Source organism: Henckelia pumila, chromosome 2 (assembly GCF_033568475.1).
Source record: "Henckelia pumila isolate YLH828 chromosome 2, ASM3356847v2, whole genome shotgun sequence".
NCBI classification, from domain to species: Eukaryota; Viridiplantae; Streptophyta; class Magnoliopsida; order Lamiales; family Gesneriaceae; genus Henckelia; species Henckelia pumila.
The window spans coordinates 161,171,248-161,243,336 of NC_133121.1; the positions used below are offsets into that span (position 1 = coordinate 161,171,248).

The 72,089-nt window shown below is 36.5% G+C and overlaps 3 protein-coding genes across 3 annotated transcripts; 1 reads left to right on the plus strand and 2 right to left on the minus strand.

Moving 5' to 3' along the window:
• The first annotated feature begins 10,515 nt into the window (after positions 1-10,515).
• Positions 10,516-11,262, plus strand: LOC140883138 (glycine-rich protein-like). Its single transcript, XM_073289488.1, has 2 exons — positions 10,516-10,676; positions 10,767-11,262. Exons 1-2 carry the CDS (start codon positions 10,565-10,567, stop codon positions 11,057-11,059), a joined length of 405 nt encoding a protein of 134 aa, XP_073145589.1. The 5' UTR covers positions 10,516-10,564; the 3' UTR covers positions 11,060-11,262.
• Positions 11,263-35,021: 23,759 nt separating this feature from the next.
• LOC140880714 (glycosyltransferase-like At2g41451) lies at positions 35,022-41,475 on the minus strand. The gene is made up of 11 exons (XM_073285398.1): positions 41,092-41,475; positions 40,095-40,244; positions 38,544-38,596; positions 38,129-38,237; positions 37,893-38,027; positions 37,656-37,700; positions 37,181-37,368; positions 36,908-37,049; positions 36,127-36,173; positions 35,882-35,969; positions 35,022-35,783 (listed from the first exon to the last, which is right to left on the minus strand). Exons 1-11 carry the CDS (start codon positions 41,431-41,433, stop codon positions 35,502-35,504), a joined length of 1,581 nt encoding a protein of 526 aa, XP_073141499.1. The 5' UTR covers positions 41,434-41,475; the 3' UTR covers positions 35,022-35,501.
• Positions 41,476-51,076: 9,601 nt separating this feature from the next.
• Positions 51,077-52,535, minus strand: LOC140884017 (geranylgeranyl diphosphate reductase, chloroplastic-like). Its single transcript, XM_073290679.1, has one exon. The coding sequence runs from the start codon at positions 52,473-52,475 to the stop codon at positions 51,114-51,116; it is 1,362 nt and encodes a 453-aa protein (XP_073146780.1). The 5' UTR covers positions 52,476-52,535; the 3' UTR covers positions 51,077-51,113.
• Positions 52,536-72,089: the final 19,554 nt, after the last annotated feature.

The window sequence follows — 72,089 nt, forward strand, 5'->3', positions numbered from 1 at the left end:
TTTCAGACATGGGATTTTGAGATAATTGTCCATCGGTAGTACTGTACCGTTTCCAAAGGAAGGAGCATTGATGACTGTGGTCAGTAGTACTATGAAATTCTAGTAGGATTGCAGATGATAAGATACATGTTAGAAGGTAGAATTCAACGTTAGCTTGGATTATTGACAAGATGTGCGAGGTGAGAACCGGGACGGATTTCTAAACCAATTTTTGAATTTTGATATGTTTCGGTGAGAGACAGACCATACAAGTTTTGTAGGAGTATGGATTGTCGGAAATCTACTCGGTCAGATGTTTTTGTTGGATCAAAAGATACCAGTGAATGCAATGAGTTGATCTTTGTTACATTCTCAGGATTTCCATAGATTTCGGGGACGAAATATTTTTCAAGGAGGGGGAGAATTTAGTGACCCGAATCCAGAATTGGTAATTAATTTAATAATCATGTTTAGAATGGGTAAAACATGATTAAGGAATCTCCAATTAGGAATAAGAATTTAAAAATCGGATTCATGACGTCCAAAAGTGGCTTAGGGTTTCTAGTGTTCGGGTGGATCGGATGATCCGAACCCAAGAATCGGAAGATCCGAACATGGGAAGTTTGGAGGCAGCGATCGAGTTCGGAAGAGAAGAGTACGAACGATCTGATCGTGAGTTCGAACAATCCGAACTACTGAGAGTTCGAAAGCTAGAATCGAGTTCGAAAGCTTGGTGAGATCGGATTATCCGATCTGAGAGATCGGACGATCCGAACCCAAGAAAGGACAGGTGCTCGGTTGCATGTGATTGGTTGAACATGTGGCTAGAGATCGGACCATCCGAAGGTGGAGATCGGATGATCCGAATTCAAGTTTCCAAGTGTCCAAGATGGTGTGGCATCACAGATGACGTATTTATGAGATCGGACGATTCGAAGTCCCGTTTGTACCATCAAAATTGCTGACAGGGACAGGTGTCGGACATGCAAGTTCAGACGATCCAAAAAAGGAGTTCGGACCATCAGAACTCCGGCTATAAATAGAGGGTCCGAGGGCCTCATTTGGTGCACCTCTCCAACTTATTCCTTCCTCATTTTATAGGGTATTTTAGGTGTTCTAGTCATCTAAGTAGGTCTGGGAGTTGGCGGAATTGTCTCCGAAGTAGTAGCAGAGTTGTGCCCAAGTAGTGGGGCAGTCACCATCAGCGGGCTGACAACGGACGCAGATATGGTCCGAGATCCCTAAAAATTATTATGGAGTATTCATTATCTTGGTTAAGGCTTTTAGAGCATTATAAGTGATGCATGGTTATCTTGCATTGTAGTGTTGGACTGTAGATGCGGGGATATCTAGGAGTATTATTGAGGTACGTAAATACTGACTGAGATTGTCAGCGGGTATGCATGCTTATGTGTTGCATTTATGTGCCATGATTGCATGTTACTGCTTTGAGATATTATGCTGCATGTGCATATCATATTGAGCCTATGTCTCTTTGAGATGAGCCAGTGTAGGTTCGCTCAGCCCTTGTTAGGATGTTGTGACACTCAGGGTCCTGTCGACCGACGGGTTGCGCCGACTCTAGTGACCATGGACATTCTAGATCCACGTCCAGTAGGAGTGAGTGGTTGAACCCAGTGGTTTGATTCCTTGAGGTTACAGCTCATGTCCCAGGTTCTAGTTTGAGCAGTTTGTAATTGTATATCCCATATATGGATACCCGGACACTGTATTTTTTACATGCATCATATTTTTTTGTTTACCCGTATTAGCGTAATGAGCCTTATGCTCACATCCAGTGTTTTCTGTGTTGTCTGGACACCACATTCGACGGGACAGTTGCAGGTAGATCATCTAGAGATTTGGAGTGGTGACCAGGACGTGACAGCGAGATTAGCTGTTAGGTTTTTAATTCTTTCGATTGGGTTGAATTATTTGGATTGTTAATCGGTTGTATTCTTGCGGTCCAGTATTTATTTTGTTTTTCAAAGTGTATTTCTGATATGTTAATAGCATTCTTATATATCATCTAGGGAAATGTACTAAAAAACGTACCACATCAAGTAGAATCAATCAAAGATTTTTCTCATTTGTTTAATTAAGGATATAAATAAGAGCAAATTGGTGATAAATCCCCAAACCCAAACTTGACTTTGCCCTAGCTCCCTACCCATAAGATTCTTTGCAATAACTCCCTAGGACCACAAAATTTGAATATTTAATTGTTTAATTCTTGTACTGGATTTATGCTTTTTTATGCTTAAAATCTAAAGACTTTATGCTAAAATCTAAAGATTTTGTGCTTATTCATGGTACAAAGAATTATCCATAAAAATGGTATCAGAGACTTAGGTTAATTATTCAGATATAATATTATTCGTTAATTCATGCTTTCTTTGTTGAGGAGAAAACTTTTTTAAAAGATGACTTCAAACGAAGGTTTGAATCAAGAAGATTTTATTCATATGAAATCCTATAAACAAGTTAATCTATTCACAATAGATTACTTACAATAGGTTGTGATTAATGCTCTTAATTTTGAAGAGATAAAGAAAAATGATTTCTAACTCTCAATTTTTAGAGATTACCCCAGATTTCTCTAAACTCTTCGGAGATCTTAGAGAAATTCAAAAGACGGTACAATATTACAGCAATCAGCTGTATGATATACCTCGAAAATTGAAGAAATCCTTAAGAAACAATAAGAAATTCTTGGAAACCTAAAGGATCTTCAAAATAAAATCATAAATCTAGAACACACTTCGGGTTCTAGAAAAAGAAATACAGGAGGAAGGTTACCACTCTCATTTGGTACCGAACCTTTGTTACATCAGAAAGGTAAAACCAAAATGGTCCAAAAACCTTTAACCAATGATGAAATGATAATTAATCTTATAAAATCAGTATCAGAGAAAAACATTATCTGATGACTACTTTAGAAAGATTAAATCTCGAGAATCTACAAGATCTTGCGGATTTTTTTGCGAATCTCAAAGTAGTAGATCTAAAAATGAATTCCCCTGAGGGTGAACAACCCATAGGGAATCCCCCAAGATATGTGGTTAAAACAGAAGAACCACATAGTGAGTTCCAGGTTGGAGAAAATTCACATCCAGCAGGAACCAGATCGAGAAGGAGTAAAATCACACTCCATCAAACTCCTTACGGAAAAACTGTTTTAGATCCAATACATCCTTATGGGGTTATGTTAAACCTTGATGTTTTGGACTTTAAAAACAGAGAAGATCTTATAGATGATTGGACGTCAGCTATGAGAATAGCAGCAGGGACATTAGATCTCAATAAAGAAGGATTCATTAAACTTCTAGAAATGATTCTAATAGGATCTGTTAAGATCGCATGGGAGATGACTATGCAAGAAACTAAGGAATCAATCTTAGCAGGAGAATCCCTCAGCGAGATTGGAGAAAGAATGGCCACCCTATTTAAAGCACAATTCATAGGGATAGACTATTTCAATAATCAAGATACAGAGAAAAAGAAAAGATATACTCAAACTCTTTATAGCCTCGAGTTACATGATATCTGCTTAGTTGATGAATACATTATGTTATTCACTAAATACAGATGGAATTCGGGAGTCGGCGAAAATATGGCTATTCAGCTATTTTTTGCAAAAATGCCAAGTCCCTGGAGAGAAATGCTGATTAAAAAATATATTCCAGGCAATCTTGATACATTGGCAAGACGTGCCTCCTTTTTGAAAGGAAAATTAGCAGAATGGTCCATATGGCAGCATTACAGAAGAACTACAAGAAAATAAGGGGTATAGATAAGCGTACACCTTTGTGTTGTAGAGAAAATGATCTTCCAACGATCATTGGAAACAGATCACAGGGATTTAAAAGGAAGAAATTAAGAAATAATCCCTATAATAAAAGAATGAAAAGTTCTTGGAAACCAAGAACATTTTGGTCCAAACAAAAGGCCAGATCCTATAGATCAGGTAGAAGAAGTGGACCTACAAGAACATCCCCAGCAACAGGCTCATCACAAAGCAGGGGAAGAACACCATCAAGAAGAACTTTTAGAAGAACTCATACAAGAGCAAGTGAAAGTTTCAAGGATTGCAGCTGCTGGACATGTGGAGCAAGAGGACATATATCTACAAATTATCCAGAAAACGAGAAAAAAGGAGTTAAACTCTTTGAAACAACACCAGATATGGATGATACGGTCTTCTTTCAAGATCTAGTCCAAGTATATCAATTTGAGGATATCCCCTCAGATGAAAGCATATACGAAGAAGAGATATTGTTTAGTCGAGAAGTTTCAGAAGATGAATCAGAATCAGAATCAGAATCAGAATCAGAGTAAAGAGGAAGTGTTTCGCCATGAAACACATGAAAGTTTGGCTGGGATCTTTAGTCAAACCATGATATCTCATAATATCGTCCAAAGGATTATGAGAGAAAATCCAACATTACAGAAGTACCAAGGATTTTCGGCAGGACAAGTTGAAAGAGTCTTAGGAAACCTAGGGCTAAGACAAAGAAGACATAATTTGATTTATAACGTATCCAAAAGGGAAATGACGATCCCTATGGAATTAACCAGTAATCAAATTGAAATGCAGTTAATTCCCTTTGAAGAAATTCGAGAAGAATTACAGAAATTAAAAGCAGAAGTAGCAAAGACAATGTCTTGGATTCATATTGGAGCAATCCAAATTATGATCAAGGCTACTTTTAAAGAGGGAATTGATTCACCCATAGATATCGTAGTATGCGATAAAAGAATGGGGAAAATACAAGATGCGGTTCTAGGAACTATCTCGGAAAATTTATGTGCAGGAAAAATTGTGGGAGTTATTTATCCAAGAATAGCCTACAATTTAGCTGATAGAGATTTTAGTCGAGCCTTGACTTTGCATCAAAACTTCAAGGAAAAAAGACTAATGAAGGAAGGTAATAGGCCATATTCTATTACGTATCAAATTTCATATGCTCTTTCTAATACTCACTATTCTGAATTATTTATTAGAAATGAGTTCATTGAAATTCCAGAGATCTTTGGGAAAGTTGCTCAAGCAATATACCCGGAAAGAATCGAGTTTCCTTTAATTCAGGAAACAGACATTCAAATTCAAGACAGACCGGTTCTATACAGAGACCTTAAAATAGAACCCCGAAGGTTATCTTTCCAAGGAGACAGAATGACAAGCAGGAGATGGGACAAATCTCCTATTCAAGAAATTCCACCAGAAGAAAAAGAGTTTTCTATAATAGGAAAACTTAGATCTCCAGAAGGATGGAAATAAGTGAAAATAGTATTCGAAATTACAAGTCATCGGAACTTGTTCCCTTGTAACTCAATTTACTATTTGGAACAACATGAAAAAGGAACTTACCAAGGAGTGATAAATATTGGAGAATTGGAAGTTCAAATCCGGGGAATTCCAGGAAAAGAAATGGATCAACTCATTCTTGGTCTAGAATTCTTGAAGGACCATAAACCATGGAAACGCCTTGAAAAAGGAATAGAGTTCATAGCAAAAAAAAAGACTTGGAGGATTCAATAAGAATTCTACAAAATGAAAAACCAAGAGAATTGGATAAGGGACAATCCCTTAATCAAATTCGAGAACTCTGTTCACAGACAGAGGAAGAAGCAACAGTTGAAATTAGTAAGTCATGAACATGATTTACTAGAACGCATTGAAGAAGTAGAAAAGAGTAACCATACTCTATCTTCTGAGGCCTTAGGAAAACTAAAGGTAAATAGTCTTAATCGGATTACTGAGTTACAACACAGTCTGTTAAAAATGGCGGGGCCATTAAGTAATCCCTTTAAAAAATGACAACAAGTCTTTTCTCCATATACATTCCGATATGGATGTTATATGAACAATATAAGGCTGGGTATTTTGTAGCTTATATTGACTCGGGAGCAGGAATTTGTACAGCAAAAAGAGGAGTCTTCCCTGAAGAATGTGAAGAGGAATTGCCAAAAATTGCTGGACGAGATTTCTCTCGAAGAATTTTAATTCTTTGCAAAGGAATAAAACAAGCAGATATCCTTATGCGAGGTGCAGGTCAAACACCTTGGTACAAGGTAAAAACACCACCAATCTATTTCCATGATACAAGAGCTGATATCCTGTTAGGAAATAACTTCTTATAAATGTTTAAGAAGTACACACAAGACAATGAGTCAAGAAGACTTATGTTCACTACAATTTGTGATCATAAAATTATCGTTCAAAGACTCAAGGTTGCTTTTTATCGACAATTGCCGATAATATTTCGCAGCCAGCGTGGTGATAAAGGACAACTTTTTCACCCAAAAATGAAAGATCCAATAAGGTTTGGAGAAACCATGTTGAAAATAACAAGAGAACAAGAATTCCAAACAGAGGATATGGAGCTTCTCAAGGTAACTGTAAATCATAGAGATATAGAGTTAGAGAATAAAGTATCCCTTGAAGATGTTAAAAAGAGGCTCAAAGAAAGTTACAACGAGCATCCTTTGGCATGGTGGGATAGAAACCAACTCAAAGCCAGTTTTACTCTAAAGGAAGGCAAAGAGTATGAATTCGTCAGATATAAGCCTATCCCGATGAACATAACAGATCAAAGGGATATGAGAATGATTATCAAGGAACATTTGGACCTTGGTTTAATCAAAGAAGGAGTTTCACCATATAGCAGCCCAGGTTTTCTGGTTAGAAATCATGGTGAAATAAAAAGAGGGAAACCCAGGCTAGTTATTAACTACCAAGGTATTAATAAAATCCTGGAGTTTGATGGATACTTCATACCGAGTAGAGAACACCTAATTAGCTGTGTACGAAATGCTAGAGTGTTCTCAAAATTTGATTGTAAGTCTGGATTTTACCAGATTCGAATGGAAGAATGAAGTAAGAAATTCACAGTCTTCTCTACTCCACAAGGACACTATATTTGGGAAGTTATGCCTATAGGATTAGCTAATGCACCCCAGATATTTCAAAGAAAGATGGATAACCTTTTTAAAGATTATTTCAACTTTATGTTTGTTTATATTGATGATATTCATATAGCATCAAAAAATATAAACGAACACGTTAAACACTTAGAGATTTTCTCTAAAATTTGTAAACAAGAATGACTGGTTTTATCTGAAAAGAAAGCAGTCATAGCAACGAGGAAAATTGAATTTCTCGGTATTGAGATTGATGAAACTGGAATAATTCTACAACCCCATATTGTGAAGAAGGTAAAGAATTTTCCAGATAAACTCAAAGATGGAAAACAACTCCAGAGTTTTCTTGGAGTAGTTAATTTTGCAGGGATGTTCATTAACAATCTAGCAATGTACGAAAAGGTGTTCAGTCCTTTGTTAAAAAAGGATGCTAGGTTTATATGGACTGATGACCATATAGGGGTAAACCAATTAAAAGAGATATGTAAGAATCTCCCAAAAATGGGTATACCCGTAGATGAAGATGATCTGGTATTATTTATGGATGCCAGTGACGATTGGTGGGCAGCAGTCCTTACCAAGATCACTCCAGATGGGGAAATACCATGCAGATACTGTAGCGGTCTTTTTTCAGAATCTGAGGCCATTAGATGGCATATCAACGAGAAGGAATTTTATGTAGTTAAAAGGGCTTTTGAAAAATGGCCATTATTTTTACTTGCTAAAAAATTCACTCTGAAGGTTGATAACACTCAGGTAAAAGCTTTCCTAAAAAATAATATTGAATATAAACCTGAGAAAGCTAGGTTATTAAGATGGCAAGCATTATGTCAAAATTATATTTTTGATATTGTTATTATTAAATCTCATGAAAATATTCTTGCAAATTTCTTAACAAGAGATGGAAGGCAGTGACGTGGATTTCATCATGAAAATGCAGAGGCATCTCAGGAAACACCTTGGGTTGCTTCAAAACGAGTTCAACCAGTTAGCCATTAATGCTGAAATGGTCGGCAGGTTACAACAAGCTGATCGGATCAAAGTATCTAATCGAATTACAGGATGTATGCAAGCTCAAACACAACTATGGGCTGCTATTCAAGGGCCAATTATGAAGGCTATAGAGAAACCATTGGTTTCTCATAAACAAGATATGCTAAAACCATTGGTTTTATAAGAACGAGAAATACAACCACCGGTTGTGAAACAAGATGTTGAGGAATCTAAAACTCAAGAAACAAGTTCTAATCTATCATCAGCCTTTGATGATCTGGATGAAGCAACAATTGATGAGGATAACTCATCAAGTCAACCCTCTGCCTCTGGGGTAAAAGAGGAAGAGATCAATCTTAGGCCCAACACTGGAAAGGGCAAATCTAAGATTGATACTAATCCATCTATTATTTCTTCATTCTAGGTTTATCAACAAAGGTGGGAGAAATTGAATACAAGGAGTGAAATCAACCCGAACACTTGCAGGGTTGATGTTGCAGGAATATATCCAAGGGTTTGGCTAAAAAAACAATGTCAATCCTAAAGATGTAAAACTCTGGTATGAATTTGGGGCTTTGGCCTCAGTTTATACAACATCACCAAGCTTCCCGGAGATATCACAGTTACCAAAATGGATCCAGAAAGCAGTCCAAGAAACATGGGCAAATAATGATCATTTGGCCAGAGGAGATGTGCTTGAGTTATACTTTTTCAGTGCAGCTCCAGAACCAACAGTGAAAGGATCACACGAACCCTTTCATTTTATCATGCTGAGGAGACCTGATATAAACAGTCATAAATTTATCAAAGATCCTAAACCTGAAGAAATACCCTTGGTGTCCACTTTCGGGGAAAATGAGATCTCAACCAGAAGGGCATGAGGTATTTGGGTCTGTCTTATTGAGATGGATAAAGTCAAGTTTCCATTTAAATTTTATCAGAATTCTATGAATGGATCATTCCTGTTAAACACAATGACAGGAAAAACTACAGCATTTGCGGAAGAACTCTTCGAAAAGAAGAGAAATCTGTTGTGGAACAACAAGCTGTCGGGGAGTAAAGAAACTCGCCGAAAATTCTGTAACATGGCTCATATTGGACGATGGTCAGAGAATATCTGCCCATAATGCCCAAATCAGAAGGAGCCAGAATTTGACAAAACCTTTAGACCCCGAACGGATCGAAAGGATTTTTTCGAGATAAGCAAAGGTGGACAAGGACCACCGAAGATGCGTTTTCACAGGGGCCTACTTCAAAAGCAAAAGATGCCCCGACAACAATAAAGCAGGCATGTGAGGAGAATAAAGCCAAAAAAAAGTGGCAGGCATATGATTCATCCACTAGTAAAAGATGCCACCAATAATGGCGTAAAAAATTCAAGACAGCTGCCTCCTCCACTAGTAAAAGATGCCATCAATAATGGCATAAAGAAATACAAGACAGCTGTGAGATTTCCTGAAGTTTCTCGGTGAAACGAGTGGAACTACAGCTATAAATACAGGCATTTGAGGAAGCTGAAGATATCGATCATTCCCTTCAGTTTTCTTACAAATAAATTGTTGTAATATTTCTCTCTCTTTGTATTAAGTTTTCTTTTATGTATTTCAAGAACAAGGCTACTATGAGTAGCTAAACAAGTTGTCTTCTTCTCTTCAAAGGAGTTAATTTATGTAATAATATTATGTCTGAATAAATTTCCTAAATCTCTCGTTCTTTCATGTTCATATTTTATAATTAAATTTATATACCTTACGTCTTAAGGTAGAAAACGAATTAAGACTATGCTGGGTGTCGTTGAAGGAGCTTGTGCCGGAAACATCTGTAGCGACTGCATGGTTGGAGTGTGAGGAGCACTTCGTAAAACTCGGCAGGTATGACCCGACGACATTATGGTCAAAAAGGTATTTAAATTTAATTCATCTTACGGAAGCATGTTGGACCCTAATCTGGAGTATATCGGCTGGAAACCTTGAGTAACTAATAGTCTTGCATGGCCGGGACTGGGTCGATAGGTATAACAAAGTCACGTACAAAGGATTAGTTTTAATTATATTTTAATTCAAATATGGGGACCACTAGGGAGTGAAAATAAAGAAAGGGGTGGGTAGGGAGTTAAGTTAAAGAGAAGTTTGGTAGTGTGGAGTTTAAAATAATTTGCCCTATAAATAAAGGGCTAATTGCATCCACACCCCCTGTGAAAAGTCTAAAAGGCATAAAACCCCTTAAGAAATACTAATAGGCTAATGCATCCCTCAGTTTTTTAAAATATAGCACATTTCACCCCTATGTTATACAAACTCGGGCACATTTATACCCTCTCATAGGGGTTTTTATGCTAATTTTTTTTTAAACATAGGGTCTAACATGCTATTAATTTTACACAGGGGGTTTTATGCCTTTTAAACTTCTCATAAGAGGTGTGAATGCAATTAGCCCCATAAATAAATAAACCCAGAGAAAAGATGGACTTTGTGTTCATACGCATTAAAGGCAGCCTTCAACAGCCAACTAAATACTCGCCACGTACAATATAATAAAATATAAGATTATAATTTACAATTATACCCAAAAATCTTGTGCTCTACATATCTATATATACGGAGACATATTCACCATTTCATCCATCCAAAGCTAAAACAAACAAATTAAATAAAAACATAAATTCAATATGGGTTCCAAAGCACTTGTCTTTGTTGGCATTTTTGTAGCCATGCTTTTCCTCATTTCCTCTGAGGTGGCCGCCAGAGAGTTGGCTGAGACCACCAACTCCGTTGACGCAAGTAAGCATTTTATTGATTACGAATATAATTAATCATGTGCATTTTATGAATTTCAGATGACAAAATTATATATGCTGCTGATTTATGCAGGCACGGAAACTGAAGTTGGAGATCAATATGGTGGCGGATATGGAAGCGGCCGAGGTGGATACGGAAGCGGGCGTGGCGGATATGGTGGCGGCCGAGGTGGATACGGAGGCGGGCGTGGCGGATATGGAGGAGGCGGTCGTGGTGGATACGGAGGTGGCCGAGGTGGATACGGAGGAGGTGGACGATGCCCATATGGCTGCTGCGGCGGCAGAGGTTACTACCGTTGCAGATGCTGCAGCTACGCCGGCGAAGCAGTGGATCCCGACTTTGTTGAAGCCGAAACTCGCAACTAAATGGACATGATGAAATTAAAGAAGATATTCTCAAATAATGCAGTTTATATGTGAAGAATAATGAATAAAAGAATTGCATGCATGAATTATCTTGTAATCTGTTCATGTACGTGGTGATAATAATATTGTGTGGCAATGTTTCATTGGACTGTGCAATCTTATGCACTACCAATTAAAATGAGACACTGTTGGGGTTTTATTTCTGTGAGGTTTTTTTTATGGTTTCTATCAGCAATTTTTCTTTCAAAAACCTCTATCTTAGTTTTTGAAAACAATAATAAATTACCAAAAATTAAAGTATGGATATATAACAAACAAGATTTGTAATTATCGAAAACTATAATAAATTCTCTCTCTCCCAATCACAGAAGCTTGCAAAAAATTCCAGTCCAATACAAAAGTAAATCAACGAAATAAATGTGTGAAGAAGTCCAAAATACCCTTAACTCAACATTCTACTAGTGCTTATATTGGATGATTTTGGTTATATCTTTGATTTGGCTCAAATTGGATCTCGGTTTAATCCAATTATTCAGTTTTAATTTCAATAAGGGTAATATTTTAAACTAAACCCAAATGTACTCCAAAATTGATTGGATAACGTGAGATCTATAAAATTATATGATCCAATATAACCAAATTTAAAGTTGGACTTTTGGATGTAATATGATACTATCATTATACTAGCATCTCGTCAATCGAAAATGAGTGAGATATATTGGATTTTCCCACAAACAAAAAATTTTGGATATTGATCACGTATATCCATTGAGCACATAATACACTTGACGACTCTTTTCTGCTTAATTTAACTAATTCTGTCACGGACGCGTACGTACTCTATTTCTACAAATTGGATTTTGTTAGATAATTAATTACAAAGTTTAGTTGATTTAGTATACATTGTGTATAATTAATTACAAAGTTTAGTTGATTTAGTATACATTGTGTACTGTATCCCCATTTAAATCCAATTATTTGGCATATGCAATGCATAAAGTCACCAACCTGCTGATATGTGAATAAGAAGTGTGAGTTTACTACTTTCTTTTTCTTTCAATGCTTTGACTACGACACTCTCCTCGTACATGTGTCGGCCATCCAAAATATTATAAGAATAATGCTAGAGGTACAACATATATCGTGTACAACGATATTTACAACAAATATATCGTGAGATTTTGCTATTATGTCGCGATATTTTACTTCAATTTATCATGAGATTTTGATAAATGAAATTTTTGTATTGATTTTTTTGTGTTGTACAAATTAATGTACAAATTTGGTTGTACATGTAGCATTGCTCATATTATAAAGTATTGGTTTCAAAAAATTTCATTTGATAGATGTGTATCTTATTTATTACAAAAAAAGTTAATAAATAAAATTTTATTCAAGCACGTTAGGTCATCTCACGAATATAAATTTTTAAGATCATCTCACAAAAGACATATACTGATGATATGATAAAAATTCTATAATATCTTTATTATATTTTAGAGATGTATCAAAATATTACATGAAAATGCATGAATCTAGTTGTCTTATACATTAAATTAAATTTTATATGAACTAGAACTCTCTTCCTATAAATAAGGGGTTCTAACCCTTATTAAGATATGTTTATACACGCTCGTAAATGCTCTTAGCTAGACACGTCTTACATACTCTTTTACACGTCTTACACATGCTCTTAGACGCTCTTTTATACGCTTTTACGTGATTTCCATACATCTTTTATACTTTTTCTATCGAATATTATATTGACTTGAGCTGCTTCGCCTTTGGACGGAGTCATCTCACTTGTTTATTTCTTCAATACAAAGAAATATTTTGAGATCATTCGGCTCGATTTATTGATGAAATTGGTTCGTTGATTACCTGTTCGAGTTAATTTATTTGATACGAAATTTTTTAACGCATCAATTGGCATCGTCTGTATGAATGAAAAATACACCCATAATTACTGTTCACGGTTGACTCATGAACTAAAAAAAGAGGAAAATATAGAGAGAAAAGAGAAGGTTTATAATTATGTGATCTAGATATATATCATCAAATTCCTATATACCAGCCAATGTACGAGAATGACTGGGACTATTTGAACCATAGGATCGAGTTCAAATTTGGTATGAAGGTTTATAATTATGTGATCTAAATTTTGGACGGTGGAGATCGTGATTGGTTGCATTTAGTACCAGAATCTGACCGTAGAACATAAGTTGCACATCTCGCATGATTTCTTCACGTTCTGATGTACAAGCACTTTTAGAAAATTTAACCGTTGGATTATGCAAAATTTACACCGTTTTTTGGAACATCATTTCTCTACTTTTGAACGATGGAGATCTTTATTGAATGCATTTAGATGCAAGTATTTGCGACCAAACATAGTCTGTTGTTCTTCTCGCATGATTTTTTGCGGCCTTCTTGAAAAAGCAGTTGCGGGTAATATAACCGTTGGATTGTTTTTAAATATATAACATAAAATTTAATTATCATGATGAAAATTATGAACGATGAAGATCTAAGTTCGATGAATCTAGTCTCAGATATACACAGTCGAATAGAATGTCTTGTTCTTCTCGCATGATTTTTGTGCGGAATTTTTGAAAAAGCGGTTGTGGAAACTGTAATCGTTGGATTTCTTCAGTATTTCAGTCGTCTAGTCCAGTCGTATATATTCAATTAAGATTATGGAAATTTGACTTTACGTATATTTTCCAGTTTCGTCTTTATATTAGTTTTTTCGCATTGAGGACTTAACACCAAAACTTAAGTGTTCCAACAAAATCAATTGAAAATTTTTATTTTTAATATCAAATTTGAATATATGTTTTGAACATTATCTTCTAATACTTTTAACGGTACCAATCAAATTTTTTAACGCTTGGACTAAAAATCACACTACAAAAAATTTTCGGCATTTGCGACTGTTTTAGTGTCGCAACAACCATCGCAAATTGGTATTTGCAACGTTTTTGCGACGGTTAACCCTAGCGTCTCATTTTCTATCGTCGCAACCCATTGCGATGGTTATTCGTAAATCATTGCACATTTTGTGACACTTTTTAAACCAAAGTTGTGACGATTTTTAAAATACCGTTGCAAACTTTGCAACGGTTAAATAAATCGTTACAATTTTGCGACGGTTTATCTTAAACCGTTGCAAAAATGGCAACGGTTTTCAACAAAGCGTCGCAAATATATATATTTTATTAAAAAAACATTTATTTATATTTTATTAATATTATTAAATTATTATAATTAATAATAAACAAATTGGACAAAAAAATTAAAATAATTCAAATTTTCATCACAATACAAACAAATTATTTAAAGTACAATACAACAGTCTACGAATAAGTAAACTATGACCAATCTTCTAGCTCTTATGTCTTGTCGTCGTCTCCCCCGTGTCTTCGTCGTCTTCGTCGCTCTGCTGACAAGTGGGCTCTGAATACGCAACGTGCTTCTGCTTGACTGAGCACGTGTGTCATCTGCGGGCTTCTTATTCTTGTTGATCGCAGAAAGTAACCTAGCCAGAACCCCTTCCACGTTACGCAGGCGCATCTGAGTAACCTCATGCTCTGATTGCAGATGTTGCGTCTGGCACGGCTGCCTCCATCTACTGTATGGCTTCTTGGGTCTCAAGCCTAGATGTATGCGTCTCCTGTCTCGCAGCCTGCGCCTCCTCTCTAGCGGCCTGTATCGCCTCATTTTGTGCCGCCAGTGTCGACTTCAACTAGCTAGGTCCGCGAGAATGAGGTGTCATCTCATTTGGGTATATGGTTGATAAGTGAATTTTATGCCTTAATTTATATATGATTTGAGTTGGCTTTTGTGATGTATCGAGTGGATATTATGTGTATTTGTTATTATTTTTGTGAGATGCAAGGATTGGGAGAAAATTATCAAGAAGAAGCGGAAAGTCGAATTATGGACAGCAATTTTCAAAATTTACTGGGAATGTTTGAGATATCCAAATTCAATCTCCACCGTTCATAATAAAGTTTAAGATGTTTTGAAGCTTCTGTCAAAATTTATCTCGATCCGACGGTTAGATTGTGAGATATGATTTTTTGAAAAATGTCGCGCGCTGGACCATGAGCGGTAGCGCTGCAGCGCAAAGGAGAAGAGCAGCTGCGCCATATGGGCCTGGAATGAAGAAGAGAAGCGCAATAGCGCTGTTTGGATGCGCAATAGTGCTTGAAACATAGAGCAAGTGCGCTTGATTCATGAGCAATAGCGCTAGGAGGGATTTTCTGGAAAATAAAAGTGCGTACATCATGCGCACCCACGCAAGACTTCATGCGCGCCCGCGCCAGTTGAGAAATTCTGAAAAATAAAAAGACGATGTGCATGCACGCCCGCGCCGTCGCGAAGTCAGATTTTGTAGTTTTTTGGGATGGAAACTTTTGGATCTTTTTGGGCTTTTATTTATTGGATTGGAAGCACATGTAAAATGGAACTTTTATGCACATAAAGGAAAGCAGTCGCCACAACTCAGGAAAAATTGAGAGAGCTTGAGCGCGAGATTTTGAGGAGAGAAATCTGCACAAATTTGGGGGAGCTTCAAAAGCAACAACTACGAAGATCGATCGACCGAACATGGTATCGCATATTCGGATTTGTTTTCTTTCTTTTGAACTCATTATTATTGAATTGATGTCTGAATTTTTAAATATGAATTTTGCCTATAAAAATTTGATTATGAACTAAATTTTATTAGTCTAGAGATTGACGTAGTCTGGTTTAGACTCTTCTACAACTTTTGATTTTTATGGGATTGAATTCTCCTAGATTAATTGTTTTTTCTAGATTTGATTGTCTTTTAAATTACATGATAACTAATTGAATTGTTATATATATTTGAAATCGTTTCTCAGGTGAGGAGATTTTGAATAGAACATTAAAAAATACACTGTTAATTGTTTATATAGCTCGAGAGAGTATATAAAGTTGACGAAACTTTAGGAAGAACATCATTTTTCACATATCACTAAGACTAGATTTTTAATAGGGATATTGAAATTGAATCTTAGTTGATACAAATTATTTGTTGCTAGGGAGAGGAAAATAATATAATTAAGTGTTCTTGGCTATTAATTGAATATAATTCATGAAAATAATTTAATTAGAAGTATTTTTTTGTCGAAACCAGGTGAAATCAAAACCTCTAAACCATTTTTTCCTTATTGATATTTATTTGAATTGAAGTGCGTGTTTTGCTATTTTTATTGCTTAATTAATTTTAAAAATCAAAATTTTCTTATTTAATTTTCTAGATAAAGTTTAGACTATTTTAATTACAAGCACTAAATTATTTTCACATTACTCCTCGTGGGATCGACACTCTACTCACTAAATATTAAAACTTGATACCGTGCACTTGCGGGCACAAAATTACGCAACAATGGTCTGTGCGGTAGACCCAATACCATATACCCGTCGATGACTTACACCACCAACAACGTCAAAATAAATCCCATTAACATCCTCGGGCATCGGAATAGTGCTGAGGATCTCGACTATGCCTAATGTTCATTGATGCGACGATCCACCTCCTCCTGTTTTTCCCAACATTGACGATGACATATATATATATATATATATATATATATATTCTGAAATATGTAGATTGTTAAAAAAAATCTAACATAATTGAAGTTCGATGTATGCTAATCTTTCGGGATTTGCCATTGGCAAATGTCTCGTCTGGCCTCATGTGCGTCTTCAGATGAAGCTCGTAACTGTTGGGATCTCTGTCCAACTCCTGACGCTGCATCGCACGTATGACAGATAATTACAATTAACGAACAATGAGTATGAAATAATAAATACAAATCATTTCTTATGTTATGTACTTAAAATATTCATTACCAGATTCGCAGTGTGCACTATATAAGATCTCGAGCCGGCAACATACTTCGAGATACCAGTACCCGAACCAGCAGGCTCTCTATGCATGTTATTCTCGTACATCGTCAACAACTTCTGCCACTTTTCCTCCTCGTAATGGGCAAGATATGTAGCCTAGATCGTCGGATCGATGGTACGAGGCACATTGCCATACTTCCTCCAGCCATGCAATGTGCGGCGGTAGGTGTCAGCACATGGCTTGTGCCAAATTTCTCTGATCTGGTTCTCGTACTGCGCCTCCCATCTAAACTGGGCCTTTTATTTAGTAATAAAAAATAAATTACTTTAAACGGCATGCATGTTTGACAAATAACAATTAATATAATATATTGTTATCAAATTTGGGGATTAAAAAAATAACGTACCACAAATTAATCCCAGTAAAAATCACGCTGAGGCTGCGTCACGTACCTCCAACAGTAGGCGCGCCCAAAAACATTTGTTGCTTGAACTTCTGTTTCATGAAAACAGATACACTGTTCTTCGCTGGAAGAAACCTGCAAAACATTCCATAACAGTTATTAAATAATACGGTCTATTTATTTAATACCTGCTCGAAATGAATTAAATAATAACTTACCCTCTGAGCTAAGACCAAATCAATGTAGGGCGATCTGGCTCGGTGGGATGAGATCCATACTATTTGAATACAACATTCAGTTAAGTAACGAAAATAAGTAACGAAAAATACTGCAGGTAACTAAATTATTAAAATACGGAAAATAAAACAAATTTTTTAAAAAAAATTAAAAAAGAAGTTACCCATAAACCACATACAATTATTTTTATTATTTTCGTAGAATTCATCAATGACCAAAATATTAATTTTAGTTAGTAATATAGACAAATTTATAATATAATTCCTTAAAACTCGAAATCCTCAAACTAACTATAAAATTGAAACTAACATTTCCAAAAATTTCTAATTCATATCAAAGTATTGATTGATAAAATGACCAAATATCAAATATGCGACTGTAAACGTCGAAATACCAAACTTCTATTAATCTGAATTTTTCAAAAAAATCCCCAATAATTCCTGAAATTAATATAGGTCAATTTTAACACATATAAATGTCCAAATATTGATTTAAACCTCTCTACAATCCTAAAATCCGTAATAATATACGCTGAAATTCAAAATTCATTCACTATACATTATGAAAAATCCATAAATTCGAATTAAAATTTTCTTTAATATAATTAATTTTAATTAATTATTAATTAATATTATAAATGTCACAAATTTAACAAACACAAGATAAAATAAAGTTTTTTTTTGTTTGAAAACGTCATTAGTATAAAAATCAACCCAACAAGTCAGTTTTTACTTTTGAAATCGGGCAAACACCAAAATACCCATAAATAAATCATTTTTACGACGGTTTAGGTGTAATCGTCGCATTTTGTTTTAATTAGTTTTATTTTATAATTCATATGATTAATTAATATTAAAAATTTCGTTACGAATATTACCGACACGAGTTAAAATAAACTTATTTAGAGAAATCGGACACAAATCAAAATCTACAATAATAAATCAAGGTTAAAATTTATTTAATTATTTATTCAATGCATTGAAAGTGTACTACATGATAATTGTATGCTCGTCACTATTTAATTAATTATATTATTATATTTGCAACGATTCGAGTTTAACCATGATTCGAGTTTAACCATCGCAAAATGAGACGGTTAAAAATAAACCGTTGCAATATTGCGATGGATTAGGTGTAACCTGAAACGACTAGAACTACTAAATACTAGAATTTTTTAATAATAATAATAATAATAATAATAATAATAATAATAATACATATATGTATAAATACTTAAAATAACATTTAATTAAAGCATGACAAATAACTTAAATGAGTATAAATAAAATCCTGTAATAAATAGTGCAGAGATAAATCTCAACATTCAAACTTTGAAATAAACCATAACAAATAATTTACCATGCAATGCATAATAAAAATAATATGTTCAAACCCCCATAAAACTTAAATATGCGGAACATATGTTTTAAAAGAAAACTGTAAATGTTCTCATAACGTGAAACTAGCATCGGTCACGGGCGTCGTCTGTACGAAAACTCATAGGCCCTCACCGCCGGTCAGAGCTATCATGTCATTATCATAGTCATGCTCACCTGTACCATATAAGCGTAGTGAGTCTAGAGGCCCTGCATGTTTTATCTCATAAAATAACAAGGTTTAAAAATCACACAAACACATAATCATACTAATACATATATTCATCATGAAAATGCATGCATGATCTTAAAATAATGCAACATAATAAAATATTTCATGTCATTACTGTCATCATAATTAAATAAATCTGAGCTAATATATCATACATAACATAATTGAACATGTTATAATCATAAAAATAGTGTAGGTCATATCCATGAGTGTGGCTCATAATCATGAGCGATTGATCAGTCTAAGAACCATCGTACGTGGCGGTGAATAAATTCACCTCTATGCCGATAGTAGAACTACCTCTGTGTCAGTGGTAAAACCACCTTTATGCCGATAGTAAAACTACCTCTGTGCTGATGGTAAACTACCTCTGTGCTGCCACATCACTTCAATTTCCATAAAAAAAATTTCATGATCAAACATTAACATGTAACTCATCATAAAATTATTTCATATATGCATGCACTTAAAATATGTTCGTAATATATATTTATTTAATTTTCATAATATATATATTTGTACATAAAATAAACTTCATGCATAAAATAAATTAAATATATATTATGGACTCAATAATTTTTCATAGGATTGCCCAGACTGCTGGTCCCCTAGACTTAAGCCCATAATTCTTTAGACTGACCCATTAACTTAATTAAACTCCAAATATCATAATTAAGCTCAATTAATATATTTAAGCCCAATATAAAATTCTTGGCCTAATAGCTAACCTAAGCCCAAAATAATCACTAACAGGCCCAATAATTCACAGACTGGCCCAATATTTTCCATGGCCCCAAACCCAATAAAAATTAATAGACGCATTTACTTAAATAATTATTTAAGCTCAAATTATGAAACCTAATGGCTCAAATAAAAATTATTAACTAGCCTAGCTCATTTAAAAACACTTAAACTAATAAATAATTTAAAAATAAAAATACCCGAGCCCGACTAACTTAACCCGGACCCGGACCCATATAACCTGACCCGTGACCCAACTGACTCGACCCGGACCACCCAAGCTGTAACGCCCAGAAATTCGTCACGTAAATCCGCATGCATAACTAGGGAATTTAATAATTTTAAAATAATGTGAAAATGTGTCAAATTGTTTTTATGAGTGATTATTTAAATTATGTGATTTATTTGCATGTTTTAAATATTTTTTTTTCGGCATTTAAATCTGTTTGATGTGATTTATGAATTTATTTGAGAAATCTTATTTTATGATCGCGTAGGCGGGGCCGTTGACGGACGAGATGTTATTTTCACCCAAAATATTTTATGAGATTTTTAGGAGCCTTAAAATATTATTTTAAGATATTATTTCAAGAAAATTATAGTATATATATATATATATATATATATATTTATGTGCCCGTTTTTACCCAAAATAAGTTATTTTTATGACTTTTATTAACCTTTAAAAATCTCTTAATTATATATTTCGGGATTTCCATGCTATTATCAGATTAATATGTTTTTATGAGTATTAAATTCTATTTTATTATGGTAAGGTTTTACGAGCCCGATACGCGTCGATTTCAACGTTTTGTCCAAATCTTCAACAAGACACGTTTCGAATCCATCTTTGAACACCGTTTAAATCCTATACACTGCTTTTAAGCATGAATGTTCTGTTAATACACGATATTTAAGTTTTGAATGAAGTTCTTTGTAGATCTTGAAGTTTCTCATGTTTTTCATGTGCATGGCCGGTTTCTTCCGTGATTTCTGCTTAAGGCTGGTTCGAGGGGCTGAACAAGGGCTAGGGTCTGATCTAGGGTCCTTAGGGTCGGGTTTGGTCAGATTTTTGGGGCTGGAATGGGCTGGATTCGAAGCCATGTATTCTGGAGACAAGCAATTCGCGCACATATTTTTGGGTTCTGGTAGAATGGTTCGTTCTATCTCTATAGGGCACGGTTTAGAGTCAAATTGGTTGGGATAGAACCTCCGGGATGTTGGCTAAATGTGGGCGGTGGTTGTACGGCCAAAGGTGGCCAGAGCAGGGAGAACGAACAGATTTGGTGAAGCTCCTCAAGTCTGCGCGCGAGGAGAAAACAGTCTTGGTGCGGGGCTTTGTTTGAGCTGTAGGGATCACCGTTTGGGCTGGTTTTTGGTTTGTTGGAAAGGTCTTAAGGTGGCTAGGTTTAGGTGGGGGTGCATCGGCCGGTGGTGGTCGGTGCAGGGCGGCCGCCGCCTCTGAGCAGAGGCTGCTCGCGGCCGCGACTATAGAGTGAAGAGGGGGGATCGGGTTAGGGTTCTAGCTGGGTTCCGAGTTGGGTCTGGGGTCTGGGTCGGGTCAGTAGGTTCATGGATCGGGTCAGTAGAGTCCGGGTCCGGGCTAGGTGGGCCGGGCTTCGGTATTTTAATTTCTAAGTAATTATTTATTTAATAGGTTTTTTTTTTGCCAAATTAAATGTTTAGAAAATTATTTGGGCCTCCAATTAATTTTATTTGGGCATTAACTAATTTATTTAAGTTAGCCCAATGATTTTTATGGGTTTGAGAGCCCATGAGAATTTTTGGGCCAGTTTGTGAATTTTTGGGCCAGTCTAGAAATTTTTGAGTTTAAGTCTAATGGTCAGCAGCTCGAACAAGTCCTTGGAAAAATAAATGAACCGTAAATATATATTTAATATATGCATGTATTTTATTAGTTATATAAGTATGATTTTTAAGAAAATAAATTAAATATATATTTACGGGCAAATTTTCATTAAATAAAGAAATAAGTGAGAATTTTCAAATTCATGCATCATGTATTTTTATAAATGAATATTTAGTAATTAATTTTAAGTATTTAATTGCATGTGTGTACTTTTATTGTATTTATTGTGCATTTGTATTTTAAATTAAGTAAATTTATTTTTTTGTACGATATATATATGTACGGTCATATATATATATATTCATATTCATTATTTTATAGTTAGAGATTTTTTAAAAAAAAAAAATATTTCAGTAGTAGTTTTAGGATGTTTCACAAGCCCTGGCCCAGCCCGCCACCCAGCCCTAGCCCGATCCTCCTTCCCTTCCCTTGCCTCGGCTGCGAGCAGCCTTAAAGAAGGTCGGCGGCCGCCCAGTCCGGTCACCACCGGCCTGATAACCACCCTATAAAACTAGCCCACATCCACACGTTTCCATCAAGCCAAGAACCAGCCCAAACCGTGACCTGGAGGAGGAGAACGAAGCCTTGCGCGCAACCCGACTGTTCCCCAGCTCGCGCGCAGCCATGTGCGACTGCTGTATTTCCGTTCGTACGGCCTGCTCCAACCACCAATGACCGTGAAACCACTTCTCAATCTTAACCAACATCTAGAGGGTTCAAACCCTTCAAACCTCACCCCAAACCGTGACATGAGGAAGGAGAACGAAGTCTTCTTCCTCAGAACCCTAACCTGCGCGATCTGGTGCATCAGAAAAGAATGGATTCGTTTCAGGCCCTTCCAGCCCCAAACCGACCACACCACTCGACCCTAGGACCCTAAGACACGTCCTTAACTGCCTAGTAGCCTGATCCATTCCCTTTCATAAAGAGTGAGTTGTTCATGTTCTAACCATGGATCTTCAAAAACTTCGAAAATAATAGCAACACCTCAATAAAATCTGACATGAACAATTTAAATAGCTTATATGGTGTTAAAAAAGAGAATTCTACATGCCTTTGTTGAAGATAAACTAGAAATGAAGCCTATATCGCGTGTACGACGCTCCGGGATGAACGGATCTCCAAAATAACTCCAAAAAACTTGAATATTCGGCTATGGGGCTGATGAAGGATGAAGAACATGGCTGAGGGTTGGAGATGGCGGCCAAAGGGGAGAAACGTGATTTGCGTAGGTTTAGGGAATGATTTAAGCTATAATTAAATTTAATCACACTAATTAAGCTAACTAGATTATTATACCATAAAAATACATTTAAAACTCATAATTAAAAATATTAATCTGATAACATAATAAAAATCCCGAAATACAATATTAAGGGATTTTTAGAAGTTTTTAAAAGTCATTAAAATGGCTTAATTTGGAGAAAAATGGAATACTATATATATACACTTATAAATACTAAAATTTTCATGAAATAATAACTTAAAATAATTTTTTAAGGCTTATAAAAATTTCATAAAATATTTTGTGTGAAAATCCAACATCTTGTACGTCCACGGTCCCGTCTACGCGATCAAATAAATCATTTACTCAAAAATCTGAAAATTCAATAATTGCGGGTTAAACGCTTAAATAACTTAAAATCATGCATATAATTCACATAAAATTCACATAACATCATTTAAACCCAATAACAAATTTTAAATTAATTATTTTCCTAATTATGAATGCGAATTTACGTATGAAAAATATCGGGTGCTACATAACCGACACATTTTGTTTTAATTATTTTTTATTTTATAATTCATATGATTAAATAATATTAAAAATGTAGTTACGAATATTACCGACACAAGTTAAAATAACTTATTTAGAGAAATCGGACACAAATCAAAATTTGGGGATAATTAATGATTATGTCCCTAAAGTTTTCTAACTTTCTCAAAAATATACTAACACTTTTTTCAGGGCTAATTACGTCCCTCTTTTTATAAAAAGTTTCCCTGATATGTCGTCCAAACTAAAAATTTCCTATACTACCCTTATATTAATATTTTGTATAAACATTTCCCAAAGGCTAAAATTGGTATCAGAGCCTAGGTAATTTTATTCAGACTTTATATTATTCATTAAATCATACTTTTTTTTGTTGAGAAAGAGATTTTCAATAAACCATGGTTTCAAAAAAGATTTTGAACCAGAAGGATTTCATTTATATGAAATCCCAAAAACAAGTGAATCTATTTAAAATAGATTCTTTACAAAACTTAAATAGACTTAGGTCTTATATACTCTCTGAAGAGATTAAGAAATATGATTTCTAATTCTCAATTTCTAGAGATCACACCAGATTCCTCTAAACTCTCCGGAGATCTTAGAGAAATTCAAAAAATGGTACAATACTACAGTAATCAGCTGTACGAAATACCTCGGCAGATTGGAGAAATCCTTAAGAAACAAGAAGAAATTCTTGTAACTATAAAGGATCTTCAAACCAAAATCATAAATCTAGAACACACTTCTAGTTCTAGAAAGGGAAATACAGGAGGAAGGTTACCACTCTCTTTTGGTATCGAACCTCTGTTACATCAGAAAGGTAAAACCAAAATGGTTCAAAAACCTTTAACTGATGATGAAATGATGATTAATCTTATAAAGAAAGTATCAGAGAAAAACACTATCTGATGACTACTTTAGAAAGATTAAATCTCGATGATCTACAAGATCTTGCGGATTCTTTTGCGAATCTCAAAGTAGTAGATCTAAAAATGAATTCCCCTGAGGGTGAACAATCCATAGGGAATCCCCCTAGATATGTGGTTAAAACAGAATAACCACATAGTGAGTTCCATGTTGGAAAAAATTCACATCCAGCCGGAACCAGATCAAGAAGGAGTAATATACCAATACATCAAACTCCTTATGGAAAAACTGTTTTAGACCCTATACATCCTTATGGGGTTATGTTAAACCTGGATGTTCTGGACTTCAAAAACAGAGAAGATCTTATAGATGATTGGACATCGGCAATGAGAATAGCAGCAGGAACTTTAGATCTCAATAAAGAAGGATTTATCAAACTTCTGGAAATGAGTCTAATGGGATCTGTCAAGATAGCTTGGGAAATGACCATGCTAGAAACCAAGGAATCAATCTTAGCAGGAGAATCACTTAGCGAGATTGGAGGAAGAATGGACACCCTTTTTAAAGCACAATTCATAGGGGTAGACTATTTCAATAATCAAGATACAGAGAAAAAGAAAAGATATACTCAAGCTCTGTATAGCCTCGAGTTACATGATATCTGTTTAGTTGATGAATATATTATGTTATTCACCAAATACAGATGGAATTCGGGAGTTGAAGAAAATATAGCCATTTAGCTATTTTTCGCAAAAATGCCAAGCCCCTGGAGAGAAATGCTGATAAAAGAATATGTTCCAGGTAATCTTGATACATTGGCAAGACGCGCCTTCTTTTTGAAAGGTAAATTGGCGGAATGGTGCCATATGGCAGCATTACAGAAGAACTACAAGAAAATAAGGGGTATTAATAAGCATACTCCTCTATATTGTAGAGAAAATGATCTCCCTACGGTTATAGGGAATAAATCACAGGGATTTAAGAGGAAGAAATTTAGAAATAATCCCTACAATAAAAGAATGAAAAGTTCTTGGAAACCAAGAACATTTTGGTCCAAACAAAAGGCCAGAGCCTATAGATCTGGTAGAAGAAGTGGACCTACACGAGCATCCCCAGCAAGACTCTCATCACAAAGCAGGGGAAGAACACCATCTAGAAGAACTCATACGAGAGCAAGTGAAAGTTTTAAGGATTGCAATTGCTGGACATGTGGAGCTAGAGGCCATATATCTACAAACTGTCCAGAAAACGAGAGAAAAGGAGTTAAACTCTTTGAAGCAAAACCAGATATGGATGATGCGGTCTTCTTTCAAGATCTAGTCCAAGTATATCAATTTAAGGATATCCCCTCAAATGAAAGTATATACGAAGAAGAGATATTGTTTAACCAAGATGAATCGGAATTAGAATCAAAATCAGAATAAAGAAGAAGTGTTTCGACACGAAACACATGAGAGTTTGACTGGGTTTTTTAGTCAAACCACGATATCTCATAATATGGTCCAAAGGATTATGAGAGAAAATCCAACATTACAAAAGTACCAAGGATTTTCGGCAGGACAAGTAGAAAGAGTCTTAGGCAACCTAGGGCTTAGACAAAGAAGACATCATTTGATTTACAAAGTATCCAGAAGAGAAATGGCAATCCCTATGGAGTTAACAAGTAATCAAATAGAGATGCAGTTAATTCATTTTGAAGAAGTAAGAGAGGAATTGCAGAAGCTGAAAAGTGAGGTAGCAAGAACGATGTCTTGGATTCATATTGGAGCAATCCATATAATGATCAAGGCAAATTTTAAAGAAGGGATAGATTCACCCATTGATATCATAGTATGTGATAAAAGAATGGGAAATATCCAAGATGCTGTTCTGGGTACGATCTCAGGAAATCTATGTGCAGGGAAAATTGTAGGAGTTATTTATCCAAGAATAGCCTACAATTTAGCTAACAGAGACTTTAGTCGAGCCTTGACGTTGCATCAAAACTTCAAGGAAAAAAGATTAATGAAGGAAGGTAATAGACCATATTCTATTACCTATCAAATTTCATATGCTCTTTCTAATACTCATCATTCTGAATTATTTATTAGAAATGAGTTTATTGAAATTCCAGAAATCTTTGGGAAATTTGCTCAAGCAATATACCCGGAAAGAATCGAGTTTCCTTTAATTCAAGAAACAGACATTCAAATACAAGATAAACCGGTTCTATACAGAGATCTTAAAATAGAACCCCGTAGGTTATCTTTCCAAGGTGACCGAATGACAAGTCGAAGGTGGGAAAAATCTCCTATTCAGGAAATTCCACCAGAAGAAAAGGAGTTTTCGATAATAGGAAAACTTAGATCTCCAGAAGGATGGAAAGAAGTCAAAATAGTATTCGAAATTACAAGTCACAAAAACCAATTTTCTTGTAACTCGATTTACTATTTAGAGCAGCAGGTAACAGGAACTTACCAAGCATTAATAGATATTGGAGAATTAGAAGTTCAAATCTGTGGAATTCCAGGAAAAAAAGTGGATCAGCTCATTCTTGGCCTAGAGTTTCTGGAGGACCATAAACCATGGAAATGTTTTGAAAAAGGAATAGAGTTTATGGCAAAAAAAAAGACTTGGAGGATTCAATAATAATTCTACGAGATGGAAAACCAAGACAATTGGATAAGGCACAATCCCTTAATCAGATTCGAAAACTCTGTTCACAAACAGAGGAAGAAGCAATTGTTGAAATTAGTAATTCATGAATATGATTTACTAGAACGCATTGAGGAAGTAGAAAGGAGTAACCATACTCTACCTTCTGAAGCCTTAGGAAAACTAAAGGTGAATAGTCTTAATCGGATTACTAAGGTACAACATAGTCTGTTAAAAATGGCGGGGCCATTTAGTAATCCCTTTAAAAAATGAATACAAGTCCTTTCTCCATATACATTCGGATTGGTATGTTGTATGAACAATATAAGGCTGAATAATTTGCAGCTTATATTGACTCGGGAGCAGAAATTTGTACAGCAAAAAGGGGAGTCTTCCCTGATGAATGTGAAGAAGAATTGCCAAAAATTGCTGGATGAGATTTCTCTCGAAGAATTTTAATTCTTTGCAAAGGAATAAAACAAGCAGAGATCCTTGTGGGAGGAGCAGGTCAAACACCCTGGTACAAGGTAAAAACACCACCAATCTATTTTCATGATACAGGAGCAGACATCCTGTTAGGAAATAACTTCTTATAAATGTTTAAGAAGTACACACAAGACAACGAGTCAAGAAGACTTATGTTCACTACAATTTGTAATCATAAAATTATCGTTCAAAGACTCAAGGTTGCTTTTTATCGACAATTACTGATAATATTTCGCAGCCAGCGTGGTGATAAAGGACAACTTTTTCACCCAAAAATGAAATATCCAAGAAGGTTTGGAGAAACCATGTTGAAAATAACAAGAGAACAAGAACTCCAAATAGAGGATATGGAGCTTCTCAAAGTAACTCTAAATCACAGAGATATATAGTTAGAAAATAAGGTATCCCTTGAAGATGTCAAAAAGAGGATCAAAGAAAGTTACAATGAGTATCCTTTGGCATGGTGGGATAGAAATCAACTCAAAGCCAGTCTTACTCTAAAGGAAGGCAAAGAGTATGAATTTGTCAGATATAAGCCTATCTCAATTAACATAACAGATCAAAGGGATATGAGAATGATTATCATGGAACATTTGGACCTTGGTCTAATCAAAGAAGGAGTTTCACCATATAGCAGTCCAGGTTTTCTGGTCAAAAATCATGGTGAAATAAAAAAAGGGAAACTCAGGTTAGTTATTAACTACCAAGGTATTAATAAAATCCTGGAGTTTGATGGGTACTTCATACCCAGTAAAGAACATCTAATTAGCTGTGTACGAAATGCTAAAGTGTTCTCAAAATTTGATTGTAAGTCTGGATTCTACTAGATTCGAATGGAGGAAGGCAGTAAGAAATTTACAGCCTTCTTTACACCACAAGGACATTATATCTAGGAAGTTATGTCTATGGGATTGGCTAATGCACCCCAAATATTTCAAAGAAAAATGGATAATATTTTTAAAGATTATTTCAACTTCATGTTTGTTTATATTGATGATATTCTTATAGCATCAAAAAATATAGACGAACATGTTAAACATTTAGAGATTTTCTCTAAAATTTGTAAACAAGAAGGACTGGTTTTATCTGAAAAGAAATCAGTCATAGCCACAAGAAAAATTGAATTCCTTGGGATTGAGATTGATGAAACTGGAATAATTCTACAACCCCATATTGTGGAAAAGGTAAAAAATTTTCCAGATAAACTCAAAGATGTAAAACAACTTCAAAGTTTTCTAGGAGTAGTTAATTTTGCAGGGATGTTCATAAACAATCTGGCAATGTACAGAAAGGTGTTCAGGCCTTTGTTAAAAAAGGATGCAAGGTTTATATGGACCGATGACCATACTAAAGGGGTGAACCAATTAAAGGAGATATGTAAGAATCTTCCAAAAATGGCTATACCCGTGGATGAAGATGATCTGGTGTTATTTACGGATGCTAGTGATGAATGGTGGGCAGTAGTGCTTACTAAGATCACTTCGGATGGAGAAATACCATGCAGATACTGTAGCGGTCTTTTTTCAGAATCTGAAGCTATCAGATGGCATATCAACGAGAAGGAATTTTACGCAGTTAAAAGGGCTTTCGAAAAATGGTCATTATTTTTACTTGCTAAAAAATTCACTTTGAAGGTTGATAACACTCAGGTAAAAGCTTTCCTAAGGAATAAGATTGAATCTAAACCTGAGAAAGCTAGGTTATTAAGATGGCAAGCTTTATGTCAAAATTATATTTTTGATATTGTTATTATTAAATCTCATGAAAATATTCTTGCAGATTTCTTAACAAGAGATGGAAGGAAGTGACGTAGATTCCATCATGAAAATGCAGAGGCATCTCAGGGAACACCTTGGGCTGCTTCAAACCGAGTTCAACTAGCTTGTCCTAAGTGCTGATATGGCGGGCAGGTTACAACAAGCTGATCAGATCAAAGTATCCAATCGAATCATAGGATGTATACAAGCTCAAACTCAACTATGGGCTGCTATTCAAGGGCCAATTATGCGTGCCATAGAAAAACCACTGGTTTCTCAAAAACAAGAAATGTTAAAACCATTGGTTTTACAAGAACAAGAAATACAGCCACCGGTTGTAAAACAATATGTTGAGGATTCTAATACTCAAGAAACAAGCGCTAATCTATCATCAGCTTTTGATGATCTAGATAAAACAACAATTGATGATGATAACTCATCAAGTCAACCCTCCGCCTCTGGGGTAAAAGAGAAAGAGATCAATCTTAGGCCCCACACCGACAAGGGCAAATCTAAGATCTATACTAACCCAGCTGTCATTTCTCCATTTCAGGTTTATCAACAAAGATGGGAGAAATTAAGCACAAGAAGTGAAATCAACCCGATCACTTGCAGGGTTGATGTTGCAGGAATATATCCAATGGTTTGGCTAAAAAACAATGTCAATCCTAAGGATGTAAAGCTATGGTATGAATTTGGGGCTCTAGCCTCAGTTTATACAACTTCACCAGGATTCCAGGAAATATCACAACTACCAAAATGGATTCAGGAAGCAGTCCAAGAAACATGGGCAAATAATGATCATTTGTTCAGAGGAGATGTGCTCGAGTTATACTTCTTTAGTGCAGCTCCAGAACCAACAGGGAAAGGATCACACGAGCCCTTTCATTTCATCAAGCTAAGGAGACCTGACATAAATAATCAAAGATTTATCAAGGATCCTATATCTGAAGAAATATCATTGGTGTCCACTTTTGGAGAAAATGAAATCTCAACTAGAAGGGCATGGGGCATTTGGGTTTGTCTCACCGAGATGGATAAGGTCAAGTTTTCGTTCAAATTTTATCAAAATTCTGTGAACGAATCATTCCTGTTAAACACAATGACAGGAAAAAATACGGCTTTTGCGGAAGAACTCTTCGAAAATAAGAGGAACTTTTTGTGGAACAACAAGCTAACGGAGAGTAAAGAAACTCGCCGAAAATTTTGTAACATGGCTCATATCGGAAGATGGTCAGAGAATATCTGCCCAGAATGTCCAAACCAGAAGGAGCCAAAATTCGGAAAAACCTTCAAACCCCGAATGGATCGAAAAGATTTTTTCGAGACAAGCAAAGGTGGAAAGGGACCACCAAAACCGCGTTTTCCCAGGGGCCCACTGCAAAAGCAAAAGATGCCCCGACAACAATAAAGAAGGCATGTGAGGAGAATAAATCCAAAAAAAAAAGTTAAGCATGTGACTCCTCCACTAGTAAAAGATGCCATCGGGCATGTAACTCTCCCACTAGCAAAAGATGCCATCAATAATGGCATAAAGAATTCAAGACAGCTGTAAGATTCCCTGAAGTTTCTCGGTGAAACGAGTGGAACTTCGGCTATAAATACAGGATTTTGAGGAAGCTAAAGACATCGATCATTCCCTTCAGTTTTCTTACGAAATAAAAATTATTGTAATATTTCTCTTTCTAAGTTTGTGTTACATTTCTGTTTCATGTATTTCAAGAACAAGGCTACTATGAGTAGCTAAACTAGTTATCTCCTCCTCTTCAAAGGAGGTTGATTTATGTAATAATATGTTGTCTGAATAAATTTCCTAAGTCTCTTGTTCATCCATGCTTATATTTTATAATTAATTTTATATACCATATGCTTTAAGGTAGAAAACGAATTAAGGTTGTGCTGGATGTCGTTGAAGGAGCTTGTGCAGAAACCATCTGTTGCGACTACGTGGTTGAGTGTGAGGAGCACTTCATAAAACTCGGCAGGTATGACCCGACGACACTATGGTCAAAGAGGTATTTAATTTTAATTAATCTTACGAAAGCATGATGGGCTTATGCATAACTTTAATAAAATTGGGAAATAAAGGGCAGAATAGGTATTATTTAGTTTCAAGGACATGTTCGAGACACTTTTTAATTGAAAAGGGATATTTTCAGGATACGAAAAACAAAAGGGATATAATTGGCTCAATAACGAAACTAGAGGGATATATTTAGGAATTATCCCCAAAATTTGCACTAATAAATCAAGGTTACAATTTATTTAATTATTTCTTCAATGCATTGCCAGCGTACTACATGATAATTGTGTGCTCGTCACTATTTAATTAATTATATTATTATATTTGAAATTTGGGATGCGTATCAAACCACGTACATCTGAAAGTATAGTCTTGCTCGGTGAATCACCAGAGTAATTTACCTCGATTATTTCTTCTATGATGTCGTAATAGTCCGACGTCCCATCACTAGCCACACCTCGAACATGGACCCCTGAATTATATGTGGCTTTGTGAGTAGTATCTTCTTTCGTGTGAAAATTGAAACCATTAACACAATAACCACGAAGACACTTGACTTTTCCGAGAGGCTCGAGAGCAAGTTGTTTTATAACTGGTGAGATGTTATAATCTTGGCTTGCAATTTTCTACAAGTGCATTTAATGTTGGAGAAACAGTTAGTGTCAATAAAACATAAATGACGATATAATAACATTGAATTGACCAAATGAGTTTGTATTACATAGTTTTTGAACCACGGGAAAAAAATGTAGTTGTAATTGTGTATCGACGTCAGCGTTACTGATGCCTGGGACACTTGATCTCAGATGGTTCTCGTACATTCTGTATCCATTAATAAATCTGAAATCAACTTTCATGTGATATTATGTTAAACACGTGTGTAATAATAAATATATTTTAATAAGGTACTTACTCAACAAAGGACCTCGTCTTAGCATAATTTAACAGCATATACGTCGCAACAGAATGAAATTTATTGTTCTGAAGGTGCCTAGACTTAGATGCACCAATAGGCCTGCCCGTAGCTTTGAACACTGATATAGTATCTGTCACTCCCTCATTCACATCCGCTGTCATGTTTCTCCTTGCCTTCATCTCCCTTGTTTTGATTGAGTCACTGAAATAATGCTGACAAAATATGGAGGCTTATTTGACCAGATATGCATTGCAAATCGATACTTCTACGCGTGATTTATTCCGAATTGTTTTCTTCAGATTATGTAAATATCTTTCGAATGGATACATTCATCTGTCTTGCACTGGCTCACAAACAAGGGCTTCGTACAGGAGATGTACACATAGATGTTCCATCGAGTCGAAGAAACTTGGTGGGAATATCTTCTCCAACTTGCACAAAATCATTGGTATTTACTCGTTCATTCTTAGAACGTCACTTACTTTGATCTTACGTCCAGTCAAGTCCGCAAAGAATAAATTCAATTCCGTCAAAACCTCCCACACTTCTTTTGGTAATAGCTCTTTGAATGCGACAGGTATAAGTCGTTGCATGAACACATGACGATCATGGCTTTTCAAACCAAATACGCGTAACTTGTTCATGTCGATGCACCGAGACATTTTAGAAGCATAACGGTCTGAGAATCGAACATCTTTCAACCATCGACAGAGAGCGCGTCTTTCTTCTTTTTCGAGGGAATATATCGCCTTTGGATATCTACCTCTACCAAGATCGAAATGCAACTCTGGTCTTATGGACATGTCGACAAGGTCTGCCTTAGATTTTGCGTTATCTTTGCTCTTTCCCGGGACATTCATTATCGTATTGAAGATGTTATCAAATACATTCTTCTTGATATGCATCACGTCCAGATTATTTCTGACCATGTTTGAGCTCCAATAAGGAAACTCCTAAAAAATACTTCTCGTCCTCCACCCGCTTGTCACCATTTTGGATAACTCTTTGTTATGCTCTTCGGCGTCCACTTCGTACAATGGTAGAAAATCATATGTGTCCAACTCGTCGAGTATCTCAAATCCGATTCTTGTAGGCCGGAAAGTGTGCGACATAGTACTACCACTTCTGAAAAGGTTTCTATTCCAGAGCAATGGATGCTCGACGGGAAGAAACTTTCTGTGATTGTCAAACCAACAAGTCTTCCTGCTATGTTAGTATGAACGTCTCCGAGTCTGACATACAGTGTGGACATGCTTGTTTACCAGTTGTGCTCCAACTGGATAACATTGCGTATGCGGGAAAATCACTGATCGTCCACATCAGAGCTGTTCTCAAAGTTCGTATAAGAGTGAATGTCGTACGTAACAGCTCCGTCAAACCAGAGTGACAGAAGTTCTGCCACGAGTGGTTGCAAAAATACATAAAGTTTTTCCTTGGGATTCTTTGGACCAAGAGCAAGCGCAGTGAGGAACATGTACTCATCTTTCATGCACATCCAAGGTGGCAAATTATATGAAGTCAAAATCACAGGCCACGACGAATACTGCTGAACTAACTTCCCAAATGGTTGGAAACCGTCAGCTGAAAGTGATAGTCTCACATTCCTGATCTCGCCTGCAAAATTAGGGTGTGTTTTTATGAAATTACGCCAAACAGGTGAGTCTGATGGGTGAGTCATCATTTTCCCGTCATACACATGGTCGTGGTGCCACCGCATGTGTGACGCCATTGCTTCGGAGGCATACAACCGTTGGAGATGAGGGTGAGTGGGAAGTATTACATCCGCTTATACGTGATTTGCTTCTTATTCTTCCTAGATCCACGGATCGAATTTGTTTGTAGCGCGGATACTCACAAAATCTACATGCGGTCAACTCGCTGTCCGGACCCCAATATATCATGCAGTTGTTGTTGCAACAATCAATTTTCTCGACCGACAACCCTATATCCTTACCTAGTTTCTTGGTTGCATTGAAGTTTTTTGGAAAATTGTGATTGGTAGGACATAACTCTGTCATCAATTGACACATGTCATTATAATTTGTTTCAGATATGCTATGCTCATATTTCATCTTCAACAACCTTGCAAGAACAGACAACAAAGTATGTCCGTGTGGATTCCCTTCCCAAATCTCCTTCTCCGTCGATTTGATCATATCATATAGAGCTCTGGCAATGAAGTTAGGATCCTCCTCGATTACGTTGACGTTGGGATCCTCGACGACATTAGCGTCAGGATCCTCGTTCACCACTACTTCCTCAATAATAACATGTTTGTAATCATAAGAAGGTTTTTCGAATGCGAATTGGTATTCACTGTCAGAATATGTGTTTGGATCCATTGATGTTGCGAAGTTAGGTGGCAAATTATCTACTAACATCTTATACTTTTATATATCTTGAATAAAAAAATTATCCAATATTTTATGTATCTCGGTATAATTTTTTTGTTATTTTTTATTTTATTTTTATATAATAAAAAATATTTTATTTGTATATTATAAAAAATATGGCAATTTTTTAAAATATTAAATGTTAGTGTTTTAAAATAAAATTTTAGTTGTTAATGTTGAAATATTTAATATTTATTTTTTCATTAGATAATCAAGATTTCATAATTTAAGAAAAATATATATAGCTTAAGGAAAGTATATGTAAGTGCAAATTTGTCTAACAATTGATTGATTATATGATGTGGAGTGTTATTAACACTTTTTGGAGTGTAAATAACACTCCCCAAATATAAATATAAAAAATATATATAATATTTTATGAATACACTCATGCATCCAATGTGACAAACCAGCATATAGATTGGTTGGTCACGAAGCAGCATATTGATATTTGAGTATTTGGCGTTCAAAACACACATATCAAAGACCACAACTGTGATACAAATAAAGCTCCAATTTTTTACTGTACATCAAGAATCCTGCTCATAAATTTCTAAATTCTATACATATCAATCAATGTCAATGTCCCTAAAACACGGAGTTGTGGAGCTGATATTGCAAGAAACACCTCCCCTCAGCCCTCACCCCCCCTCCCTCCCCTTTCTCTGTTTGGGCGTCACAATGTAAACCTCCGCTTGGGTAATAATGATCGGGAATAGCCACAGATTGAAACAATTTAGAACCCGCTTCTTGCCTAATCTTTCCCTCTACTACACAGGAGAAACACGATTCTCCTCGCTTCAGTTGTATAACAGAAAGGGAAAAAAAAGCAGCAATCTTGCAGGAGAATCATGCTTCAATCGTGCGGTCATCATTCATTACAGGGGGAGATAATGGTGGGATAGCTACTTCATGGAAAAGATATGAAGTCGTTTCAAGTGCTTTTCTGGACGTCCCTCGAGGATCTTTACTTCTGCCTAATTTTCTTGACGGAAGCGACACAGAAGCAGCAGCAGCAGACGAATTGTTGTTTTCGATGGACGCTAGGAATTTGGTTTTTGAGTCAGATTTGTGAGCTGATGCGATTATGGATTCAAATATGCCAGATTCCCTCAAACCTTGAATGATGGTCTGGTAAATATAAAGGAAAGAGCAGAAATCAGATATCGCCATGAATAGCCAGGTCAAAATATTTCTTATCCAAGATTGCATGACTTAATTAAACTTACCATAGGAGCATAAATTCGTGTTAAAATGCCCTTCCTCAACAATTTCAAATTTAAGGTTCTATCAGTCCACACAACATGCTCGCGATACCTGTAGCAGTGAAGCAAGGTTGTTCAACTCAGTTGAAAAGTACATGAATAATCCAAACAATTGAGGGTACATGGATATAAATCCTGTTACATAAAACTGCAAGTAGACAGGGGAAATCATGAGCAGAAAGAACTCGAGTTTTTTAGGCGGTTATTACCAGTTTAACATCTCCTCCTCTGTAGCAGTTGAAGCAATTATAAATGCCTGAAAAAGAAGCAATATTGTCTGCATGAAAGAACTTAAAAAGACTGAGAACTATAAAATTCCAAAATCAATTCATCTAAATTGTCGACTCCAATGGCAGCCAAAAGTTAACAGTCTCTGGTCGAAAGAGGTCTGGCAAACTATTTCATTTTTCAGATGTCAAAATTTTTGAAGTGAAATTCACATTACGTAAGCAACCATTGACAAGTGAATGCTCGAGTTTTTTTTGTAAAATGTACAGTCTACTACTACTTCTTAGACTTGGAGAAAAAATATTAGTGAGGAATTTGCACTTAAAAAAATGATAGGCACATTGTAAATGATAGCATCGTTGCAAATATTGTGGAATGATAAGGTTTTGAATCATCCTTTGTATTTTTTTTTCTACTTAGATATCCTCAGCACGTACAATCCAAAGGGTTAAATGGACATTAAAAGCGAATTATAACTTTCTAGACTTGCACGCCATTTTAAAACTAAACATGCTTGTTAAGACATTACGAGCATCAGGAAAAAAATTTCCCTGGTCCATCAGTTTAAGAGATATGGTGTCATCATAGTGATTTACCATGCATAATGCCTTCTTTCCACTAAACTTTAGGACCACATGCCCCATACCATATTAAAATACTATTGGTCCAAAAATCATGACTTAAAAGGAAGTTCACCGTTACCACAATGGAAGAAGCTAAATAAATAACATAGTAATAAGAATGCAGGTACTTGACGCTCACATCTCTATCAAATTCCAACATAAAACATCGCTTGACGTCATCTTTAGTAGGCTTACAACCACAGCGATCCCGCCTAGAAGTCAAGTCAGAGAACTTCGCATATGTATAATGCAAGACCGCAGCCTCTTCAAATTTGATCTCACTGCAAAATGCAACCACAAAATTGACTAAATGAATGTAACTGTGTGGTTTCCATGCGACAACCAAGACAATAAAAAAAATGGATACAGGGAAATCAAAACAAACACAAATATACTTAACAAGGATCCATACTTTGGAGTTTTCATGTAATTGTGCCATCTGTGCGCACCATTGGGGCGAAGATGATCTTGCACTCGAGCAATCGATTTCCCATTTCCATAAGTCAAAAAGTAGTTTGGATTGGCACGGGTTGATTCTTTATACATTCCAAAATAAGTGTCTTTTGTTAAATGATCATAGTTTCTCTTGAACATTGATACCTAGATGAAAAGCAGAAGAAAGAAGAAGCTAGTTACAATCAATCAAACTACCAATAACTCCAAAAAGGTTCTGTGCAAAAAAACTACTAAATTTCAAAATTTTACCATCAAATACAAAACCAATGCAGATTAACAAGTTCTGTAAGGTCAAATGAGGCAACTGCTACTTTTTAAAAATTAACAGACTATACTTATTAAAATTGTTATGTATCATTCCTCAATTTTTAACCTACTAGCAAGGAAACAGAAAAACACTTAATTCCACCAAAAGGAATCTGAAGAATTACCTCCGTGAAAGGTTCCTTGACATCATCTCGTTCAACACTGCTCTCCTGACAAGAGCATAGGAGGGTGAGTAGTGAGTACATATAGTTTAGTAACAAAATAATGTTCTTCCTATCTGACTAGATGCTCCAACTAATTTCAATAATTCACCAGAATAAAACTTGAACAGGCATGCAAGAGTAGATTATACATGTCACATATGCAAAGAAGTAAAGAAACAAGGACACCAAACTGCTTACGTAGTTGGGAAAGACAACCATGTCCACATTGCTAGGGACATCAAGTAATAGATGCCTCAACGAATATTCTCGAGCTCCAGCTGGATGTATCAATTCATCAGTGTCTAGATGAAGTATCCAGTCCATGCCAGCATCCTGAAATCATAATGGGTAGAAAATGTCACTTGCTCTTTTATTTTTATTTTTTTAAAAAAAAAAACGATGCTAAATTCATCCATGCTTGTAATAATCCATACCCTTGCCATGACAATAGCCATCTCCATGTTAAGAGATTGCTTCACAAAAAGCTCATAATTGCAAGGCTTGTAAAAGAAACTTGACAGCCAGGATTCATTCCAGATTCGGCTGAAGCAGCAATAGGAGAAGCTTGTCAGCAACTGTTATTATATGTAGATTTGTAAATCTTAAAGACAGAACAACTGGTTCTAGGGAGCTAATTTGTTAACCTAGGGATGAGAATCAACAAGTTAACCATTACCACAGATTAACAAAGCTTAACAAATGCATTGATTGATACTTGACTCACTCATCCCTATACCTCGGCTCATGATGCCAAGTAGATGAAATATATAAAGAATCTGGGGAAAATTCCTTTTATATCACAAATTTAACAAGTAATGTTCAAACAATCACAAATCTGATGTGAATTACCTCCTAGCTTGTCGCTCTTCTAGATCTTTGGTTCTGTATATCACTTTCACCCCCTGCAAAATGCATAAAATTGACACTTACTGGTACAATTATAGGAAACCACATTATCAGTAGACTGAAGCAAAACAGCAAATAATTAAATAAACTATTCACTGATGGCATTCATTCTCCCTAGTAGATGTGATAAGGGTGCAACAGAAATGAGGTGAGTTGCGGAGAAAATAGATGTCTAAATTGGTTCATCTACCCTGCATAATTTGAAAAGAGCCCCAATTTAAAGTGGTATCTCATTGGACAAAATAACTGAAATACGTTTAAGAGTCTTTAAGACTGGACAAAATCTGGACTCAGTTTCTTCTCACATATGCTAACATGTACATTAAACAAAGTCATAATTATGAAGGTATTTAATGGAGAGTACCTTGAAATTTATTCTAAATTTGTCGTAGCAGATGATAGGTTTTTATTTACCAAGGAACAAGAACACTCAGAATTAAGAAGGAGAAAATAAGTATTATAAGGAAATTAAGGATATATTGATATGCAGAAAGGATTACAATCCCAGAGACACTGCTCTGTAACTTCCCCTAGCAAATGCTAGTAAACGTAATGAAATATGCCCAATGATTTAACTAACTCCTCACTCCCTCTCTATATTCCCCTTCCCACGTGCACTGCCCTTCTTTCTTCTAGAATATACAATAATGGGCTTTTCATCATTCTTTTGGCCCAATTTACTCTCATTCCTATCAGCAGAAGCAACTTACCGGCCATTTACATACAATCAAGGCATAGAAAATGCTGATTACTGTACAGAATATGACATGCAATTCATTGTGGGAGAAGTGGCCCATAGTCAGCTAAAGTCTACTAATAAGGTATCTTATGTAAAAGAAACACAACATTCAATGATTCTTATATTATCAACATATTCTCGATAAGGTAACTGAGATCCAACAAATCTCATTTATTGAATCAGACGAGGTGACGAAAAAAGTTCTGCTTTAGGATGCAAGTTAGGAATACATTGATGAAGCGAACCACTCTTAAAGGACAAACCAAGAACCAGGTTATCATCCCATCAATCATAATTATTATGTGATCTTTTATCCAAGTGACTCCTTCGAGATAAGAGTAGAGCATATAAATTTATGAGATCCAGTGCAACCAATAAAATCAAACTCAAGCTAGGAATAATGACTAGAGCTCAAGCTCATGATATCGTTCATTACCTTAATAAACAAAATTGATAATTAGAGTTACATATATTAGTATCAAAAATGATTTAAAGAGCTTATAGAAATAATATTTATTTAAACATCATAAAAGTTTTGAATTCGTGTTCAAGTTGGTTATAAATCAAGCTATCATGCCTCATATGTATTGATCTTTGTATTCACCTTCAAGATTAAGATAGCTATATGATTTCAAAATTTAAATAGCAAGCATGATAGTTATGACATGGTACTTATTTCCAAGGCAAATTGTCTAGTATAACAAGAAAACGAAGACAACTAAAGGAATAAAGCAAGACATTGATTACAAACTCACAGGAATGGATTCAAGGACTTCGGATACAGGAGGAGATGCAGCTTTCCCTTCGACAAAAAGAAAGAAATTCGACACCCCAATAACTTTATGATAAAACATCCATGGTAGAATTTGCTCCAAGCTAGCAGATGTACTTGTCGTGATGCATATCTGAACATAGCAGAGCCAAATAAGATCAATAACCATCAAAGTCCAACAATATACTTTTAGGAATGAAAATAAAAAGGGACATCAGAACAGTTTCAAAGAGAGGTCAAATTTATATCAGGATGTCATATGGTAGGGACATTACGAGGCCTTGAGTTTGAATGGGTTTTACATCACTTTCAAAGAAACCAAATAGCATGGGAAACACATGATGCTCAAGCCATCTATCTAAAATAAACATAATTGACCTACAAATTCTGAAAAGTTCCATGAAACCACCCAGACGGCCAATACCCTTTTCGGTTATTAAAGAAGGAACATAAAAGAGAACTAGCGGGTGCTTGATCAGGCATGAGTGGCAATTGTTTAACTATCCCTTATCCCTCGTACTCATACATATCTTGGTCCCAAAGCCAATATCAAACTCCAGTTCTGGGAAAAAATATTGTAACCTTGTACTGCTGACTAATTTTTCACAGAATAGTAAGCTGTGCCTTCAAGAAACTAGGAATCGTCCCCACCAACTTTGCATTAAATACAACAAGCCAGGAGATAAGAAATGATCCAGAAATAAAATATACATTGCCACAAATTCAATAACATTTCGGCAGTCATTATTTCATTTTCTACTGACTGGTTTAGATCAGAGAAATACAAAAACAAAAACATATATGGAAAGAACAATCCAGATTGAATCACAGTAACGTTCAAACACAAGCCGCCAAACTCCTAATCCCCTAAAAATCTAGCCTTCCCTCACGAAAAAATCAAAACCCTTTTCACCTTAACCAAAATAAGTATAACCCACAAAAAGATCAGCCCAGAAAAAAATAAAAAGAAAAGATAAGACCTTGGGTTTAAGATCGGGGTCGAACTTGTACTTCCAGTCCCTGAAATAGGGAAACGAGGCCGAATTGGAGTGTCCCAAGAGCGTGGAGCAATCGGCAGAGCGAGTTGCAGAGGAACGGCCAACAGTGGCCAGAGGGGAGGAGTCCATGCCGGGGAACTTGTAGGATTCATCAGGAGACCATCGGGAAATGGGATCATCGACGCCACCGCCACGCCACTGAAGGAGAAAAGCAAAGAGCGCGAGGGAGAGGGGGAGGAGGGTCAGAAGGAGGAGAAGTTTCGCGGCGAAGGCGTGGTGGTTGGACGGCAATTGGGGTCGGAGAGAGGTGTGTAAACCCGCCATCTGAAGGAAAGGCTGGACCCAGCGATGGATGGTGGGATGTTACCTTTGTAGCCAAATAATAATAATAATAATAATGGGATCCAACATTTATTTCATTTCACAAAATTATAACTATTATTATTATTTAATTATTATTATTATTTTATTTAATTATTTTATTATTTATTTATTATTTATTTATTATTTATTTATTTATTTAATAATAGTTGAGAGGCTTTTAAAAACCGTTCTTAAGAGGACATCAACTTTTGTTTTGATTTTAGTATCTCCTCTCTTTCCTATCACACTAAACCTCCCACCAACTCTACACAAAAAAATATACATATAAAAATAACATATATTTTGCACATGCTTATTTTTGGAAAAATGAGGGATATAGACCTGGTCTTATTTTTAATTCAATAGATAGACCTCTGATCGAAAAGACTATATTGTCTCTGCTTTAAGTGTTTTCTCTCTCCTCCTTCTCTTCTTTCACGTCTTTTTAAGTGTTTTCTCTCTCCTCCTTCTCTTCTTTCACGTCTCTGCGTTGTTTTTGTTTTTTTTTTTTTGTCTTCTTTTCTCACTCTCCTTCCTCATTTTCCCTCTTCTTCTTCTTTTTTTTTATTCACCAAGCGGTCGACCGCCTTGGGAAAGCGTTCGACCAAGGCTTGGGCTCGGTCGACTGCCTTCCCTGCCCAAGCGGTCGATCACCTTGGGAAAGCGGTCGACCAAGGCTTGGGCTTGGTCGACCGCTTTGACAGCTTGGTCAACCGCTTGGTCGACCGCTTGGGTCGACCAAGCCTGGGTTGACCAAGCCGGGCAGGGTCAACCCAAACCATTGTATATCTTTACTATATTATAATTGATAAACCCATTAGAGTAACTAACTTTGGTCATTTTAATAGATTTTCAAATTTATCCTTATAATGTTTTCAAATATATTCAATGATTAAAAGGTAAAAATGTAATTTAGGATTAAAAAACTCCCACATCTTATCCCCACTATCCCACTATCTTAATTTTTAATTATTTTCTTTATAAAATTATATTATGTGCATATGCAATGCATGTGCTTAGGGTACTAGTATATTTTATTGTGTAGTATTATTATCAAAAATATTGGAGGTCTAGTGGTTAGAGTCCAGAAGGAGAGAGGAGAGTCAGGTTCGAATCTTGGAGAGGAGAGAGGGAAGGGAGAGAGGAGGGAAAATGAGTGTTGGACATAATTTTTTTTTCAAAAAAAAAAAAGACAAACTACCCTTAATTGAGACCCTTGACTGAATTAAAAAGTCAAGAGTTCCTTTTATTGAATTGAAAACAAGACCAGACCTATATATTTAAATGGCCCCTATTTCTTTCTTCGCGATATAGACGAGAATGAAAAAATGCTAAGGAAATTTTTTTATTAGGAAACATTACACAACGGATTTTGATCCGTTGTAATTATTGTTGTCTTTTTATCAATACACAACGATTTAAAATATCTGTTGTCTTTTTAAAAAAAAAAAGCGCTCATAGACAACGATTAATAAAAATCGTTGTCGTTGAACACTAATTACCACGGTTTTTGCAAAACCGTTGTCTTAAATTAAAAAAAATAAAATACGACAACGGTTTTTATACAAACCGTTGTCAAAAGCCAAAAGTCAACAGTTTTTGTATATATCTGTTGTATTTTTAGTGTGGTTAATTAGCATATTTATTGTAGTGGCATGTCCTTTGAGTGGACAACACAGCTGCCGACAGAGTTCGAACCTACCGAACTAGGGGTTTGGAGATTCCGAACTCAGCCTTGTCAAATCATCAATCAGAAACCCATATCTGCTTGTCGTGTAGTAACCTGGTCACATTTTACAATATTAATTTGCTAATCATTGTCATAATTAATAAATCATGATTAAATGATTTTTATATATGATCAACGGACCAAGAAATCATATCCAAAACGTCCAAAATAGTCCAGAAGGGGTCCAAGGGTTAGCAAGGATCGGATGATCCAAACCCAATATCGGACCATCCAAATTAACCAGGAGAGTTTGGAAGGAGGGCATGAGTTCGGAAGCCAAGGAACGATCAGACGATCCGATCATGGGATTGGATGTTCCGAACTCAAGTGGGACAGGTTTCCAAAGCTGATTAGATGTGACATCACATGGCCAGATTGGACGATCCAAAGTAAGATCGGACCATCCGAAGTGTAACCCGGACAAGTGTTAAAGAAAAGTATAAAAGTGTTTTGGACGCAAACCAAATAGGGATCGGAACGTCCGAACTTGGCATGCATGCGACGTGGCTCCCATGCAGGTTTGGACCATCCGAACTAATGATCGGACGATCCGAACTCCGGTTATAAATAAGGGCGTGAGAGGCTCATTTTGAAACGTTTAGAATCCTCTTCTCTCCCATAATGACTCAATTTTAAGGTCTTTGAGACTCTTTTATAAAGATTTGTAGTAGGTAGTAGTATTTTTATAGTTAACGGACATTGTTTGTAATTGTAGCAAAGCAGCGGAGCTTTGGAGAGGTGTCCAGAGGTCGTAGCGGAGCTGTGCCCAAGCTTTGGGGCATTTGAAATCAGCGGGCTGACGATGGAAAAAGGTATAGCTCTAGATCCTTATATAAAATAGTGTGTACGCTATAGTTTAATTAAGGCATTTAGAGTATATCAGATGATTCATGGTTATTATGAATTGTAGTGCTGCATGATAGGCTTGGAACGTAGATGAGTGTTTCTATGAACTGCCTTAGAAAGGTACGTAAGTACAAACTGAGATAGCCAGCGAGTTTGCATGCTTATGTGTAGCATATTACATGGCATGATGCATGTTACTGCTTTGAGATATTATGTTGCATGTGCATTTATATTGAGCTTGGATCTCCATTGAGTTAAAATGGTTTTATAGGGTGATCATCCCTTGTTAGAACGTTTTGACACTAAGAGTCACTATGACCAACGGGTCGGTCGGACTCTAGTGATTTGAGGACATTTGGTCCACGTCCAGTTAGGAGTAAGTGGTTGTATCTAGTGGTTTGATTCTCCGAGATTATAGCTCACATTCTAGGCGCCAGTTTGAGTAGATCTCTGATTCGTTACCCAGATATGATACATGTTCATTATATTGCATGCATCATATTTGTATGTCTACCTGTACTAGCATACTGAGCGTTATATGCTCACGTCTAGTTATTTTTTCTGTCGTCTAGACAATCCATTCAATGGAGCAGTTGCAGGTAGTTCTCTCGGAGTTTTGGAGATTAGGTGATGACCAAGACAGAATTGTAGGGTTAGCCACTAGATTTTGTCTTTCTTGTATTAAGTTAATTCAATTGGGTTGTATAAATTTGGATTTATTTACCGGTTGTATTCTGTCGGGTTCAGGGTTTCATATTATTTCTGTAGTTACTTTGATTATGATTATGTATTGTTTAATTGCATGCTTAAGCCCTTGATTAGTAGGTGATCTGTAGTAGCCCTGGTTCTTGTTTATTAATTACAAATGATTAAGGGTTATTATAAGAACAAAATACACCAAGTTGAGGATATTATCTACATGCATGTTAAGCCTCACGTAATGCATGCATGGTAGTATTATTTAATTTTCAATCCAAGCCATGCAAGTGCTATGCATAGTGGAGTGGCATGCATCTTTTGAGGTGTCAAGTAAACCAGGCTATAACCCTTATGCCTTCACGTGAGCAATATGGGGAATTGGACAAGTCATAGTGGAACTTTGAGGTGTCAAAAAGCTTGATCTTGATGACTCTTCAATTTATTATTAAGGGACACGAAGGAATGGTTGCATTGGACTATATTTATTCATTCCAAAAACCTCAACCAAATCATAGTCTTGCATGTGAGAATAAGTGATTTTGGGATTCAAAATATAGGTGTCAAGATCTCCAATTTTCGAAGGAGTAGTTAGCTAGGTGTCAAGTATTTTTCTATATGGTGACACATGACTAAATTTGTGGCTTATATAAGGAATTTAATCGACCATGCAAAGAAGTTCCATCCCTTTAATTCATTTCATTTCTCCCAAGTGTTTTCGTGAGAATTGAGTAGTTCAAAGGATTGGGGTTTCGACTACTTCAAGGAGTTCCCTTTCTTTATGTCTTGTTGATTCTTGGGGTAAGTCGAGATTGGTTGAGGGCTTGTGTATGATTTGAGTCTAGCCATGGTCGGTTCAAATGGAAGCTAAAGTTTGATGGTTCGAAATATTGTATATTACAAAGGCTTGGATTCGAAGGATTCTTGAGAAGATCGGAGTTTGGTGGTGGGTAGCTTGTGATCAAATGAATATTTTATCTTGGGTTCGACCATCATATTCAAAACAAGGAAATGTTTCGAATATGGTGGGTATAAACCAAAGTTAATTTCTCAATTCTTGTTCTTGGAAATTCGAAGAGGAGAAAACTTGTTGGTCTATGTTTTTATTGATTAATGTCTAAAGTGGTAGGTGATTCGTATATGGTGTTGATATCTATCTTGGTTGCACATGCATAAAAAGGAGTCAAGCAATCCAAGATAAGGAGTTGGTTCGAAGGTGGCTTCTTGGTTTAACCAAGAGATTCAAGGGTGCATGATATCATTGAAGCTAGTGGTTCGATAATTGCTAGTGGGAAACTAGGGTGTTTTATTCCAATCTGTTCATATTGCAGTTTCAGGTACGAAAGTAATGTTCGAGATATTCTGACTGAGTTTGCATGTATTATGTGTTGCATTGTTTATATGGCATGATTTTATTTGCATATATTATGTCACGTTATTATACTTCATGCATGATCATATTGAGCCTGTATTTTTTAGATAGTCAGTAGTAAGGTGTTCACCATACTAAGTTGTGGATGGTTGGATACGTGAGTCTTGTGTCAGATCATCATTATGGCTGGACATTTGTACTAGTATCAGGTCACCATTATCCAGTGGGTATAGAAGCCACCTCCTGATGCGACGACGCAGCGTGCTATATACTCTGGGCCCGGTTTGTGAGCAGGATTTCTTGACCTTGTGTCTTGGTACCCGTACACTTGCATACATGCACATATAATATTTGTATACTCATACTTTCTTACTGAGCGTTTTATGCTCACGTCCAGTTATTTTCTGTTGTTTGGACACCCCATTCGATGGGGCAGTTGCAGGTAGTTCTCCTGAGGATTTGGAGATTAGGTGATAACCAAGGCAAGATTGCAGGGTTAGCCACTAGGTTTTACCTTTCTGGTATTAATTTATTTAAGTTTCCGCATTTATCTCTGATTATGATTAACTAATATTTAATTGCATGCCTAAGTTTTTTATTAATAGGTGATCATGGTGTGTGTCACTACATTTATAGTATCAGAGCATGCAATAAGATTCTTTGAGATATAGTGTTGACATTTGGGTTACCCTTGTAGGTTGGATTCAATGACGATAGTAGTCACAGGAGTTGGAATAGCAGGATACCTAGGCCTTTTCAAGATCATCATTGCCAAGATTGGCATCAGAGTTTCGCATTATATGGATCCTAGCAGGATGGATCTGGAAGAGAAGATCCAGTCTTAAACTCTAGGTACTTCTCGAGATCTATTGGAGAGTGGGAAGACGTAATCGTCTAGATTCCCTTTCATCCATAGATGCCCCTGAAGACTCTCCACAAGTAGTTGGAGAGATTGTCAGAAGATCTTGCCAAAAGAATGCCTTATGTGATAAGGAAGGATTGGTAAGATGAATTAAAGATTTTAAATATTTGATGTACTAGTTATTGTTGTATAGTACATCTTTTTTAGGGTAATCTTTCGGATAAGTTGTTTATTACATGGGATTTTAATAAAGATTGTATAGATCCTGGGTTAGTGGTTCAAGTATTGTAATTGTAATCTTCGAGATTATCTTGACTTATTCCAATGGTTAGGTGATCAGTATTCAACTCCAGTAATTGAATGATGCTTGCATAATCGGGTTATAATTATGCATGTTTTTGATTGACTAAATTTTAGATGTTTGATCTAGAATGATCGAGTTAGTCGGTTGACTATATTTAGTATCAGGGATGAGGTGATTCACCAGGGGCATGTATGTTGACTTAGGTTGTTTTCCTTAAAGATAGTTGCTTGTTTTGACCTTTTTAGGTTATGGCCATGAGATGATGTGTTTTCATCATGATTACCAAGTTTAATTACTTATTTTGGGTACGAGTCACTACAATTCAGGTGTGGGTCACTATATTTGCGGTATCAACGCATACATTAGATTTTTGGGATATAGAACTCCCCGTTGGGGTTGATTTTTGTTGTGCGTTATAGACGATAGGACGAGATGACGAGAGTTTCATGAATTTATATCTGTGAGTATGTTTTTTGTGAGACAGTTTCACGGATTTATATCTGTGAGACATGTCGACCCATTTCGTGCAATGAAAATCAATATTTTTAACATAAAAAATAATATTTTTCATGTCTCAGGTCGGTTTCAGAGACCTGTCGTACAAAATAAACTCGTGAGACAGTCTCACATGACTTTTGTATTTATACTTCTTTTTTTCCCATATGATTGGCATTTGCATGAAATCATATATTTTCTTATTTGAGAGAGTAATTATTATACATGTCAAATCACTAAATAGATTGAAAAGTGAGTCATATATATAAGTGAAAAAATATATTTTTTAATTAATTTTGCGTTGATGTGTTTAGATTGATAAATATTCTAAAATTTGAGATTAATCAAAATGACTTTAAATATTATCCAAATTTGTGGTGTGCACCTTCCTAATTTACCTAAGTAATTGCGTTTAGGTTTAATACTAAATGAGACAAGTGTCAAATTATGATGAATGAAAAAAAAAAACACACACACACATCAACCGAGACTCACTTTTAAGTTTTAATCATCCATTCATTAATTTCATCCGAACAAACAAACATATTTTAAGAAGTGTAGATAGATATTTATTTGCTTCCTACACAAATATATGCATCCATCTCTCTTCGGACAATGTCACATCGAACAAGGGTGGCAATGGTGTTGGCCGCCATTTTGACATTCTTCCAAGCATTCCCCTTTGCCAGTATCTTGTACAAATAACTCTCAAATAACAAAGTTTTATAAACTTTGTGGCATTTGTCGATTGATTATCTTCGTGGTTTATCAGAAACAAATTTTTTGAAGGTTTCGTTGTGATTAATTGTTTATCTCGTGATTATCTGTTGCTAGTTTTGTTATAAACTAGAGGTGAATATCCAAAACTTACTAGATCAAAAGATTGCGACAACAACTAGAATATGTTTTGTTATTGAATTGAGGGTGATATTCATTTATAATCGTATTTGTTTTTCATGTCATCAAAGATTCTTATCATTTGGTATCAGAGCTTAAGGTTCCTTTGATCCAAGTAAGTCGTATCTTTTTGTTTTATTCTTCGTTCTTCGTATTCTTCGTGTTCTTCGTTCTTGTTCTTTCGTTCTTCGTTGAGTATTCTCTTCGTCGAATTTCTGTGTCGCTTATGTCTATCTTGTTGCCCAAGTTTCTTGTATCTTGTGCTATAAGTTATTTTTGAAAAAAAAAATCAAAAATTAAAAAAAAAAGAAGAGTATTTCGAAATTGGTGAGGAAAAAAAGGGGTGAAAAAAAAGAGAAGAGAGAAGAAGCGAGAAAACTTATGGCTAAATTTATTGCAGGTAAAGGGAAAGATTTGAGAACAAATTTTTTTAAAGAAGAGAAGTCTGATATAAATCTAGAAGGCTATCGAAAATTCATATTGTTCCAAGATTTTTCTCATAATTTTTCATCGAAATTAGAAGGAACTGGGATCCATGACAATCAAGTTGGGGAGCAAGGGAGCCAAGTTGGAATGCATGGAGCTCGAGGTGGAGGACTGAAATTTATTGGTGACTCTTAAAAGTTCAAAATCCTATCTTCACCGTTCAGAATGTAGTTTAGGATGTTATAAAGCTACAATTCAAATTTTAGCCCGATCCGACGTCTAGAACTCGAGATATGAATTTTTCAAAAATTATGCACAATTTGGAACAGCTTCAGCGCCTAAGCTCCAGTGCCAAACGCCTAGGTGCTAAACCGGGATTTTCACACACTCAATGTGTAGTATGTGTTTTCGGATTTTTGATTATTTTTTTTATATTTTGTGCTATTTTTGAGTATTCTAAGCCTATTAGAAAACTTTTAGATTATATCTTATGATATCTTTAGTTTTATTTTGTGTTATCTTTTATTATTTTGTAGTTGTATTATAAATACAACATATATATTCATTATTGAATACAATACAATGAAGATTATTGATTATTGATTTTTATCAATTATAGTTCTTTTTAGAATTATGACAAAGCTTTGCTTTGTGTATCCAAAAATCAAAGTTATCAAAATTTTATAAACTTTGTGGCGTTTGTCGATTGATTATCTTCGTGGATTATCAGAAACAAGTTTTCTGAAGGTTCCGTTGTGATTAATTGTTTATCTCGTGATTATTTGTTGCTAGTTTCGTTGTAAACTAGAGGTGGATATCCAAAACTTACTTGATCAAAAGATTGGGACAACAACTAGAATCTGTTTTGTTATTGAATTGAGGAGGCGATTCATTTATAATCGTGTTTGTATTTCATGCTATCAAAGATTCTTATCACTGCTGACAGTCAATCGGAGCCTCCGATCACCTCTTCGGAGCTTCCGATCGCATTACGTAATCAAAGATGACCTCATCCATGACAACTAGCCTTGGGTACAGTTCGGAGCGTCCGATCGCCACAGCTTTCGAACTCCAACGTAGCTTCCGATCTGACTCTCAAATCGGGATCCTCCTGACCATTTTCGAGTGTTTTGAATCCTTTTTCGAACTCCTTAGACCCATTCGAAAATTTCTTAATCACGATTTACTCAATTTAATCATGATTACCAAGTTTAATTACTCATTTTGGATAGGGTCACTACAGTTCCGGTGTGGGTCACTATATTTACGGTATCAAAGCATACATTAGATTTTTGGGAAATAGAACTCCCCATTGGGGTTGATTTTCGTTGTGCGTTATAGACGGTAGGACGAGATGACGAGAGTTTCATGGATTTATATCTGTGAGTACGTTTTTTTGTGAGACAGTTTCACGGATTTATATCGGTGAGACATGTCGACCCGTTTCGTGCAATGTAAATCAATATTTTTAACATAAAAAATAATATTTTTCATGGATCAGGTCAAGTTCAAAGACCTGTCTTACAAAATAAACTCGTGAGACGGTCTCACATGAGTTTTGTATTTATACTTCTTGTTTTCCCATATGATGAGTTTTGTATTTATACTTCTTGTTTTCCCGTATGATTGGCATTTGCATGAAATCATATACTTTCTTATTTGAGAGAGTCATTATTATACAAGTCAAATCACTAAATAGATTGAAAAGTGAGTTATATATATAAGTGAACATATTGCGTTGATGTGTTTAGATTGATAAATATTCTGAAATATGAGATTAATCAAAATAACTTTAAATATTAACCAAATTTGTGATATTGTGCACCCTTTCTAATTTACCCAAGTAATGGCGTTTACGTTTAATACTAAATGAGGCAAGTGTCAATTATGATGAATGGAAATAAAAAAAAAAATAAAAAAAAAATTCAACCGAAACTCACTTTTTAGTTTTAACCATCCATCCATTCATCCATTAGATCCAAACAAACATAGTTTAGGAAGTGTCGATAGATATTTATTTGCTTCCTACACAAAGATTAAGATATGCATCCATCTCTCTTCGGACAATGTCACATCGAACGAGGGTGGCAATGGTGTTGGCAGCCATTTTGACATCCTTCCAAGCATTCCCCTTCGCCAGTTTCTTGTACAAATAGCTCTCAAATGTCATCCTCTGCACATATTCATCCCCGCACATCTCCACCAGCGCCTCCCTCCCCGCATCGTTCCGATAAAACACCCACTGCAAAACGTCCAGAAACTTAAATGTGCTGAAATATTGGTCATCCCATTTTCTCAGATACTCCCTCCTCAAATCCTGCTCAAACACCATCTTTTTCCCATTTTCCGACGCCCGGACGATCGCTTCTCCGCATATCTTCCCGCTTTTTGCCGCGAAGTAAATGCCCTCGCCGGAGCATTTTGTGACATATCCGGCGGCGTCTCCCACTAGTGCCACCCTCCCGCGGACCCTTATTGGACGTGGGTGCTCTGGGATTGGGTGCGCTTCTACTTTGATTGTCTTTCCTCCCTCGATCTTTTCTTTCACTCGCTTTTTTATAGCGGCCTGAAACTGTTTGATGTTTTGTTTAGAACAAACAGTGCCTGTGCCTACTGCGACGTGGTCGCATTTGGGGAAGACCCACGCGTAGAAATCGGGAGAGACGTCGCTTCCCACGTACATCTCTGCTAAGTTTTCGTAGTATCTCATCTTGTCTTCCGGAAGTTTGATCCTTTCTTGAAAAGCTATGGCGCAAGTGTAGTCTCCTGCTTTTATCGACTTCGCTACCTTGCTGTTGGCCCCGTCTGCTCCGATGATGACGTCTACCGCGAGCATACACTTGTTATTATTTGAGATGTAGTGGATCAGATAAGGGTCTTTTTCCGACACTGGCATATCTATGTTTGTGACAAGGGCCTTGACGAGGGTGGCGCCACAGTCCACTGCACGGCTGCGTAAGAAACTATCAAGCACTTCGCGGCGGAGCATGGAGATAAACTCGCTGGGCTTCAGTGTTTTCCCGAAGTCGACGGTAAGGTTTGAGGGTGAGACGATCTTCATTTGGGTCACTTTGCGGTCAATAAGGTGGGATGGGATGGAGAACTCATGGAGCATGCAGAGAGGGATTGCTCCGCCGCAGGGCTTTGCGGCTTCGGGGCTGCGTTCGAAGAGGAAAGTCTCTATTCCACCTGCTGCAAGAGCTTCTGCAGCGGAGGACCCAGCAGGGCCACCGCCGATGACGGCGACGCGTAGAGTAGCGCTGGTAATTGCTGTTTTGGTTCTTTCAGGTTTAACATTTATGCGTTGAGCTTGAAGATTAGTGTTGAATCTAGTGGGCTGAATGAAAATGAGGTGAAAAGGGGAGTAGGCAGCCATTTTAGTCTCAGGTTCAGAGTTTGTAACCAAAGATTAAAACATCATTTTAATTTTTATAGTTGGGAAGCAAGTAGCAACATTTCAAAATAGTTTTAATCAAACCAAACCAGACATTAGATAAACAATTACACTAACATAATGAACTCTCAAATATTTTTTGGTTTGGATTGATAATTTATATAATTTAACTTGAGATCTCGGTGTTATAACTTAAATAAACTACAAATAATTTATCATTAATTTTTCAAAACGAAATTGCAAAAAGTAAAAATAAAATTAAAAAAACTATAAATAGTTTGCTATAACTAATACCACATACTGAAAAAATTGTTTAACTCATTGTCGAGCATAGACAAACACGTTTTCGTTGATAACACTCGAGGAGAAATTTTGGATTATTTAAAGTCAATGTAAAAGTTTTATTTTACTAAATAATACATTGGATTACTTTAACATTGTGTTTAGTGAAGTATAACACCTAAACTTCAAATTTATGGATTTTAACAATATTCAAATTTATTTTTGTTGTTTAGTGAAGTAATACCTAAACTTCAAATTTCTCATTTTTATGTTTATATAGTATTTCATGTTAATTATGATCAATCTCAAATTTACCAATCACTTTTGTTATTTGAAATTTATTCTACTTTGTATAATTAATATCTAAACAAGAGTAGTATATGCATTTCTGTAAAAATAAGTAGTTTATGGATTTAAGACTTGATCTATTATTTTATTATTAACTATAAAATAACTCGAAATCTAGGAATTTAATATTCTCTTATCTAGAACCCAACCAAACATTAAATTTATTTATTTTTTAAATAAAGCCAAAAAAAAAAAAAAGCGCGGGAGTTTTGTAGAGTATCTAGCGTCTTCGAAATTATAAATTAATGTACATCAATATGATTTTATAAAAAGTGGATCTTGAAAATTAATTACTAATTCTATATTGATGGTGGGATTACTTTAATCCAATTATTGGTCTTTGCAATTTGTTTGATGCCATAAAAACTTCTCTTTGGCGTTACTTTTGAAGTGGAAGATTTTAAAAGAGTGGGAATCTTTTTTAGGTTTTCGATGGAGCTGAGGTCGGTGGTAGATACAATAAGGGGTAACTTGCACGAGTATATATATATGAGAAATGATATGGTAAGCAATCACTGTGAACATTTATGTGAGCACCTGCTGATGTGACATTATGTACATATCAGTTTTGATCCCACGCATCCTAGGGTGTGAGGACACGTGTACCCGTGCCCAAAAAAACTCCGAAAATCATATTTGGTCATTTTAATGTATTTCCAAATTTACTCTATATCATTCTTCTAATATGTTTAATAATGGAGGTCCAAAAAAGTAAATTTATTATTCAAAAACTTCTCATATTTTGTTCCACTATCCCCATTATCCTAACCACTATCACATTATCCTAACATTTAAACAAAAATTATAATTAAATTCAAGTTTATAAAATAATATTTAATTTCAAATAATATATATTTTATGCACATGGAACGCATGTGCTCCGTGTACTAGTATATATATAAATTCGATCATGATCAACTGAGAATCTTGTATTAAAATATAAGAAGAGGGTTAATGAAAGCACAAAGGCGGATCTAGGATTCTATATTAAGAAGGCCCGTGTCAGACTGTCAGTATACACAATGACAAAAAAATAATTATTATATGTTTAAATATAACATTCAATAACAAAAATACAATAAATAAAAAATAAATATTGTGACATCTCGTATTTTTTATTGATGCTTATGAAAAATATGAAATGTGGAATAATTTTTTGATTTTTCTAAAATATGCGTTGTGTTTGTAGATATAAAATACCATGCATAAAATTAATTTCAATCAACGAGTCAAAAATCATGACTCAAAACTTGTTAAAAAACTCGTTTAACAAAATGATACTAATGTATACAGGATCGCCTGAACTTTCTCTTACATGCAAACTCAAAATTATAAAATATATGGTCTCAAAATAATAACGTATTTAAGCATGCATAACAATATTATAATGCATAAATTTTATAAATATATATTTATTTATTTTAGAGACACAAGTGGAAATTGATTTGTTTTTGGTCCAAGTCGATGAATAAATTTTCATTTAGAAAAAACATTACAAATTGCAAGCAATTAAACAAGATCATCAATGAAGACACCAATAAGGAAATAATATTAATCATAATATAGAACAAAAAATAACGAAAGATTAACAGAAGTCACATAACTAAATGAAAAATTATCAGTCACGTGCTGAACCAATTTTGATGTTAAGAAAAACCAAAAATTTATTAATCTTGATTTAAAAAAAATAATGAAATTATTGACTACTAAAAGCTCCAAAATCTCAAATTTTTAAATCACTTCAAACACATTAAAAATAGAGCAAAGTAATTTATATTGAAGCCGAGTAAAATAGAACTTTAAAAAATTAAAAAATTTCACGAATTTTTTAAAATAAAAGAATTTAAATTTTCAAATAATAAAAAAATATAAGGTTATAATATGGTTTTAAATAAAGGTGTTAAATTTTCAAATAAAAAAATATAAAAAGTGATAAAAGAATTTTAAATAAAACGAGTAAAAAGTAGGGGTGCAAACGAATTGAACCTGTTCGTGAGCTTTACAAGCCCGCTCGATAAATATTTGATTCGTATTCGAGCTTATCGAACTCGAACCGAAATCGAACATGTTCGAACTTTTTTTCGAGCCGAGCTCGAGCCGAAATTATACTGTTCAATAGTCCGCGAATAGTTCGCGAACCTTAATATTTAATTAATATAATATAATTATATAATAAATATATATACATTTCGAACTCTTTTCGAACATTTCGAGCTTTTCGAACCATAATATCCGAATAGTTCACGAATAGGTTCGAATATTTCGAGCCGAACTTGAACTCGAACTTCATTTCGAGCCGAGCTCGAGCCAAAATATTTGAAATTATCGAACTTCGAATCGAGCTCGAACTCGAATACACTCTTATCGAGTCGAATTCGAGCCTTAAAATTTTACCATTATTCGGCTCGATTCAGTTCGTTTGCACCCCTAGTAAAAACAGTAATAAAAAAAGTTAAAAATAAAAAAAGTTTTTCAAGTTGTGTCACGTGGAATCAAACTTTAATCTAAGAATAGTTTAGTAAGGTACAACCATTAGACCAAACGCATGAAAGACAACTTTTGGGGCCAACCGGGTGAGACTATGCTCCACCAGGTGTGCTACACCTGGTGGAGCTAAGCCCTTGGATCAAGGGAGGGCCCACATGATAACATGTGGGTTTCACATGTTATCATGTGGGCCCTACTGATCCAAGGGCTATGCTGTACCTGAAGAAGAGCTCCAGGTACAGCATAGTCACACCCGGCCAACCAATATATATAACTAAAACAGAAAAAATTATACTATTATATTTTTCAAAAATTTTCAGGGGGTCCCGTGGCCCATACTTCACCCTAGAGTAGATCCGCTTCTGTCAAAGCATAACATAGACCAACTCATTAAAAATAAATAAATATTATATACTTTCTTCCTTCCAATTATATAGTTAATTTTTTTTTCCATACATATTAAGAAAAATCATTGGGAAAATAAATTTTGTAAAAAAATTTTATTTTATCTTTATTTAATGTATTAAAAAATGATTGCATAATTTTCAATGTATAGTTAATAGGGGTATATTAGTAAAGAAGTGTAAACAAATATTACAAAATATGATATATGACTATATATTTGAGACAAACAAAAAAGAAAACGTGAACTATATAATTGGGACGAAGGGAGTATATTTATAAATAAAATATTTAAATTTCCTATAAAACTACATGTTTGCTTATTTCCATTAGAATTTCATTTTTTGGAAAAAACGAAATTGAAACCTAACATTTGAAGTCCACATGACTTATTTTATACATCAATGTGTATACTTCATCATACGCTAGTTTCAAGTTTCAGCCCTCGGAACATGGTTAGAAACAAACAATCAAATATTTTAATGATATACACAACCATGTCTAGACTCAACCATAACCTCTGTTTCAAAATGATCTTGCAGTGCCTATTTAACCACGATTATGGACTTAGCAAGCTACAACCAACTGTTCATCTTCCAAACGCAATTAACTCGATGGGTATTGGGGAAATGATGCACAAATCACTATGCCAAGCTTGCAAGTTGCATCTTCTTAGACACAAATATGCTAGGGAGAAGAGGAAGAAATGAGTTTGTTTCTTTTTATATCCATTGCATGTAATGGGGCAGCTAGAGAAGACATTTGAAGCGATGATACTCTCAGATCAATCCTCAGAAAAGAGGTTTTTTTTTAATAAAAAAAATCTACAACTAAGATTAAATATGCATATAGTCAATTAATTTAAGGTATTTGCTAGTTTAAGCGGTTTTGTGCCACCATAATCAGTAATCCCAACATGTTCATGCTTGGCCCGTGATTATTTCAGTAGTTCGTACATTTTTGCGTCAAACAGTTCTAAACGCTTCCCCACACGCTTTTGTTGATGTTCTAATGATCACACACACACTATGCATCTATGCACTGTAAGAAGTTGAAATATATTTATGCATAACATAATTACATGAATACTGAATGCGAAAAACGGATCGAAATACCTCTAGTCATTGAATATCTTAAAGAATTCTTTTTGAAAGGAATATTTTATTCCTTAAAATAATCCTATTTTGAAAAGATTTTATTTAATATATTTTGCCTTTCTTGGATATGAAGTAATTTTATATAAGTTATTTATTTCCTTGAATAACTTGATTTGAAATATGATTAAGTTTATCATAATATTTATTATCTTATCTCTAATGATTTAATTCCTTTACTATGTAGATTTGACTTGATAAAAAAGGAACAAGATCTAAAATCTTATGTCTACAAAGAAATAACTACAAGGAAGGATTCTAGACTATATATTGAAGGAAGGAGAACGATTAAAGGTGACAACGATATAGCTTCAAAATACGTACGTTGAGAAAGAATTGAAGATCTTCTGAAGTTGGTATCGGTCGTGGTTGCTTGAAGCCATGAAGAACACTCGAAGATTGTTGATCGAAGAAGTGTGCTACTCACGTGTTTTCGCTTCAAGATTTTTCTCCTTATCTTGTTTTACTATTCTATCTTGCATAGTATTTTTAGGAGAACTTTTTACTCTTTATTTTTTCACTTGTTTTGAGAAATTGATTTTTACAATAATCACTAGTTTTAGGGTTTGTAAAACTCTTTGAAAGTTTACTAGTGAAGTTTTGCCCTGAGGCGTTGCAAGAGTATTTTATACTCTTGCTTAAATCATTTGAGTCTGTTTATTGGTTGCTTGTTTATTTTATTTACGCTTTAATTATTTTCTGCTGCAAATTACTCAAGGTGTTATAGTAGGTGTTGTCAACACCTTGTGACAACACCTCAAACAGTTTATGTGCAACCACAATTCCCTTACAAGTGGCATCAGAGCCATATTCTTGATACACTAAGAACTGATTTTGGTTTGTTTATTTTATTACAGGGAATAAGATGGACTCATCGTCTGTTGCGAACTCGTTTTTGAAACCTCCGGTCCTTGATGGCACGAATTACGCACTATGAAAGAATAGAATGCGATATACTATTAAAGCAATGGATGTTCGTGCTTGGCAAAGTATTCTGACTGGTTGGACTCCTTCAAAGACGCTAGATGAAGATGGAGACTATATCATCAAGAAAGAAGAAACTTGGACTGCCGAGGAAGCACAAAGTTCAAGCTACAATGCTAAAGCACTCAATGCAATTTTTGCAACTGTGGATATGAGGATGTATGAAATCATAGCTGACTGCACTGTTGCTAAGGATGCATGGGATGCTCTTCAAGAAGACTGTGAAGGAACTGATAGCGTGAGAAGAACAATATTGAGATTGTTAAACGCTAGATTTGAGAATATCAGGATGGATGAAAATGAAACTATTGCTGATTATGATAAGAAACTTAGGGAGATAGCTACAGAGGAGCCTCCTCTTGGAGGACCTATTGCTAGTGAAACTATGATAAACAAGGTTCTTTGATCTTTGCCTAAAAGATTCAATGGGAAGATTTGGGCACTTGAAGAAATAAAAGACACTTCAACGATGAAGATGACTGAACTGATTAGCATTCTTCAAGTTTTTGAGATGAACAATACAGAACAAGAGAAGGATAAAGGAAAATCAATAGCCCTTCAAGCCTCAAAACCCTCATACGAGGAGTATGTTCAATTTCATCAAGAAGTTCATCAATCTGATTTAGAAGATGATTCGATCTCTCTCATGACTAAGAAATTCAATGATTATCTAAAGAAGATAAAAGAGTCAAGAAAGACGGATAAAAAACTCAAGACTCCAATGTTCTTTAACAAGCCTTTAAGGATTACTGGACCAGAACAATCACCAAGGAAACCTGTTGATACTCCTAAGCCTCGACTGATGTTAGAAGGGAAGAAGAAGTTTGTCTCAAAGAAGTTGGACACTATTCAATGTCATGCTTGTCAAAGTTTTGGACACTATGCAAATGAGTGTGCCAACACGCTTAGGAAAGGGATGAACACGTCTTTGAGTGATGAAGAGTCTGAAGAAGAAGAACAGGAAGATGAAGAAAGTCATACTGCCTTATCTGCACTGCTGGAGAGCAAGAAAAAGTTTCAAGTCAATCCTTTAGGTGTTGCCGCAGGTGTTGCCACACCTGGCCGCAACATCTCCCAAAGGCCAGTTTGCTTGAATTCTTTCATTACCGATAATATGTGTGATAATGATCCAGGTGAAGATACAATGTCCATGAAAGAAGCCCGGATGATGTTTGAAGAGTTACATACTGATTGGGTTGAAAGGAATAAGATGAATACTATTCTTTCAAAGGAAAATTATGATCTAAAGGCTGATGTGTCAAGACTGGAAGTCGTTTTGAGTAAGAAAGACATGGAATTAAGCCAAGTGAAGAAAAAACTCGAAAAATCAAAAGCTACTTTGGCTAAGTTTAATTCAAGCACTTCCAAGCTTGATTCGTTACTCATAATGGGAAGAGATGGTACAGTTGGTTTAGGTTTTGTAAACAACATATTTGAGGTTGGTGAAAGTTTGAAAGGCCCTGTGTTTGTCAAGGAAAGTAGAAGTACAGAAAGCTCAAGCAAAAAGGTCTTACCAATTGATCCTCCAAAACCAAAGCCACAGTCTGCTGCTCCTTCAATGTTTAGAAGGAAACGAAAGTACATTTGTCACTACTGTCATATACTTGGTCACATCAAACCATACTGTTTTAAGCTGCAGAAAGACTACAGATATAGATCTGCATCGAAGGTGTTGCCTAAGGTGTTGCCAACACCTCCACACAGGATCCAAAAAGTTTCTCACTGATTATGTTGAACAGAAAAGTGGAAAAGTAACCTATGGTGGAGGTTCAAAGGGAAACATTGTTGGTAAGGGAACTCTGAATGTTGCTGGTTTTCCTAAGCTTTGCAATGTGCTTCATGTTGAAGGATTAACCGCAAATCTAATAAGCATAAGCCAACTTTGAGATGATAATTTGCATGTGCAATTTGATAAGAAATTATGCAAAGTTTTTGATGATTCAAATCTCTGTGTCATGACAGGTACTAGATCATCGGACAACTGCTATCAACTCGGAGAAGAGATGGCTTGTAGACACACCAAAGTTAATGAGTTTGATCTATGACATCAAAAATTGGGTCATGCAAATTTCAAGACACTAAAGAACTTAAGTAAGTTAGATGTTGTATGTAGTAGCCCGAACCCAGTTTTAGTGATTAACTATTATTTAATCCAATAAACATGATTGAGGGGACTTCTAATGGATTAGCGGAGCCCGGGATTAGACCCAGAATGATCAAAAATGATTCGGAGGGTCAGGCAGAACGGAAGCAACGTTCTAGGAACGGATGCAACGTTCGTGCCATCAGAAATGCGTCACTGCTTACCTACTTGATGTGACATTGGCACCATTGGAAGCAACGATGGTGAACGGACGCAACGTTCGTCAGGCAGAATGGACGCAACGATGGAGGAACGGACGCAATGTTCGTTGTCTATAAATAGGGGTGCCGAGGTTCACATTTGAGCACACCTTTCATCTCTTCTCTCTCAATTCCTTAGCCTTCTAACTCAGATCTAGGGATTTCTAGGAGTCCCGTTGGGAATCCGGAAGTGGCATAGCGATCCAGGCGTCGTAGCGGAGCTGTGGCCTAGTTTTGAGGCAATCGAAAGCAAAGGGCTAACGACGGACGAAGGTATAGCTTTTGCTTCCTAAAAATATTTAGGAGTATGCAATAGCTTAGTTAAGGCTTTTAGAGCACTATAATGATATTAGTATCATCTGGCAGTGTAGTGCGGATTATAAGCGTGGACCTAGAGCTGATAGCACTTGCCTAGTATTTGAGGTACGAAAGTATTGTTCGAGATATCCTGACTGAGTATGCATGTATTATGTGACTGCATGATTTATATGCCATGATTTTATGCTGCATACATTTACATCTTGAGCTATCTCTATTTGAGATGTCTGTTAGTAGGGTTTACCCTATCCTGTTAGTGGATGAACTTCCATCGATTTGGATCCCGCTTATCCACTGTTCTTTTCGGTATGTGAGCCACCTCCTGAAGAGACGGCACAACGTGCTACATATCAAGGCCCGGTCTGTCTTTGTTATCTGATCCTTGACCTCGAGTTTTAGGGAGTTCACTTGTATGCATGTATACTCATACTCTCGTGCAGAGCGTTTTATGCTCACGTTTCGTACTCTGTGTTTCTGGACACCCTATTCCATGGAGCAGGTTTGCGATTGGACGAGACGGGTGGATCAAAGAGGGGCTAGGCAGTAGTCAGCCAGCTGGAGCTTCGTCTAGGTTTTTATACTGTTGTTATTGGGTTGATACAAATTTCGATTTGGTTGTATAAACTATTCGGATATTTACAGATTCCTTTTCTTGGGATTGTATAATTGTTTATGGTTTTCGCAGTTTTATTCTGATTACTGTTTTGATTAAGTTAATTGCATGCCTAAGTTCTGTTTAGTAGGTGATCTCGGTAAGGGTCACTACATTTATGGTATCAGAGCATGCATAGTATTCTTGGGAATTTAGATTTTGCATAAGATAACCGTGAGGTACTTTTGTAGATGGCGAACTACTATGATCAGAGTAGCTATGGTAGTGGAGGTGGATGCTGGGGAGACGATGATCGTGAGCGTCGTTGGGAGCGTCATCATCGTCGACGTGATGAGGATCGTTTCAGTGTGCGTCGGTTCTGGCAGATGGGTCCTAAGCCCTTGGTTGGAGGCGAGTCTCCAGAGGATGCGGAGAACTGGTTAGACCGCATTGAGACGACTTTCCAGATTTTCCACTGCACTGAGGAGCAGAAGATGGAGACACTGGGTTACCTTCTGGATGGGCGAGCCCGTAGGTGGCGGAGGTTTACTTCTGCACCCTTTGTTACTACGAGAGGAGTGGCCACCTGGGCCGAGTTCCACACAGCTTTTCAGAAGCTATATTTTCCTCCTGCACTACGACAGTCGAAGGCGGGAGAGCTAGTGAGTCTGCGACAGGGAGCCATGTCTATTGTAGAGTATCAGCAAAAGTTCTTTGATTTGTTGTCTTATTTCCCTGAGATTTCCGACAGCTCTGAGATGAAGTATAATCTGTTCCTTCAGGTCCTTAACCCTGAGATTCATGACCGTGTGGCGGTTGGTGATGACATGACCTACGAAAGTTTGGTGAGCCGTTGTCACCAGGCGGAGGATAGCTGTTAGAACCTAATGGGGGGGGGGGGGGTTAGGTTCTATTGACAACTTTAACAATTTAAAGCGATTATGCTAGTACGCAAGCGGAAGTCTTAAAGCAATTAATAATAAGTGCGGTAAATAAATGCGTAATGTAAATAAAAGGGATAAGAGATGTTTATGGAAGTTCGACGATAAATCGTCTATGTCTCCCCTTCTTGGTTAAGATCGATTAACCAAGGATCCACTAGCACTTCAACGTCTTGGCCTTGATGGCTCCAAGGATAGCCGTACAACTCAACACGATCACCGCGCCGATACAACTCAAACTCTTGGCCTTAAGGGCTCCAAGGATAGCCTCAACACAACACACTTGGCTTCACACTCAAGTGCTTACAACGATAGCACAACACACTTGGCTTCACACTCAAGTGTTTACAACAATAGCACAACCAACTCACAAACTATTTTTACAAACACTCTCAAATACTTAAATATATCACACACACTTTGATAGTGAGAAATTGCTTGCAAAGGAGAGAAGAGATGAGTTGGGATGTCTCCAAATGACCTTGGATGGCATCTATTTATAGTTGGAAAAGATTTGAATCTGATTTGAGTGCATGAGGCGTGTGTTGAGAAGTCAAGAAGTGACAAAAAGTGTTCGGCGCCGCTGCCTACTTTTTCCCAGCACTGAGCGGATTTTGTGGAAAAATCATATCTCACAATCTAACCGTTGGATTGATTGGAAATTTAAACCAAAGCCTTAAAACATCTGGATATTCATTCGGAACGGTGGAGATTTGATTTGAACGAATAAATCATGCCCAGTATTTTTTGGAAGCTGCTTCATCATGTTTTCGAACTTGTTCTGTGCAACAAATTTGAAAAATTCATATCTCTTAATCCATCCGTTGGATTGACCTAAAATTTGGACAGAAGCTTTATAACATCATTAGATTGTATCTTTTTGGTGGAGATTGGATTTAGAATTCTCAAACATTTCCAGTTATTTTCTGAAGTCGAATCTTCATGATTTCGTTCCTTGTAGAAGTGGGTACTGTGCATCATATATGAAAAAAATTCATATCTCTCATTCTAGCCGTTGGATTGCTCTCAAATGTGGACAGTACCTGTAAAACTTCTTTATCTAAATTATGACCGGTGGAGATCCGATTTGGTGTCATAGCAAATTTCCAGTAATTTTCGGAAGTTGCTGCTCCATACTTTGGTTTCTTCTTGTCTTTTTCTAAATATCTCTTAACAATGTTCCATGACATCCACATAACATTGTGTCCATTATATGAGCAAATTGAGACTTCATAAATACATTGATAGCTTCAAAATAACTTCCAATAATTTATTTGTCAATAAATCTAATCTGCAAAATCTCACTTTAAATGGTTAGTAACAATTAACCGAGTTTTGTAATCATCAAAACATAATATTATGAGACTTGTTAATGCATTAAAAACATTAATCTCATCAAACGATATTTGTATGCGTTTAAGGCGTAACAATAGCATTCGACGGAACAGGTCTTTCTCTCAGTTTAGGCCTGCGAGTTCTTTGGGTCCCCGTGCCCAATCTTTCAAGAAGTCCGGATCTACTTCTTCTTCCTCTGGTTCTGCTGATGTTGTCCGTTTTGGGAAGAAGTACAAGTGTGATAATTGTGAGAAGAACCATCCGACCGACCAATGCCGCAAAGCTTCTGGAGCTTGTTTTCGATGTGGAGAGGTTGGTCATCTCCGGAGGGATTGTCCACATTCTGGGGAGGCGGTTCTGGTTCAGGGTCTGGTTCTCAGGCTACCATTTAGCAGAGGTCGCAAAGACAACCTGCTGGGAGTTCTCATTTGAGACCGCAGGCTTCTGGCCAGGTGTTTGCCTTGAGGCATGATCAGGCTGTGGAGGAGAATGAGAAGGTTATCGCAGGTACATTTCTACTTTATGGTATACCTGCTATCGTACTTATTGACACTTGTGCATCTCATTCCTTCATTTCTGCACATTTTGTTAAGAGGCATAAGTTACCATGTATTGCATTAGATGTAGTAGTTTCTGTTTCTACTCCGATGGGTCAATCTGCTTTGGCCAAGTGTCTAGTGATGGGTTGCCCTTTAGAGTTCGAAGGGAAAATTCTGTTGGCAAATCTCATGGTCCTTGCGATGGACGGTTTTGATTGTATTCTGGGGATAGACATGCTGACTACCTATCGAGTTTCAGTGGACTGCTATCAGAGATTAGTTCGCTTTCATCCGGATGGGAGTGATAGCTGGTTTTTCTATGGTGAGGGAGCGCGACCCCCGATGCCTTTAGTATCAGCTTTGAGAGCCTGTCGAGCTCTAGAGTCTGGCGGGGAAGGCTATCTTATCTATGCAGTTTATTTGTCCGCTGAGAGCGTTGGGATAGAGAGCATTTCTGTTGTGGATGAATTCCCAGATGTATTTCCAAATGAGATTCCGGGATTTCCTCCTGTTAGGAAAGTTGAGTTTGGCATAGAGTTGATGCCTGGTACTTCTCATATTTCTCGAGCACCGTATCGTCTGGCTCCGTCAGAGATGCGCGAGTTGAATAATCAGTTACAGGATCTGTTGGACATGGGGTACATTCGTCCTAGTGTATCTCCTTGGGGAGCTCCTGTTCTTTTTGTGAAGAAGAAGGATGGGTCTATGCGATTGTGCATTGACTATCGGCAGCTGAACCGAGTTACTGTGAAGAACAAGTATCATTTGCCTCGTATTGATGACTTGTTTGATCAGCTGCAGGGCACTTCGGTTTACTCCAAGATTGACTTGAGATCTGGGTATCATCAGTTGAGATTCCGAGATCAGGATATAACCAAGACTGCATTCCGTACTCGCTATGGGCATTACGAGTTTCTAGTGATGCCATTTGGATTGACTAATGCGCCGGCTATATTTATGGATCTGATGAACCGTGTCTTTAGGGAGTATTTAGACAAGTTTGTCGTGGTCTTCATTGACAACATCTTAGTGTATTCGCGTAATGCGGATCGAGCATATTTCTCACTTGCGAGTGGTACTGCAGACTCTTCGGGATGAGCAGTTGTACGCCAAACTGAGCAAGTGTGAGTTCTGGATGGATCAAGTGGTTTTTCTTGGCCATATCATATCCAGGGATGGTATTTCTGTTGATCCGAGCAAGATTGAAGTTGTGCTTAATTGGTCGCGTTCAACGATGGTCGCTGAGATCCGTAGTTTTCTGGGTCTACCAGGTTATTATCGTCGTTTCATTCTAAACTTCTCTCAGCTAACTCGACCATTGACGCAGCTTACCCGCAAGGGTGTGATTTCGAGTGGTCCTCCGAGTGCGAGGAGAATTTTTGTGAGCTTCGACGGCGGTTGACTTCTGCGCCGGTGTTTGCATTACCGTCAGTATCTGGAGGATATGTGGTTTACACAGATGCTTCTCTTCAGGGGTTAGGTTGTGTCCAGACTCAGAATGGGCATGTGATAGCATACGCTTCTAGACAGTTGAAGTTGCACGAGGATAACTATCCAGTTCATGATTTGGAGTTGGCAGCCATTGTGTTCGTTTTGAAGATCTGGCGTCATTATCTGTATGGCAAGAAATTTGAGATCTTCACCGACCACAAGAGTCTCAAATATTTGTTCACTCAGGCGGAGTTGAACATGAGGCAGAGACGTTGGATGGACTTGCTTAAGGACTATGATTGCGAGATTAAGTACCATCCGAGAGCTGCTAATCTCACTGCTGATGCCTTGAGTTGCAAGGTGCGACTGTCCGCACTTCAGACTTGTTTGATGTCTAGTGCGATCAGTGATTGTTGTTCTTCAGGGTATACCTTCAAGCACAAGAAAGGTATGCAGAGTATCCAGATGTTTGCGATATTATCCGAGCCAGCTTTGTATTCGCGAATTTGAGATGCTCAGATGTCGGATTCAAAGACCCAGCGTTTGGCTCGTCTAGCTAACGAGGGTAGTACGTTTGGATTTCACTATCAGTCAGATGTTTTTTTGTGTTTGTCTGGTAGACTTGTGATTCCGCAGGATGAAGAGTTGCGAGAGGAGATCTTGTCTCAGGCACATCGCACCAAGTTGAGTATTCATCCGGGTAGCAACAAGATGTACAAGGATCTACGTACTCGGTTTTGGTGGAAGGGGATGAAACGCAGCGTGTATCAGTATGTTTCGAGATGTTTGGTGTGCCAGCAGGTCAAGGCAGAGCACCGACGACCTGGAGGTTTGCTTCACAGTCTGCCTATTCCGGAGTGGAAATAGGAGTTTATCACGATGGATTTTGTGACCCATTTGCCGATGTCCTCGAGGAATTATGATGCTATCTGGGTTGTGGTGGACCGACTCACCAAGTCAGCGCATTTCATTTCCTATAACCGAGAGTACACTGTGGAGCGTATGGCCCGTTTGTATGTTCAGGAGATCGTTAGACTTCATGGAGTGCCTGTGAGCATTGTCAGCGATCGAGACCCCAGGTTCACTTCTAGGTTTTGGGGGAGTGTTCATCGTGCAATGGGCACTACTCTCAGCTTGAGTACTGCCTATCATCCGGAGATAGATGGTCAGTCAGAACGCACTATCCATACTTTGGAGGATATGCTTCGAGCTTGCACTATGGACTTTGGTACAGCCTGGCAGGATCATTTTCAATTGATTGAGTTTGCGTACAACAACAACTATCATACTAGCATTGGGATGGCACCTTTTGAGGCGTTGTACGGGCGACGTTTTCGTACTCCACTCTTCTGGGAAAAAGTTGGGGAGAGGCAGGCTAAGGGACCGGTGTTTATCCAGCAGGCAGTAGATGTTGTTGATCAGATCAAGAAATGGATTAAGACTGCACAGGATCGTCAGGTCAACTATGCTAACACTAAGCGTAGGCCTCTGTAGTTTGATTTGGGGAGAAAGTGTTTTTGAGAGTGTCACCTTTCCGCAGAATTCTCAGATTTGGCCTTAAGGGCAAGTTATCTCCCAGATTTATCGGTCCGTTTGAGATCTTGGAGAGCATTGGTGATTTGGCTTATAGTCTGGCTTTGCCACCGTATCTGTCCAGTATTCATAACGTGTTCCACGTATCTCTGTTGCGACGGTATATGACAGATCCGTCTCATATCCTACAGCGGTCTGAGGTTCAGGTGGATAAGAATTTGACCTATGTTGAGAAATCTATTCGTATCCTGGATCATAAGGATAAGATCTTACGGAATAAAGTCATTCATCTGGTTTTAGTTCAGTGGTAGCGCCGAGGCACTGAAGAAGCCACTTGGGAACTTGAAAGCAGGATGTGCACAGAACATCCTGAGTTATTTTGATTTTCCTTTTCGAGTTGTATTCAGTTGTAAACTCTGTAAACGTTTGATTTGAATAAAGAATGTTTCTGCATCTTGTTTAACATTCAGTACTTAAGATCTGATTTCGAGGACGAAATATCTTAAGTGGGGGAGAATGTAGTAGCCCGAACCCAGTTTTAGTGATTAACTATTATTTAATCCAATAAACATGATTGAGGGGACTTCTAATGGATTAGCGGAGCCCGGGATTAGACTCAGAATGATCAGAAATGGTCCGAAGGGTCAGGCAGAACAGAAGCAACGTTCTAGGAACGGATGCAACGTTCGTGCCATCAGAAATGTGTCACTGCTTACGTACTTGATGTGACATTGTCACCATCGGAAGCAACGATGGTGAACGGACGCAACGTTCATCAGACAGAACGGACGCAACAATGAAGGAATGGACGCAACGTTCGTTGTCTATAAATAGGGGTGCCGAGGCTCACATTTGACACACCTTTCATCTCATCTCTCTCGATTCCTTAGCCTTCTAACTCAGATCTAGGGAGTTCTAGGCGTCCCGTTGGGAATCCGAAAGTGGCATAGCGATCGAGGCGTCGTAGCAGAGCTGTGGCCTAGTTTTGAGGCAATCGACAGCAAAGAGCTAACTACGGACGAAGGTATAACTTTTGCTTCTTAAAAATATTTAGGAGTATGCAATAGCTTAGTTAAGGCTTTTAGAGCACTATAATGATATTAGTATCATTTGGCAGTGTAGTGCGGATTATAGGCGTGGACCTAGAGCTGATAGCACTTGCCTAGTATTTGAGGTACGAAAGTACTGTTCGAGATATCCTGACTGAGTATGCATGTATTATGTGACTGCATGATTTATATGCCATGATTTTATGCTGCATACATTTACATCTTGAGCTATCTCTATTTGAGATGTCTGTTAGTAGGGTTTACCCTATCCTGTTAGTGGATGGACTTCCATCGATTTGGGTCCCGCGTATCCATTGGTATTTTCGGTATGTGAGCCACCTCCTGAAGCGACGGCACAATATGCTACATACTAGGGCCCGGTCTGTCTTTGTTATCTGATCCTTGACCTCGAGTTTTAGGGAGTTCACTTGCATGCATGTATACTCATACTCTCATGCTGAGCTTTTTATGCTCACGTCTCGTACTCTATGTTTCTGGACACCCTATTCCATGGGGCAGGTTTGCGATTGGAAGAGGCGGGTGGATCTAAGAGGGGCTAGGCAGTAGTCAGCCAGCTGGAGCTTCGTCTAGATTTTTATACTGTTGTTATTGGGTTGATACAACTTTCGATTTGGTTGTATAAACTATTCGGATATTTACAGATTCCTTTTCTTGAGATTTTATAATTGTTTATGGTTTCCGCAGTTTTATTCTGATTACTATTTTGATTAAGTTAATTGCATGCCTAAGTTCTATTTAGTAGGTGATCTCGGTAAGGGTCACTACACTGTAAGAGGTATGCCTAACTTAAAATCTGGTATTCCATTTGTTTGTGAAGCGTGTCAGAAAGGGAAGCAGACTAGGGTGTCACACGAGGTGTTGCCAACATCTGTGACAACACGCTGCCTTGAGCTTTTACATATGGACTTGATTGGTCCAATGGATGTTGAAAGCTTTGGAGGTAAGAAATATTCTTTTGTTTGTGTGGATGATTTCTCATGATATACTTGGGTAAATTTTCTGAGAGAAAAATCGGACATATTTGATGCCTTCAAGAAACTGCTCACTAAGATTACAAATCTACATAATTTGAAGGTAATCCGTATTCGCACTGATCCTGGTAAGGAGTTTGAAAACTCTTCTTTTGCTAGTTTGTGTGATAAGAAAGGTATTTCTTATGAATTTTCTGCTCCTAAAACTCCACAAAAAAATGGAATTGCTGAAAGAAAAAAATAGGACTTTGCAAGAAATGGCAAGAGTGATGTTGAGTTCGAAAAATATTTCAAAACGTTTTTGGGCTGAAGCATTGAATACTGCATGTCATATTTCAAATAGAGTTTATTTGAGGAATGATACTACTATGACATCCTATGAAATTATCATGGGAAAGAGGCCAAACCTTAAATATTTTCATGTTTTTGGATGTGTATGTCACGTTTTGAATGATAGGGATCATCTTGCTAAATTTGATGCAAAAAGTGATAAGTGTATGTTCTTGGGAAAGTCTCCAAAAATATGGAAAGTCTTTAATCGAGTTTTAAAAGGGATTTTATGACTTATTCTGTAGGATACGAGGGTTTAGAGAGTTTTCAGAGCATAGAGACGGCTATTGAGAGTTTTGAAGTGCACAAGAGCTTGAGAATTTGATACGAAGACAGAAGACGGCGGCATCCGGCGATGGAAAAGCTTAATTTTATTTTGTTCTAGTTTTCCTTTAAACTCTATTTTTCTAGTTTGATGGATTATTTGAAGAACAAATTTTGTTTGATCTTTGAATTTGTTATGAACTAATTTCTTAGTCTAGAGGTAGACGGATCTTGACTGGAAACCATGATTGAGATATTTTGATTTATATATTTGAATTCTTCGCACAGTTTATTTGTGTTTTCTTGATTTTAATGCTTTCAATTTACTGGCCATAGATTGAATGATATTTTATTTAGAATCTATCACTCGAGAGAGGAGATTTTGAATACGACATAGGAAAATACATCTTTGGTGTTTATATTGTTCGAGAGACATATAACTCCATAGAAGTCATTAGAAGAATTCTTGTGCTATTTACCGGATTTAATAATTGAACTTTGATAGAGATATTGAGTTTGTTATTGAATACGAATTTCTGATTGACACTCGAGAGAGTTAGTAGAAAATAATAGAGATTCTTGGCTAATAAACTAGAAGAATTGATAATTGAACAATCATTAGAAATAAATTGTGGTGAACAGTCAAGTGAAGTCGAACCTCTAGCATTCTTCGCTTATTGAATTTTTCTCTCGTGCACTCGTGGTTATTTAGTTTTTTTTCTTGCAAATTTTAGTTTTATAAAAATCAGATCAATTCCGTAGCTCAACATAGGATTAGGATTTTATTAGTTACAAATATTTGATATAATATCATTTATTCATTCTTCGTGGGATCGACTTGGACTTAATTCCTATATTATTACTTGACATCGTGCGCTTGCGAGCGAAAAACACGCAACAAACCTAATGTCCCAACTGTTATATTAGGTAGTCGATTAAAGGGAGTTAAACAGAGAGTTGAGATAGATCGATGCACAAGGGAAAAACACTGTAGAGGGATTTACGATCTTCATTAGAGTGGGAAAAACACAAGAGAAGGAAAAGCAGATACAATCAATTCGAATTGAAGAAGTTAATATTGAAGAATAGAAAGGAGTCTGGAAGCTGCGATTTGAAGACAAATCTTTGATTCTTGTAAACTCTTCTTCAAATTCAATTTCTTGTAATCTGGATTCTCGGTGGTTCATTAATAAAGCTTGATTGGTTGGTCGTCCATGGATGTAGGTCATTCTTGACTGAACCACGTAATTCAAGTGTGTTAATTTTATATCTAATTTGTGTATCAATATTGAATTGCTGCTGCGAGCGTGTGTGAGTAAGATCTTGTCCTTGTTGGATTCTTGGGTTGGTGTTAATTGGTGGCTGTGGATTGTTCATGGTGTTTAAGTTCTTGAGAGACGATTAGAAATTACAAGTGGCGCCGTCCGTGGAAATGACTCAAAACGCCATGGGAACAATGAAATTTGATCTTGAAAAATTCACAGGGAAAAATGACTTCTCATTGTAGAGAATCAAGATGCGTGCTATTCTAATTCAACAAGGGGTGTTTGAAGCACTGTGTTTAAAGGAGGAGAGATCAGGGGATGAAAAGGAAAAAGAAAGAGACACTATGATGGATAAGGCACATAGTGCAATCATCTTATGCCTTGGAGTTAAACCACTTCGAGAAGTGGCCAAGGAAAGGACTCCAGCTACTGTATGGGCCAAACTAGAAAGTCTTTATATGACAAATTCTCTGGCCAATCGTCTTTACATAAAGCAGAGACTTTACTCATTTAAAATTCATCAAGAAAAGGACCTAAGTGATCAGATAGATGAGTTTGTGAAGATTCTCGATGATCTTGAAAATATCGATGTTAAAATGGATGAGGAGGACAAAGCACTGATATTGTTGAATGCTATTCCTAAGGCATATGAGAATTTTAAGGATGCAATGCTATATGGAAGGAACAAACAATAACTCTTGAAGAGGTGCAAGATGCTATCCAGTCTAAAGAGTTACAGAAGAAGCTCCACATAGTTTCTGAACCTAAAGGAGAGATTCTAACAGCTAGAGGGAGGCCTGAAAGGAGATTTAAGAAGTCAAATAGAGAAAGATCAAGGTCTAAGAGTATAGTTAAATATAAGTGCTTCCACTGCCACAAAGAGGGACATTTCAAACGCAATTGTCCTGAAAGGAAACAGAGACCAAATGAAGAGGGTGAAGCTGCTATAATATCGGCTGGGTATGAATCTGCAGAAGCCTTAACTGTATCAAGGGAGGAAACTAACA

What these genes read in the sequence shown, in the direction of transcription:
- LOC140883138 (XM_073289488.1), top strand. Translation starts at nt 10,565, where the DNA reads ATGGGTTCCAAAGCACTTGTCTTTGTTGGCATTTTTGTAGCCATGCTT. An exon ending in CACCAACTCCGTTGACGCAA is followed by an intron (nt 10,677 to 10,766) that starts GTAAGCATTTTA and finishes TGATTTATGCAG; the next exon opens with GCACGGAAACTGAAGTTGGA.
- LOC140880714 (XM_073285398.1), bottom strand. Translation starts at nt 41,433, where the DNA reads ATGGCGGGTTTACACACCTCTCTCCGACCCCAATTGCCGTCCAACCAC. An exon ending in TGGTTGTCTTTCCCAACTAC is followed by an intron (nt 37,701 to 37,892) that starts GTAAGCAGTTTG and finishes TGCTCTTGTCAG; the next exon opens with GAGAGCAGTGTTGAACGAGA. An exon ending in AATTACATGAAAACTCCAAA is followed by an intron (nt 37,050 to 37,180) that starts GTATGGATCCTT and finishes TGCATTTTGCAG; the next exon opens with TGAGATCAAATTTGAAGAGG.
- LOC140884017 (XM_073290679.1), bottom strand. Translation starts at nt 52,475, where the DNA reads ATGGCTGCCTACTCCCCTTTTCACCTCATTTTCATTCAGCCCACTAGA.